Source organism: Liolophura sinensis, chromosome 9, assembly GCF_032854445.1.
Source record: "Liolophura sinensis isolate JHLJ2023 chromosome 9, CUHK_Ljap_v2, whole genome shotgun sequence".
In the NCBI taxonomy this organism is placed as follows: domain Eukaryota; kingdom Metazoa; phylum Mollusca; class Polyplacophora; order Chitonida; family Chitonidae; genus Liolophura; species Liolophura sinensis.
In genome coordinates, this window is record NC_088303.1 from 17,333,673 (window position 1) to 17,392,821 (window position 59,149).

General features: G+C 40.2%; 3 protein-coding genes across 3 annotated transcripts; 2 read left to right on the plus strand and 1 right to left on the minus strand.

Moving 5' to 3' along the window:
• Positions 1-1,457: 1,457 nt before the first annotated feature.
• LOC135475655 (uncharacterized protein K02A2.6-like) lies at positions 1,458-1,973 on the plus strand. The gene has a single exon (XM_064755586.1). The coding sequence runs from the start codon at positions 1,458-1,460 to the stop codon at positions 1,971-1,973; it is 516 nt and encodes a 171-aa protein (XP_064611656.1).
• A 9,167-nt stretch (positions 1,974-11,140) lies between these two features.
• LOC135475330 (GPI mannosyltransferase 1-like) lies at positions 11,141-20,275 on the minus strand. Its single transcript, XM_064755182.1, has 6 exons — positions 20,165-20,275; positions 18,704-18,899; positions 17,559-18,112; positions 16,831-17,089; positions 15,360-15,461; positions 11,141-13,596 (listed from the first exon to the last, which is right to left on the minus strand). Exons 2-6 carry the CDS (start codon positions 18,860-18,862, stop codon positions 13,396-13,398), a joined length of 1,275 nt encoding a protein of 424 aa, XP_064611252.1. The 5' UTR covers positions 18,863-18,899; positions 20,165-20,275; the 3' UTR covers positions 11,141-13,395.
• Positions 20,276-20,583: 308 nt separating this feature from the next.
• On the plus strand, positions 20,584-41,417 carry LOC135475309 (N6-adenosine-methyltransferase subunit METTL3-like). The gene is made up of 16 exons (XM_064755155.1): positions 20,584-20,790; positions 21,815-22,127; positions 22,679-22,742; positions 23,169-23,242; positions 23,703-23,787; positions 24,813-24,902; positions 26,798-26,831; positions 27,063-27,182; positions 28,205-28,260; positions 28,599-28,721; positions 30,873-31,060; positions 32,192-32,230; positions 32,823-32,931; positions 34,839-34,904; positions 38,304-38,416; positions 39,928-41,417. The coding sequence occupies exons 1-16, from the start codon at positions 20,676-20,678 to the stop codon at positions 40,040-40,042; spliced, it is 1,704 nt and encodes a 567-aa protein (XP_064611225.1). The 5' UTR covers positions 20,584-20,675; the 3' UTR covers positions 40,043-41,417.
• The last annotated feature ends 17,732 nt before the right edge of the window (positions 41,418-59,149 follow it).

Consider the following 59,149-nt stretch of genomic DNA (forward strand, 5'->3'; position numbering starts at 1 on the left):
TAGCCTAGTGTTGAGTTCTTGGGACATTTGGTGAGTAAGCCTCATCCTGATAAAGTTCAAGCCATAAAGGACCTAAACCCACCTACCGACGTTAAACAGCACAGGCAGGTAGTGGGTATGATAAACTATTTGGGGAAACATGTTCCTCAAATGGCCGAGATAGCTGTTCCGCTTAATGACTTGTTGCAAACACATGTGGTATGGTCCTGGAATGAACCTCAGGAACGAGCGTTTCAGAAATTAAAGGACGATTTCTGAGTCACCGGTCCTAGCTTCTTATGATGCTAATAAGCCGACAACAGTGAGTGCTGACCCTAGTCAGTACTGTGTTGGAGCTATGTTAATGCAACAACACAGTGATGGGCTGAAACCCGTGGCTTAATGTGCTCGTCGACTAATGAGTACATTTGTGGACTCGAACATTTCAGCTTGTTGACCGACCACAAACCACTGGTTCCACTGATCAGTGATCGGAACAATGAGCAAGCTCCAGTGAGATGTCAAAGACTGTTACTTAGACTGATGCGGTGTAATGCTAAGGATCAGTCTGTAACTGGGAAGGGTCTAGTCATAGCAGACTTATTGCCCACATCGCCCAGACCTCCCATGAATACAACCTATGTACCAGATACAGAGCCTGAGATTGTTGTTTATATGCAGTCAGTTGGAGCTAACCTGCAGATCTCAGATCCATGGCTTCGCGAAATCAGATTGTCAACTGACAACGATCTCGAATTGCAGAAAGTGATCGACTATATCATGGAAGGCTGGCCCAGATTTGTGCACAGTATTGACAATGATGTTCGTGGGTTTCACAGTATCTGTGGAGAACTGAGTGTTGTTGATGGACTGTTAGTGCGTGAGACGCGCATTGTTATTCCTGAGTGTGTGCGGGGGAGTGCACTGGGGAAACTTCATCATGGACATCAGGGACTGACTAAATGTCGTGAGCGAGCCAAACAGACAGTCTGTTGGCCGGGACTTAATGACGCGATTGAACGCGTCGTGAAACATTGGATCTACACCACTGCCAGAACGTCCTTGGCAGGCAGCTGGTGCGGATGTGTGTGAACTGAATCGCGAGAATTATTTATTTATTTATTTGATTGGTGTTTTACACCGTACTCAAGAATATTTCACTTATACGACGGTGGTCAGCTTTATGGTGGGAGGAAACCGGGCAGAGCCCGAGGGAAACCCACGACCATCCGCAGGTTGCTGCAGACCTTCCCACTTACGGCCGGAGAGGAAGCCAGCATGAGCTGGACTCGAACTCACGGCGACTGCATTGGTGAGAGACTCGTGGGTCATTATGCTGTGCTAGCGCGCTACCCAACTGAGCCACGGTGGCCCCTGGCGAGAATTATCTCGTAGTTGTAGACTACTATTCGAGATATATTGAGACCGCTTACCTACCTACTAGAAAGGCCAGTGTAGTTATTGGGAAACTGAAGAACATGATATCTCGTTGGGGTATCCCAGAGACACTGGTAAGTGATAACGGACCTCAGTTCACTTGCGATGAGTTTGATGTTTTTGTGAAAACGTATGGCATCAAGCATGTATCTAGTAGCCCTCACTTCCACCAGTCAAACGGTGAGGCAGAAAGAGCTGTGCAGATAGCAAAGAACATTATCCGTCAAAAGGATCCATTCCTTGCCTTACTGTCGTACAGAGATACGCCTACATCGAGCTTAGGCTACAGTCCGAAAGAATTGATGTTGTCAAGGAAAGTTAGGACGACTGTTCCTGGCTTGCCCAGCATGTTACAGCCAAAATGGCCTAACGGAAGCCAGATCCAGCATAATGATAGCCGAACCAAATCTGACCAGGCCTATCATTTCAACAAGACGCAAGGAGCCACAGATTTGCCTGTGTTACATCTCGGAAACAACGTTCGCATGAAACTTGACAACGACAAACAGTGGAGTCCTGCCGGTACTGTTGTTAAAGAGTCTGTATATCCGAGATAGTACGTAGTACGAAGCTTTTGATCAAAATGTCATCATTTGGACGTCATATCAAACCAGTCAAGTGATTAGACTTGTGACTGCAATCTGTAGTTTATAGCCTGACTGATTATAATCAAAGTGGACAGTTAAGGAGTTTTGTGTATGATTAATGTTTGTCGTGTTCAAGGTTTGAAAGTAATGTGTGCTCTAATGATGTGTCGCACATTTCATGATAAACTTTCTTTTAGGAAAAATTTTGATTTTGTAATTTCAAGTTTCGGATGGACAAGTTCTGAAAAAAAATTAGCGGTGTTTTTTTGCTATATGATTCGTGTTCCTGGATCGAAAACTTCCCCGGTTTAACCGAACTTGAACTGTAAACTTTTAAAAGGAGAGGTGGTATAATATGTCATTGCATTGTGCATGGAAGAAACGAGACTACTCTAGTTGTCACGACAGTTTACCAGGCTGTACCGTTTGTAGGTAATAAACTCTTCTATGTCACCCCACGGACAAGTCCATGTGGTCATGACAAAGGTCAAACTTGTTTGGTGGTGGCAGTGATGTAAAAAGAGCTAAGATAGCGGCACACACTCAGTAAAGAGTATGTATCTGACGACTTGTTTACAGATTCACAATTCTCCATGTGGTAGACATACAGACAGACTGTTGATGCTGCATCTGCCAATTCCTCATGCATATACGTAGGTGTACATGATGACGGTCAACATGTCGACTGCCAAGGACCAGCATCTATGGCCCAGCCGTGAGAGCGTCCGCTTCTGGGTGGTAGATCCAGGGTCAATCTTGGGTCGGGTCACACCTAAGACCTTAAAAGAGGAAAGAGGTAGCTTCCTAGCTTGGCGTTCAGCATTAAGTGCAACGAATGCTTGACCCGTGTCAATATTTGCCTTGAGTAAGTCCTTTCAGTGAAGCAGCACTAGATAAAAGAGCGGTGGAAATGCGTCCTGCAACAAGGTGGCACATTACATGCGCTCTAAGGATTCCTTCGTCGTCATATTACAGAAAAATTGCGACGATAAACCCCAACACTCCCTCACTCGACTGCCAAGGCGATGTTACTTGATGAACGACATTTATTATACCGAGCTCTGTCGGTCCTGACAATTTGAGGTATTCCCTGTTCACAAAACAGTAATTCTATGACATGCTTGCTGGTGTTCTGGTTTGGGGATATCTTTCTGACAAATGGGAATTTGGAGTAGTGGTCAACCACCAAGAGGTATTCCTCCCCTTTGAAGTGGGACAGATCAGTCCTTATCGTATGCCAAGCACAAAGAGGTATCTCTGTTTGGATATGGGGTGCCTTTGACTTTAAAGGTTTGTGTTCTTGGCAGATGGCACATGTTCTGGTTATCTCATCTATGTTCTTGTTCAGGTTTCTCCAGAACACAGAAGTTCTCGCTCACAATCTTTTTTCAGAACCTTGGTGATTATGGTAAGATGTCGTTTTGCATCATCTGAGGTATGAAGATTCTGTGACATTTCATGATGATGTCGTCGTCTACTGTTAGCTTGTTGCGACAGAGCCAGTAAGGTCTCGTAAGTGAGGTAAGTTCCGCTTGCGTGGAAGGTAAAGTACCTGCCATACAGTTAAGTGCGGAATTCATACACAGTAGCTAAGAGCTCATGTTTGATGTTGACATACCTTGTCTCTGCGTCTGTGAGTGCTTTACTGTTGAAGACAATTGGTTTCCCATCCTGTATACGGGCAACGCCTAGTCCCGTTGTGAAAGTTTCTACTTGGAGAGTTGTCTCCTTAGGCGGGTCAACGCAAGCCAGGGTGATCTGAGCACTGATGAGTTGCTTGATGTCCTCAAACGATTTTTGATGGAATATATATATGCGTCATGTCCGACATTCGTATACCATTCGTAGTCCGTAAAGGGCGTTCCAAGCCGATAATCGCAAGACTAGCTTTCCAAAACAACGTTTAACACTAGCTTCCAAAGACAAAGGTATGTAAGAAATTATACAAATAGGAAATAAAGCCGGTAACACACAAGAGAAAAGCGGTCATCAGTTTTCAATGATGCCGGGCAGACAGTGGATATTCCAGGCATGAATTCCATATCAAAGTTCAAATACGTAGTCCATGAATGAGTTCCAGGTCAAATAACAAACAAGGTATCTCAGTAGCGCTTTGATTGCAACTGTTCATAAAGGCATCATGCAGATGTAATGAACATGGCTGCCTTTACGGCCCCTCGCCGCAGGTTAAGCTGTATTAGATACAGTTCGAAAATGACGAGTCAGTCCATTCAAAAGCACTCTCTTTCCTCAACATTTTTCTCAGAGGTGCTGACTCAGAGCTAAAGTTTGGCACAAAGGGTCCCATGTATGTGTCGAGACCAAGAAATGTTTGAAGTTCTTGTGGCAACTGTATCTGTCGGATTCCAGATACTTTTGCAGGAATCTGTAGCGAACAAATGGGGAATAAACTGTGGTCAGGTAGCTTGAATCCGTATCAAGCTTGACATTCCAACATCCACATTTCGCATCCGTAATAGTGAAGAATTTTGCTCCATTTAGTTTTGGTAGAAATGATCTGGTAATTTGGCTTTTTCCGGTAAACTAGGCTGTTCACCCACACTGTCGGTTCTCCTTGTCCTATTTTTCTGATGATGTTTTGTGATTCCAATTCATCTAATTCCCTTCCCGACACTGTCCACTGCGAATGATCCAAATGTAATATGATCAAACGAATCGCTGAGGTCATCGGGCGGCGAGGTGTAGGTTATGAAAGTGTCCCACTTCTGACACCATGATAACATATCGACTGTCAAGGCGGTGTTACTTGATGAACGACATTTTGACATTGTATCTAGCTCTGACATACACTGTTCAGATCTGCACGGATACTCGAAGTATGACTTGGTGCGCATGCTCATTACAGGGTAACCATAAAATCTGAATTTAATATGGAATGGATTACATATTGTAACAATGTCTACAGTGTGAACCCATAGACAACTGGCTTCGCTTTGCTCAGCTCGCTGCGATCGCTATCAACACGCAATTCTATTGGCTTCTATTAAGATCATAATATTGATCAGGTGTCCTTGTTAGCCTAGCTAATATACAGTCTGCATGATGAATTCAAAGAATAACGGTGCATTATTTTACTGAATAATCTATTGCAATAACAGAATACACTCTAGCATCACTCGGACAACAGACATTCTGTTAAATTTCACAGATTATTTTCTGAGAGTGGTTTATGCCTGAAGTTGATAGATCCCTGGTCAATGAGGTCGATGGTTCGAATCCAGCTTTGGCTAGTTAATTCGAATAGAGTCACAAGGGCTAGGGCGTTTATTTTGGGCGTTCCTTTTTCTTCCGCCCATTAACCTGACAGCGGAAGTTCTTGAGAACAAATAAAAAAGAAACATATAAATAATTTAATTTTCCCGATCTTAAGCTTATAAGGGGCAATCCAGTTGGTCAAATGTTTGCGTTTATACTCCAATAAACCGGAAAAAAAAATGAAGCCACACCCACGTAAGGCTGCTTTTTCTAAGAATAGAACAGAAAGACACCGAGGGCATGTAAAATGACAGAACACTATAAATGTATCTGCTTTCGTCTATATTATATTCACATTCATAAACAGGAGCATCAGTACAAATTCTGTGGATAGTTTAGGATGAGTAAAGAGTGGTAAAACAGTAGTGCCTACCTCAGTACTGATCTGCTTGGTTTCTCACTTATCCGGCGCGCCGCTTTTCTCAGAGGCGTGCGCTGATCAGGAGACCACCTGCCATGAAACAAGTAAACATGTCGTCAACATGGTGTTAAATGTTGTACTGAGTGCCGCAGTCTTGCAAATCAGTGAAACCACTAGCGATACAGCTGACGATGACGACGAAAATGCTGGAAGTTTAGTGCTTTATACTGCTTAGGTGTTAAAGTACAAAAATAAACACAATGGCATCAGTGTTTAAGGGTGACTTTTTTTATAATTGTGATTCTACAATATTGTGAGGCCTCACCGAATCATGTATCCACCATTCTGCGCCAGAGCTCGCCGGTCCCGCCAATGCGGTGCATTAGGCGTGCGCCGCCGACTCAAATTTTACATCACTTCCGGTAAATCAAGCAACCTCGCCGCGGCGAAGCGCGCCGGTTAGCTGGAATCAGGACCCTATTAGCACTTCCGTTCCCTCTCGGGAGGGAATGTGGCTCTGTGTATTTTAGGGTGTAAAGTCTCTTTTCGCTGCCAGCCTTCCACTTTTGGTGTATAGATGCATGTTTGGTATATAATGATAAAAATTGTCTAAGCTTTGGGCAGGTATGAGTTTTAATGATGAAAATTTGAAATTTTGGGCGAGAGGACACAAGGAGACAGATGGTGATAAGGCTGCGTCCCCTTGGCGTTGCTAGGCATCTCTCCCAGCTGCCGGCATACAAAGGTCCAGATTTTGATGGTCAACCTATGTCAAGATTTTTATGGCTTCTTTCTCACAGGCTGGGCCAGATATGCTCTTAAGCTTATTGGCCACGGAATGTTTGGGACTAAGTTAGAGCGCTAAACGTTAACATTGTCGCTTATGGAAAATTCATGGGGGCCTGTGGCCAGCAGGATGGTCGCAAATCAAGTAGGCCCGATGAGCTTGATCACAAACAGGCCTGCTGGGTCAGCGAGTGCATGTGCATAGCAGAGTGCGTGTGCTTGCCAAAACAAGCCAGTTTGATCAAAATCACATTCCAACTGATGTTTAAAATACACACTGTTGTTCTTGGATAACCAGTATGGTTGAATATTTTGATATCATCCATCTGTCGCAATTACACGTTTTGCAACCGACCTGACAAAGTGACCTTTGTAGCCTACACGCTCCCGCATATCCTTTGCTTGCAACAACAACAGCAGGTAGACCGTTATGAACAGTGCAAACGCCTTATGGCCTAAAAAAATGCATCTTACAAAATAAATTCAACTCGTTCTGCATCTTCTGCGCCCCAAGTTCTCTAGCTCGGTATTCACCTTCTGAATGTTGAGCCATTCACAATTCATTTTGAAACGACAAGCAGATGAAAAATGTCGTTCTTGAATGTAAAAACTGCTGTGTAAACTTTTGTATGAACCGCTGCGCAGATTCGTACAGGTTGCACAGCGATTTTTTTCGTTTATACCCCAATAAACCTAAAAATATTACAGTCAATCCTTAAATAAATAATAATTAATAGAAATGAATAATAGTTAATATAAAGAAATAATCAGGCCCAAATACTATAATTACCCATGCTAGTGCCATGCGCTGCATTAGCTTAAGTTAGGCCTACCTCTTACTTTTGTACTTTTGTCTCACGCCTGTAGATACAATCTCGTAAGATGGATGACATTCTCCTCTAGATTTTTGAAATAGTGTCGTAATGTGAATGGTCCCTATAACCGGTTTTATTGTATGTGTCATGATGGATTTCCTCAGGTGTACGATTGAACCCTGAGTACTTATAATTCACATTCATTAAAAATACATTATTAAATAAAAATGAAAAAATATACACAAGCACGAACTCACAGCCTGCACCATGATATCCGATCTGATTAGAATTATCACTCCTGGTCATGATGATCAGCGTGCTAATGGGCGCAGTGACGCCTCTCGCCGATGCGGTCGGTCTGAGTTCACGCTGGCTTCCTCTCCGGTCATACGTGGAAAGGTCTGCAAGTAACCCGCGGGTGTCGTGTGTTTGTTCCCACTAATAATGCTAGCCGTCGTTGTATAAGTGAACTATTCTTGAGTACGGCGTGAAACACCAATCAAATAAATAAATAAATAAATAAATAAATATTAATATTCCTGGCCTCCGGGATCGAGGTGTTTAGTGTGCCAGTTCGGCGCAGTGACCCAGGAGCCCTCACCAGTGCTATCGCCCTTTCATGCTGGCTTCCTCTCCAGTCGTACGTCGGAAGGTCTGCAGTTGCATACGGGTGGTCGTGGTTTTCGTTCCACCGTAATGTTAGCCGCCGTCGCATAAGTGAAATATTCTTAAGTACGGCGTAAAACACCAATTAAATATAAATGGGCTATCGCAACTTCTGCCTCTGTCGTGCAAGACGGCAATTTCACAACATGGCCACCATATAAACCGTATTTTTCGTATCACCTATCAGTGCAAACCCTGCCCATCTGTAAAGAGACTATACGAAGCATGAACATGTGTCTAATTTACCTTCAGGGTATACCCAGTATGTCAACAGTTTCTGGTCTAAAAAGACCAAAACACATGTTTAAAACTAAGTAACATATAAGTGTCCATATAACACCACTTTAGACCCAGTGTGGATTCATCTGCCGCATTATCAAAGGATACTCTCAAAAATTTGATCTGTTGACCTTAACAGAAAGTCAGTTGTCTGAATGATGCTAGAATGTGTTATGTTATTATAATATTTTTCATATTCAACATAATGTCATGTTAGTCTAACACAATCTTTTTGTTGAATTAATAGAATGTGTGGTGTATATTACTGAGCAATCTGCTGCAATAGTCGATTACATTCTAGCCTTACTCAGACAACAGACGTCCTACTAAAATTAATAGATTAGTTATTTGAGAGTATGGTTGAAACTTCATAGAACAACCAGTCTTCTCACTAGAGTTGATTAGATATTAGTAATCAGCTCAAATTCCATTATCAGATTGTTGTTATTTTTTCACCAACATTTTTATTCCTGCGGAAAACCAATGGAGGTCTACGTGCAGCTAGGAGTTCTATTAAGCAGGGGATTTCAACATATATATATATATATATATATATATATAGTCGTCCGGTTTTTATGACGACACTGGCTAACAGGGGGGTACAGCTCAGATTTCCGAAGTTATTTGAAGAGGTGTGCGTGACAATGTCACGCTTTAAGTAACCTCTAATTAATAACTTCTTCTGAAGAAGACAGTTAGCCGTATGAAGAAGTCTTTTCGATGCTACAGTGACGTACGTATCTTTCACCCTTATAGTACATCAACTGAAACAGCTGGATAGACGACATGATTTTCTGTGGAGACACTTTCACAAAGCGGCGTAAGACATTTTTTTATCGAACATTTGTCGTACGATATACTGTAAGTCACTATTACCGTACCATTGTTCCATAAGTGCGTTTATTGTACACGTACGACATCTGTGTGAAACTGGGCCCTCATATGTATTAGGCCTAATCAAACGGTGTGCCATTTGAGTTCCAAGATCTGACAGATGATCAGGTCCACATCTTATGTAGACACAGTTTTCAGGAAAACTGATTTTCTGGAGAAATCTCGAAAATGTCGATTATTTGGTTAAGTTCTCCAGGCCGATGATAAGATAAAGCCATCGTCACGAAATTGTCCGTGGGAGTGAACGCTGTGTGGAAAGGCCTCGGCCATTCCATTGATATGGCGACAAAGTCACAAAGTTCTGAACTTGGCACAGCTCACTGCGCGGCTGCGACAATTTGTCTGTAGTAGGCCTACTTGCCACTGAAATTGAATTCAATGAACAATACGCTGTAGCTCCACCTCACTTAATTTAAAAATTGTACATATCATTTCCTTTTCAACCACTGAAGCACTTTTTCAGTGGAATTTAACATACAATTATTATGAAAATGAGGCTAAAAATGATTTGTTTGTGCCATTAAAGACGCAAGCTTCATATAACTGCAAATTGTTTCTCTACAACCCATAGTTCTCTCGGGATGTTTCAAAAGATTGATGGCCGAGGCGGTTAAAAGGTTGAAGAATTACGGTAGCCATTGGGAATGCTATTCTGTGTTTTCCGGAGCTTGGCTATCACGTATAATCTAGTTGGACATTTTGGACACTTGAGAATTGTGTCATTGCATTTGACACAAAATGACGCAAACGCAGGGCTGGTCCCAAAAGACTCCCAACTCCTTTTCGTAAGAGTCTCGACGCTTACAGTGTTAATTTCGTTTTCAACCAAGGTCCAGGCCGATTGTCTTTGTTATCGAACAAGTCTCGCGCAAACGAAGGACACAAACCTAAAGAGCTGCTTTCCGCACCCACTGCACCGCCCCAATACGTCCCTATTCGATTTAGAATAAATTTATTATAGCCATGAAGGCTTCCCCAGTATACGCTCCTAGTGGGAAGATGACGGCATTCGCCGAAGAGCGTATACCGTCTTTCCTGGCTAAAACAGGGAAAACTGCAAACCCTTTCTCCCCCAGTTTATTGCAGTCTCCCGTCGGGCTGTCAACACCTGCTCGTGGAAGTATCCACGTTAATGAATTGGTAGTCCAGACGCTTGATCCAACTGACATGTAGGGTTCAAGAAACATAGAATTTAATTTACTTCAACCCACAGGGACGGATTGTTTGAAGGTGCGTCTGGATAACATTGCGCTGCACATAGGGGCCTACTGCCCAACGGCCGAGACACGGAAAATCTCTCATCTTCGAATTTATTTCCTATCTGAAGAAGGAAGAACTGACTAAGTTTTATTTCGTGGGGTTACCATGGTTGTGATGCCCGTCATGTTCACGTAGTCCTAAATATCCGTCACATATGTTCAACCAAGATGGGGCTTTCTCACTGTGAAAACGAGACGCACTCTAGAGCAGAGTAGGTATTATAGTGCAACAATGCTTCTCTGTCAGGAGAATTCTCAGACGATTGTTCTCTCCCTGGTAGTCTTAAATTTGGAATTTGGCGCCACTGAAAGGCGAATATCTCAGCCAATAAAACAGCGGCAAGTTGAGCAATGGAGGCAGTCAGCACTGGACCCCAAGTTGTGAGATCAGGGGAAGTAATTAGGGTCTAAGTACTGGACTAAATGAATTTGTGGCCTGAATACCTATGATAGCCCACTACTTGTCCTCCAATGTGGAGTTTTTTGATGAGAGTCGTGACGCGGGTATGTTCCGAAGCGTGCGTCTCTGATTTTAGACTCGTTGACGTTCAACGTTGCATGTAGTAGGTAAATCCAACACATAATATTTATATTTTGGTCATATCACGATGGTGTTCCCTTGTAGCAGACCGGACCCATTGCCAATATAGATATTTTAAGTGCTGCCTCACTGAAACGCCATGCCAAAGGCACCGTAGTTGTGTCTTTATGACGTGAAGAACTGTGGATAGTTCCTAGGTCATAGGCCTACGATTTACAAAAACAAAACGCTTTTTAATTTGTTTATTGACATATGACACATATATAAGTACCACATTTCTCATATAGCCAATAATGCAATATTCATTCAAGCTTTTGAAAATGAGCTGAATATTCTGTAACAAGATGACGTAAGCATGCAATACAATCAGCATGACTAAATACGTATGTACATATAATCTAAATGTAGTCTTTACCTAGTTAATATTGCTGAATATAACACAACCAAACTATTTGTAGCCTATTATTTTAAAACGTGTGAAGATTCGAACAATCCCGCTTTAATTTGCCGTACTGGTGCATGAGCATGAGTTCATACATTATTTGATTTTTCCCATACCATAAAGAAGCACTGATAAGCTGTAAGGTGCCAGCAGTCACTTAACCGGTTCACATTCGAGTAAATGAGAGAAGTATAGCATGCATGTATGTACATAACGGTAATTTTCCGCTGGGTGAAATAAGGATAAGTCAGCCAGTGTAAGATGAGTGTCGTATGTAGGCCAGTTATTGTTGTACGAGACAGGGAGGTGGATGCAAGACCAGCTAGCCGTGACACAGCTGTGACAGTCACGCACGGAAAACAATCTGGCCTACTTTCATCTCATTTGTACAAGCCTTGAGCCAATGGGAACCATTGAACAAATAACCTCCCGATTCACAAACCATGAACATGACAAAAAGGCGCAAAAAAGGAAACGAACAACATTGGCTAAATCGCTATTTCCGAAGTGACATATGTCAGCCGTGTTGACTGAGGGTTTGGACATTAAACTATATAAATTCTGGATGGTTCAGGTTCTGGCCGGTATTAACGTCGAGAAATAAACTCATTAACCTCAAAACCAGGAAGAAATTTTTTAAGAGGCCACTGGCTTTACACAAAATTTAACACGTGCTAAACAGCTCCTGTCAGTTTTCAGCAAATCGGATCCTCTTTTCAAGACTGTGTGTAACAAACACCTCGTCTAAATACACATATTTGTGTTTGTATTTGTGTGGAATGATTCAACAGACATATGAAGTTGTATTTGGCACCGACACGTTTCATGGGCTTGGTCAGTATGCCAGTTACCATCAGTCCCCTTGTTCAATAGTGTTTTAATTAGCAGCCCCGATATGACGGTCAATCAATGCAGAAATGCCCCAAGGCACATAGTATGGAGGAATGTCAAGTGTAACATCAGAATGGGAGAACTACATGCACAAAAGTATGACAACAGGTGTACTGGCGACACGGAGACTGAAATCGACATGGAGTAGCATAACGGAAACAATCAAACTATAACCCAAACCATCTGATCAAGCCATATCCACGTAACATATGTTCATGAATTTGCGTGAAAGTGTTGCCTTGGGGCATAGGGAGGAGGGATTGAAGTATCTAGCGCTCTGCTCCATATTAAACTGGTCTAATCCCGCTTAATTAACCTGGGGCTAGAGACCGGATATACATCCTGTCTTTAACATTGCCACGTTCTAACTTGTATACATGACGAATTAAAATCAGAGATCAACTGTGTTACCCATTTTCATTACCAACGACTTACATACATGTATCAGTATTTGACACGACTTATACTGGTTACATTTTACATCTTTACGCCTTTCCAACGTCACTGAAAAGTGTCTATCTCTTTGTATGAATGGTGGATTGTGTTGAACGTTGTAAGTTTGGAAATTTTCTTTCTATTATTGAATCATTGAATGACTATGTCTTAACTTCAATCTGGGATTAAGTGACTCTTAATCCCAGTTCCAATATTTCAGCCGTGTGGTGGCCAAATTGTTGACGATTGCCATACGAATGTCTGTATCCACGCTGAGATAAACTAACACCATGCACCTTTGAAATCCATTTCATTTACGCAGTGATCACGTTATAGTCACGTTATAGCGACTTCTATTATGGCGTCTGATTCCCAGCAAGGCCTGTGATGCGAAGCCACAGCTGAGCCCAGTGGAGCGTGATTATAAGCTTTTGCCTCCTTGTTTATTCATTTATTTGATTGGTGTTTATGCCACACATAAGAATATTTCGCTTATGCAACGGTGACCAGCATAATGGTGAGAGAAAACTGGTTGAGCCGGTGGGAATATCACGACCATCCGCAAGTTGCTGCAGACCTTCCCACATACCTTTACTTCCCTCGTCACGGATCCTTTTCTACAGGTGCCAATGAAACAGAGACCAGACTTATTTTTTTCCCACCACACATTCCTAGTAAAACAGTGCTGTATTTCTGATCATGTCTGATAAAAAAAAAAAAACAGCACTGTAAGAAGTTCCAGTACTGTTACTTTGCCTTTGCTTTTGACCATGAGACTTCAGCAGTTGGTGTAACTGGATGGTTCCAACTATCAAACGTGTAAGCTTCTATCACCGACTTTGCGATATAAATATTGACGAGAAAGAAAAGAATTCCAGCCATCCAAATGTAGAGAAAGGTATTCTGGCCTTCAAACTCCAGGTAGTAGGCTGGCAACAACCACAATCCCTGCAAGAAGCAAATGTACATGTATTAAAAGATTCATATAAACCACAGGATAAATGGCACTTTCAGTTGCAACACAACATCTGACTGTTGTCATATAAGTCGCATATTTGACGTTTCAGTGTTTTGAGAAAATTTTATTTGTCATATTCAGGATACGTATTGGGTCGGTGGCTCGGAGGTGAGGGATTCATTTATTAATTTATTTATTTGATTGGTGTTTTACGCCGTATTCAAGAATATTTCACTTATAGGACTGCAGCCAGCATTATGGTGGGAAGAAACTGGGCAGAGCGCTGGGGAACCCATGACCATCTGCAGGTTGCTGCCAGACCTTCCCACTTCAGTTGTTGGCTGTTATATTAAAGGAAGAAAGGAACTAACAAACATTATATCAAAAGTAAACGTGCAAAATACAGATAAGGGGTAGTTAATGAAATGGTTATAAACCATGCATGTTCAGTTGTTGGTTGTTAAAAATATTAAAAGAAAGAAAGGAATATACATACAAATATTACACATAAAATAGACGTATATAGGCCTACAAACACCAAAGACAGGGTTTATTCTGTTCAGAGGTATACACTGTAGAGTATTTATTATTCCCTGGAATTTATTTTCGCGGATTTACTTCAAAAGATGGGAATTAATTTTTGCATAATTAATCAAGGAAATACTGAAAAAATCTTAAAACTGTTTAATTTTCTAAGTTATAATATGGCTGAAATTTCTCAACCACGTCAAACAGCTATTATCAAGAGTGACTAGAGTCCTCTTTTTCTTTCTTGCAATGCCGCCAATCCTTGTATTCTTGATCAGACATTAAAACAATCGGGGAATGAATTATCATGAAATGTAAGACGATGACATCTGCACCTACTGTGAACATTATTCAAGGAGTCTAAGAGGTGTCAACTGGTAAAGTGACCTGTCACCTTCTGTGCAGCACAGTTCAGCAGTAAAACATATAAGTTCACCATTATCATAGCCAGTCATTCATGCAGTCAAGGAGCACGATTAGTTGTGAATTGTTTTCGGTTTTAATCGTTCTATGTAATCAGTCTGAAACAGCTAAAGTTGCGTAGTTGTCAAACAGCCATTGCATTCTTCTATACAGTATACATAAATTGTTAGAAGCTCACTCATTGGTCCACTGGAGACAAACAGCCAATGGAACAGTGTGTATCAAAGAGACATTCACTGGAAGCCAGCAGGTATTGTATCTACTGTACTTTTACTTTCCTGGCATGCCGAAGATTGATCAAACTAAATATGAATGGATTCCCACTTTGTTTTATACCCACAAAGCCATATAAGCCATAGTTTGAATATGGTTAAAGCCTAAATTAATTTTAATTTAATTACAGCCAATACACACTAGGCCACTTTGGCTTGTCACATATCTGTATAGTTTCGAATGCAATTCAATTTTTATCCAAAAATTTGAGTATCTGTACCAGAAAAACACAGAAGTTTTTTTACCCCAATTTTTGGTTTTATAACTGAATTTTACCACCGAATACAAGGGTCTAAAATCAATGTGTATGAATCCCTGGAGGTTTGACAGAAAACTTGTTGATCCACCAATAAGCTCTGCATAGTGCAAAGTATAGATACTAGTATAAAAACTGCACACATGACAAATAAAATTTTTTTTGAAATACTGAAACATAAAATATGAAACTTCTCATTTTTTTTTGGTGGAGTATCTAAGCAAATGCACTATGCTAACAAGATACAGGCTAGTATCTACAACATACTTTTACCTGTGCTATAAACCAGGAGACAGTTAGTAAGATCCCTTTGCCGACTTTCATTCGTAACCGTGGTATCACTAGCGGTACGAGACACAAATACCAGAGGAAGTACTGAAACAGAAAACAGTGTCAGTTATTAGAGATTTGAGAGCATACCACAGAACGTGAAGTGTAAAGCATTTAAACACAACATAAATGGGATTATGCATCTACTATGGCCCAAGAGTAATACCTCAAGCTACGTCAATTTAGACACTCAGAGATCAAGCCTGGAAATACATTTTAAGCCAGCACAGGACAGAATGACAAATCCTCCAGCTACAAGCATTCCGATTATTAAAAAAAAGTGACAATGCTATTAACTGGCCACTGTCAAAATACTGTTTGATGCAGAACATTGTCCATGTCCTGCTGGTTACAGAGAGATATCTGAGATACTGATAACCTAGACTAACATGTCAAAATCTAGGATCTACACTATTTCACTGGCAATGGGCTAAGGCCCATTCATTTTGGCTAAGATTATTAATGAAAGATCATCATCTACACATAAGCATTTTACAACATGTTTTCACTGCAATCATGAAATAATCTTTCATACATGAATAAAACCCAATCCTATGCACATACAACTGTCTGAGTGAATGAACGAATGAATTAATGCTTGGGGCCTAGCGTCATACTTAACAATATTTCTGTCATATGATGACAAGGAGTCATTAGATGTGTGTGTACATATATTGTATCTTCTTGTGGCAGGGCGAGTCCATGTCGCCAAATTGCTGTCGCCATTGAAGTATCATGCTGAAGACACCAGACATGACAACCCACACGGTCACATTATACTGACACCGGGCTGACCAGTCATGTTTCCTCGGTCTAACCTCTCAATGCTGAGCGCCAAGCCAGGCAACAACAAGTACATTTTTGAAGTCTTTGGTATGACCCGACCCGGGTTTGATCCCAGGTCCCCTGACTTCTTAACCTTTAGGCCACCGAAGTGGTACACAACTGTCTGAAGATGTCTTGTTTCCGTGTTCTAACCTCTAAATGCTGAGCGCCAACCTAAACAGCAAGAACTACCATGTATAGTCTTTGGTATGCCTGGCCACAGAGGCCATTGGTCAGACGATTCACCATTTCTATGAATTAACAACATTAAAACGATGCCACCTAAACGCAAAGACTAACTGAGTGACACAGAGTGACTTAACATACCATCCAACTGATCACATGAGTAAATCACACAGAGTGACTTACCATACCATCCAACTGATCGCACACAGTACCTGATCACACTGACCACATGATCACAAAGACCAACTGATCACATGTATAAATCACACAGAGTGACCTAAAATATCCTCCAACTGATCACAAAGAATAACTGATCACTCTGACCAACTAATCACAGAGATCACAAAGGTTAAATATAGTAATTTAAGTGTTAGAGACAGAATGTAATAGTCTTGTCATCTACCTGTGAGGTGCACACTTTATTGAATGTCACAAAGATGAAGGTATGTAGGAAGCAGCAGAGGGGTGGGTCATGGTAAAACTTGAGTGAGACGGCAAGGAGAAGCAGAGCTTGTGGGAGGAAGACAGCCACGCCCAGACAAGGCAGCCTTAGCTCTTCAGCCCCTAGGTATAGCATGTAAAAATACACAGAGAAGTTATGGCGAATGTCCTTCCTTGTCACATGATACAGGTAAGCATGCTCAAGAAAATCCCACCCATACCTGTAACAGTAGAAAACAAAAATTCAGAATATGACATACACTAATAAAGTAAAACATTTTTTTATACTTTTAAATGAGCCACAATTAGCTACAAACATATTTATACCTCACCATGGTAAATCAAATGTTTATGCACATCTAAATTTGTGATTTTCTCACATTTACCATGTTTGTTTTAGAATGGCATTCACATGTTAACCCTTCACATTACTTAGGCCAGCATTAAGACAAAGAACTGTGGAAAGTAAAACCTTGCATGATCAAGTTTTTGGTCATATCAGTATATATACCATTATCTATAAGCGAAACTGAGTTTGTATTTAATGTTAGCAAACTGGCCAAGTAATGAAAGTTAAGACTTAATTACCAGTGCTAAGAAACTAATAATAACTGAAAATTACACAAATGTAGTCATAAATCATAGAAGACTAGTAGCAACTTTATTAAACCCTTTTTGCGCTAAACTTACATGTCATAGCATCCAGCTGTAAGCATGGCCAGCACAATTCCCGTAATGCCAACAAATATTAATCTCGGCCAATTTGGCAGAATGAGTTTTTGGGCTGTCCTGTACCATTTCCATGAATCACAACATCCTGCTGCATGTCCATATGTGTCAGAGGATGTCTCATCCAACAGAAAGTAGAAAGGGATGCTGTAGGTCACAGGGTAAATCTTGAAGTGTACAGACACTGCATACAGTACCGACATTGCAATGGTGTTTTTCGAGGTGAGACATTTCAGTGTCCATAGAACCAGAAATGTCATGATTGATTCAGCATTTCCCCTGCTTGATACAGCTGCTGGGAGTGGATTTAACAGCCAGAGACACGCGCAGCATTTTGACATTCTTAGTGTATGTCCCCTTGCTAAAGCAAGCTTGTAAATAAGAAAGCCAGTCCCCAAATCAAACACGATGAACAGCAACTTCCCAAAGACAGGTCCTACATAGAGGTTAGGGAGCAGCATCCAGGCTAGTAATGGAGTGTACCTAAAGGTTGATCTCTCATATGGTGGTTTACCCTGAAGAACATATAATCATGGATTAAAACTCAACACACCTTTAATGCTGTAACAGACAATTACATAACAAGTCTAAAACTAAGTTCTATTCTATAATTATAACAATAAGTCAACAGGCCAGAAGTTGTAAATGTAACACTTTCAAGGCAATATGATGTCTGGATAGTTTGCGCCTCTAAGGACTTGAGTAACATATGCTTTCTATTTCTAGGGCTTCAGCAGCCAGTCTTGAACTTAAGTAGCCTGCAGCCAATCAATGTTGTGACGTCAATGGTAACATCCGTCTAAACAAGCAGTTTCGCAAAGAATTCATTTCCTTCATTTCCAAAAATTCCAACATAACTGATGCAAAATATGCATGAAATGGATACGTAATTATTAGATATAAAATATGTCTTCACAAAAAAAAAAAAATAATTTTTTTCATGTTCATTTTTCTTGCAATAAGGTTCTTTATATTTTCACATAGCCATAATCCTGATTTAGGGTTACTATTCAGGATTCTGTTAATATTTTTCTTCTAGATATTCCCTCAACGGAATGGAAGATTTTTTTTATTCTAAAACATCAAGGAATCAAACATTCACTTACCTGATGCACAAAACTTGCTGCATCACTGAAAACAAAATAGTCCACATCTGTATATTTCACTGCAAATGTCCTATCCTGCCACTCTCCGTAGAGAAGCAATGCCAGTCTCCAAGCTAAGGCCAGCCCCATGTATACCCAAATTGGCATCTGGATGATCATTGTGGCTTTATGACAATTGTATTCCTTGGTTATTTACCTGAAAATACACATATTTGTTAATGTTTATAAATTCATGTGACAAGGGTTTTATTCCATATTCGTTAATATTTAACTAACATGAACGTGGCCATTGTACAAGGAAGCAGAGCAGAAGAAACCAAAGCCCTTCAACATGCAGTTTCGAAGAAAACAACAGCCTTCCTTCATGTGTAGTTGAGAGGAAACCACAGCCATTAATCATGCAACAGAGGAAACCACAAACCTTTATTAGGCAACATTCTGAGGAAACAACAGCCTTTCATCATTCAAAAGAGAAGAAACTGTAGTCATTCATTAGGCAAAGTTTACACAAAACCAGTCTTTCATCAGGCAGAAGAGAGGAAGCCACAGGCTTTCATCAGGCATTTGATAAACCTCCTGATAACACTACAGAAGAACTAGAGGTAGCTGAATTCGAAAACATATTGTTAACCTCATTTGCTCACCCTCTGCAATAAGACAGATTTATTTATTTGAATGGAGTTTTAAGCTGTACTCAAGAACATTTCATTTCTACAACAGCAAACAGAATTACGGTGGGAGGAAACCGGGCAGAGCCCAGGGAAACCGACACTTAACCCCATGTTGCTGGCAGGTCTTTATTCGTAGGACAGCACAGGAAACCAGCATAGGTAGGTCCAGCATTCCGACTGTTGAGAGGCTTCTGGGTGATTGTGCTGCACTAGCACGCTAACCACCCAAGGCAAGACAGGGCGCTTTAGTTCAACCAGCCAGCAAGCTATCTTTGCACTCAAAGTTCCCCCCATATAATGATCTTAGTGACCAGCAAATTTCAAGTGCCCATGTAATTTGGTCAAAAAATGATATCTAAAAAAATATTTTGGAATAAATGGATTAAATTCTTGAATCGGTGTATGGTTTACCACTGGTTCCCCCATGTGGCTCCGCCAGTCCAGTATAAAGAGATACTTAAAGAACCCACCTGGAAACAGCATTCACATAGCCCCATATAGCCTTATTTGTTTATTTGATTGGTGTTTTACGCCATACTCAAGAATATTTCACTTATACGACGGTGGCCAGCCTTATGGTGGGAGGAAACCGGGTAGAGCCCGGCGGAAACCCACGATCATACACAGGTTGCTGTCAGACCTTCCCCCGTACGGCCGGAGAGGAAGCCAGCATAAGCTGGATTTGAACTCACAGCGACATAGCCTCATAGAGCTAGAGGATGGAAAGCCAGTGCCGTGTATTCAGCTGTCATTCTCAACAAAGCAGACTGATTTGACTAGTTAACACGACCTCAGGATGCCTTCTCCAACATTGTACAATTAAGAGCTGGGTGAACTTTTGGAGAAATATATAGAACTATCAAACTCCTTTTAAGCCATTCCTATTTTCCGCCAGGGTTTCATTTCTACCTCTACCAACTGAAGATTTACCAACATGGGCGGACAACTCTAATGAACAGTCCGAAACAAAGGACAGTGGAAATATTATTCTGGGGCCTGTCAAAGCAGTGTCTTCAGCTCTCATTGGCAGATGTTTTAAATGTAGTTAAAAGCTACACATAAGGTCAAGGCGCGTGTCATAAACCACTAGGATAAAAAAAACCTAGAAAGCGTTAACTGACTTCGAACGTCCTGGTCAAAGGGAGATAATCAGGGAGCCAGTATGTCACAATTACTGTTCCCTTCATCCAAGATGGCAGCTCCCATCTACTAGCGCATGATTTGACATCAGAGTAACAGTTTCAAAGTATATAGAAGTGGTATTCGGACAAGATTTCGACCATTATTCATCAGGAGTCATCATGTCGGAAACATGGGACGCGATTCAAGCAATAAAGAACAAGCAGAGCAGCATGAGAGCTCGCATGCGGGAGAGAAAACGCCAAAGACAAGATCTGGCTGCGGAGATAAAGAATGGTGCGAATTAGTCTTAGATCGCTCTGACGTTACGTTCGGCAACATTTTGTTCGGCCAAGGATGACCCGAAACCAACGTCAGAGCGCCCTCCATTTAAAAACCTGATGCAGTTACCAGTCCTTGTCAAATATGTCGCGGCTGTCAGTACATGCGCTCACGTGGAGCATCACTAATGAATCTCGGACCTATGCGCTAATGTCAGAGCAATCTCGGACTAGGTGCGAATGCTGTCATTTGGCACTGTAACTTGTCTGCTCAAGAGGTGTAACTTTTGCCCACAGCAGGGTGTAACTAAACATGTGCACCTGCCGGCCTCATTATGTGAACAATAATAAACAGTTGAAAAATCTCTCAGCTTTTAATTGTGAGTTGTTCAAGTACATTTATCATTAAGGTACTGTAGTAGACTGGAAATATTTGACTGCTCAACCTCTGATCATTGACCCTGGCATTTACAAAAGTGTCTGTGAACAGATTGCAGTATGAACACTCCACGAACCTCAGGTTGTTCAATTGTAAATAACATAACATCTCGTATCATCCCCCAGCCCTTCCCATTGCCAACCACAGTTTTGTTATTGTAATTCAATCAAGCATTCATTCCTCAGGAGAAAGCCATCAAGCTATTTGGCTCTGCCATACAATTAAACAAGTGAACTCATTTTTATGACATGACCATAAAAATGAGAAGTGGACATTTGATGTTTGTCTTTTGTGATGGTGCCAATGGAATAATAAGTCAGCAAACAATTTTGCTTTTCCCCACAAACATTACCATAGAGTGCTAACAGTTAAAAATTGGTGTGTTGAAAACACAGTCATTCAAACAGTGAAATAGTTTGTTTTGTTCTATCCTTTAATTGTTGTGGTATCCTTGAAATTGACACATTTCTGTATGCCTGACTGTTGGCCATGAACATACATTCACTAGTATGTTTACACTAAACTGACTTCATCATGAACAGACACATGTAGCAAATTATTCTACTAGATTGGAACTAAACAAACGTCTCCTGTCTTTCAGAGTCAAGTGGATCAACTTCAAAGAGCGAGACACCAGCATCTTCCCTGTCTAAGTCATCTCTGTCAATGACCTCTTCGCGGAGTGCAAGCCCTGCCCCACCACCATCGACCATGGCAACCAGCGAGCCTGAGGTGGTTAAGTCTGATGTAGAGGTGGAGAAGAAGTTGTTACTGGTGCTGTGTGATATCAGCTTGGACATACCTTCTAATGCCTCCGTACTAGCCACGGAGACATCTAAACTGTTATGTCGCCAGGTCAAACTCTCTGCTATTGAACATCTTTTGGAGAAATTTGCTGCTCAGCAACTGATTAGGTTGGTGCAATCACTAGTGGTAAATGCAAAGTTTGAAAGACGCTTCGTGCTGATATGTATACATGGAACTACATGTAGTTGAAAAACGAATGTGTTGAGTGTGTCTTGTGGCCATTTTACCAAAATTGTGGTTTAGGCTGGTGATATAGAGTTCCAAAACATACATAGGCCCAGAGGCTAAAGAATGTACAGAATTTGAAGCAGGAAGTGAGATAGTTAGAGAAACCAGTTCCATCGAATGACTCGGACCTGGCGTATACAGTAATGACGTGACTAAAACAAGCATACATGTATCAGTAACCATGTGAGATTTAACACATGATAAAAGAAATCCAGCTATGGACAGCCTTTACAATGTTGATGTAAACTGTTCGTATATGTTGACATTGTCTTCAGTTATCTCCCTTGCTTTTAGCTTGACCTTTTCTAAACATGCATTGCCACAGTATGGCTGCTATATTGGCGATGTGGTGTAAAGCCGTAATCATACATTCTGAGTGAGCTGTTGACACATCGTCATTTTGAAAAACACTGGTAAATATTTGTTTCAGTATTATAACAAAAGAATCAGCAGATAAGAGCAGGATAACAGTCTCATCACTGGATCTCTCCAAGGTTAGTCTTTTACACAGAGTTCAATACTTTATCTAATTACCCTAAGTGACCTAAAATTTCGTCCACAAAAGTGCATTTTAGAGGCAAATAATTGCCACAAAATATTATTTTTGGTGCTGAAACTTATAATTTTCCAGTAAAATATCAACCCATCACCAAACCTGAAAACACCAGTCTAGAGTCAATAAAATAATGAATAATGGGCAAGTAAGTCATGGATGAAATTCATGGTGTTTTAGGGCAACTAATTTATTTATTAGCCTATCACTCCAAGGACTGTTTCTGTTGATTTTGTATATATTTATTTATGTCCTACCAAAGCTTGTTAACAGAGTGGTATAACCTCAATGTTTTCAGTGGTATATTTAGGAGAGATTATTTGTCCAACTTAAACTTTCTGTTTTTTTTCACATTGTTAATTTTCAGCTATCAGCAGTTTCAAATGATTTGGTAGGATCTAAATCTCTGGGCAAAGATGACTCCAAGAGAAGACGAGATAGGTAAATATATATTTGGAACAAAACAGAAGAAATGGTTCCATTTTAAATTTTGTTTACTATAAGGCTTTAGTATCACCTCATGATGAGAAAAAAATTATTTCAGATGAAAGCTCAGGAGGAGTAATTACACCAATTTTGCCAGTTGCCAGATGAATTTGCAAGTTGTATCCGGTGTACTGGATGCTGTAAAGTCATCTTTGTGCTCTTAGCATACATTTATGTAACTTATAAGCTTTAATGTTTTCGCTTTCGGTGGAATTTTTGTGCTCCCATATAATTTGATTACTTGTCAAACACTGTTTTAGGGTTTGCCATTTGAGGAGATGCACACTCAAGCACCCCTTCTCTGTTATTGGAAGAAAATTCTTTTGAGTAATTATGTATTTATTTTTTTTATACAGAGTGTAAAAAATGTATACTTTATACATGTATATGTATTGTATATGTTTGTATTTCTCAGTGATAAAGGTAGTGAAGACGGCCCAGCCTCCAAACTGTCCAAAGTCTCAGCCAGCACTACAGACACACCTGGTGACCTCATTGAGGTAACACATTAGCTGTGCTAGTTGAAGTCAGCGGACTCTTATTTGTTTGCTTTGTTTGGTGTTAATAAACAGAATATGTGTTGACCTCATTGGTCAAGTTACATTACAATTACATTACAATATGTATGCATGGGTGCATGTATATACATGTATGTATGCATGTATATATGTATGTATGCATGTATATATGTATGTATGCATGTATATATGTATGTATGCATGTGTGTATGTATGTATGTATGCATGAGTGTATGTATGTATGTATGTATGCATGTATGTATGTATGTATGTATGCATGTATGTATGTATGTATGCATGTATGTATGTATGTATGCATGTATGTATGTATAATTTGGGTTTTTTTTACTCTAATCTCTCCCTGCTGAGTGCCAAGTGAAGCAGCAACAAGTACAATTTTTAAAGTCTCTGGTATGACCGGACACGGGTTTCATCCCCAGTATTCTGATCTAGCGGTGGCCACTCTAACAGCTAGACTGTACATCACATTGGTAACCAAAAGCACAGACTGCTGTGAGGAAAAGTTCACAATTGCTTCAAAATGACTGTTCTGTCTGTATAGTAAATTTAATGTACTTCATTATCCCTGACTACTATCTTATATTCAAAATAACTGATTACTGTTATTCTTCAGCCTTCTCACATGTTTTCAGGCATATTCTGAATTATTCTGTGTAGATATATAAAATTACACTTTTTCTGAAGCCCTGAAATCGGCCAATCCAACCGATGTAGTTTTGTCTCCAAAATTAACTTTAAAATGTGTTTACGTTGCACTGAAAGTTGTTTCTTCACATGGGAAAAGGTTGAGGGGTTAGGGTAACACTGTTCAAATTGTCTAACAATATCCAGTAAAACGTTTGAAATAAAAGAAAATTGATTATAATTTAAACTCAACAAATAAACTATAAACATGTAAAAAGGCATTTTGATTAGTATTTTTGTCTTTGGAATAAGTATGTTGAATTTATGTTGAATTTACACTTGTTTCATTTCTACCTTTACAGAGTCTCTTGTCCATGCAGTCTGCCAAAGAAAGGGAAAACAAGAAATTAAGTGAAGAAATCCTGTCCTTGTTAAGTAAGCCGACTGCAAAGGTACACATACAATCTATGGACCAGCGTCCATTGAGTCAGTTACCTCCTAGGGAGATATCCTCATTTGCCACATTGCACTAATTGAATACTGACTTGATTGCCTTCTGCTCAGTTATTTATTAAGGTGGGAGAAAGCTTGTTGGAACAAAAGATGGCCAGTGGAGTCACTGCTGTTGTTTTATCTAAGCATTGTGTCATTTATTATCAAATTACTTGCATTTAAGGCAAATTGCGAAACATGTTTTTTACTTTTAGTCTGTCTGATCTATGGACCACACATAGTCTGTGAAACTGTAGAGTGCGGATATTTCCATTTTCAGAAGATTTTTAAGGGCTAAAGACAGACAGGTCAGCTTAACATTTAGACATTGTCCAAAATAGATTTGGCAAAGGTTGGTGGTTTACTTCAGATGCTCTGGGTTCTTCCACGCACAAAATGGACAATCATGATGGCCTTAAGTACTAATCAGATAAATAAAGTCAGTGCCTCTGCAGAATGCTCTAGTCCATAGTAAAGTTGAGCACTTCTGATCCAGAGGCTGTCTTGAGTGATGTGAGATCTGCACGATATCAACTACTGACATGGTGGTTTCTAAAGGTTCATGAAAAAATACTATAAAATGAAGAGTATACGAAGATATGTATGTAACGAAAATGAATGAAAAAGTTTCATATTTGAGGCATATTTTATATTTCTCAAAAACCCATTATTTTATGCATATTTCCCCCAATGGTGGTTAATGATGTCATTGAGGGGAATATGGGACCAGCTTAGCGCTCCAATTCAATCTTCTCACGCAGTGGTTTTGACACCTGTCATCATTGTCACCACCGCAGGCTTCCTAATTTCCAGACTGACTTCTGGGGCCTTAGAAATACTGGGGGCCTCTGTGGCTCAGTTGGATAGCACGCTAGCGCAGCGTAATGACCCAGGACCCTCTCACCAATGCGGTCGCTGTGAGTTCAAGTCCAGCTCATGCAGGCTTCCTCTCCAGCTGTACATGGGAAGGTCAGGCAGCAACCTGCGGATGGTCGTGGGTTTCCCGCGGGCTGTGCCTGGTTTCCTCCCACCATAATGCTGGCCGCCGTCATATAAGTGACGGCATAAAACACCAATCAGATAAATAAATAAATAAATAAACAGAAATACTGTAGTTTAAAGCCACTTTTGAAGGAGAAAGATGATAAGCTTTTTTGCACTTGTTAAGTCACCTTGTGTATACTCCATATTAAACAATAAAAACAAAGCCTTTCCTGTACCCTTTAAAGAGACGATTGATAGAATCAGGATGAGGTGTCATCATGATGGAGATAATGGCTTGTAAAATGGGGAATATTTCATGAAGGTACACCATGTTGTTCATCTCTTATTATGGGATATGTATGTATTTACTGAGTGATTGAATGAATGTTAATGCTATAATAATTTTGTGTACTGCATACTACAGCAGTAACATTTGCTGTTGGAGGAAAGTGTTGAGCCCAGTGGAAACCACTGCCCTTTATTAAGTATGGTGTTAAAATGGCTAATGTTTTCTCCATGACAGAGTTCCTCATTTTTATTTATGATGACAGTTCGATAGATGTTAAAAGGTGTTTGAGGTTTGTTGACATAAAAATAGGATGACATACTGTTAAGAAAAAAGTTGCGGCACCAAAAGGTATATTTTAAGAGATTTATTTGCCTCTAAACATGCATTTGGTAGGAATGTTAGATCATTTACCATACCTGGCAAATGCTGTGGTGGTTAGGTGTATCTGCTCCAGTGGTTGGACCACGATCAGCCCTCTAAACCTCTAACTTTAATATCCCTGTCAGTGACATCTGTATGGAGGGACATGTAGCAAAGCCTTAAAATGTATCACGATTTTTCAATGTTATTTTTTGTTTGTAGGAGCAGTCACTTGTTGAACAATTCAAATCACAAGGTATGTGTGAAAGAATTATTCTGAGATTAAATTTTTATTTGAATTAAAACCACATGCTGGTATCCTCTTCTAGAGTTTGTTTATAGAATTGAGTGTGTCTTTGTTTTGGATTGTTTGTTTTTTTATGATTTTTAGACAATACATTGAACATTTTGCTCTAACACCACATCTGACGTGATTTTTAGCAGTTGCGAAATGTCAGTAGTATTTGGAATGACTTTTGATATTCAGGTGGCCAGCTGCAGGAGTTCTGTCCATGTGGCACCAAAGAAGAATGCACGAGGATGAATGGAGCTCGGGTTCCCTGTAAAAAACTACACTTCCGAAAAATTATTCACAAACATACAGACGGTAGGCAGTGCCTTAAGACCATTTATTTGAATTTCTTTATTTTTGATGTTTGACATCTATCATTCATTTAAGTTCATGTCAGGGCCTCCGTGGCTCAGTTGGTTAGCGCGCTAGTGCAGCGCAATGACCCAGGAGTCTCTCACCAATGCGGTTGCTGTGAGTTCAAGTCCAGCTCATGCTGGCTTCCTCTCCGGCCGTACGTGGGAAGGTCTGCAGCAACCTGCGGATGGTCGTGGGTTTCCCGCGGGCTGTGCCTGGTTTCCACCCACCATAATGCTGACTACCGTTGTATATGTGAAATATTCTTGAGTACAGCGTTAAACACCAATGAAATAAATAAATAAATTAAGTTCATATCCTTGCCAAAGTGGTTATTAAATCTTTAACAGATTGATTTGTAAGATTTCATTGGGTGTTTTGATTGATTGTTGATACCTAATTCTTCAACCTTTTTCAACTGTCTCTGCGGCCGATATTTTGAAACATTCTAAGAGAAGTTTGGGGTGTAGAGCAATAATTTGCATTGTTTTATGAAGCTTACATCTTAAGTAACACAAAGAATCATTTTGAACTCATTTTCATCGTAATTGTATGCATGAATTACGCTGAAAACAGTGCTTTAGATGTTGAAAGGGTTGAGATTTACAGTAAATCGGAACATAAATATTTAATCAAACACATTTGAAAATATAAGAGAAAGTGCATGATTTTTAGGGGAAGATCATTCAACAGTGCCTTTTGGAAAAAGTTACTGGAGAGGTCAGAAATATATAGTTTGAAACATTCGGAGAGAAGTATGACTTGTAGAGAAATGATTCGCACAGGTTTATGATGCTTGCATATTTAGTGACCCAAATAAATAAATAGATAGTAAATTTTTAGCATTGTTTTCATCATAATTGTACCAGACATGCATAAATTCCAGTCGAAAAGGTTTACAGTGTATCTCCATTTTCGTCTGAATGACATTGCTAGAGTACAATATGCTGAATATGACTCTACTTTGACATTTCTTCTTTTAGAATCTCTGGGAGATTGCTCCTTTCTCAATACCTGCTTTCACATGGACACTTGTAAGGTGAGAGTTGTCTTCCCTTGTTGCATGAAATATCATGCTATATATATTAAAGCCCCCTTTTTTCTTTTTTTTTTTTCTGAACCTTTTTTGTACTCTGATCTTGCAGTAGTTAATAATCCTGTAAGTCAAGTTTATCAGCACCATCTCACTCTTCCTTCAGCCAAGGTGAGAATTATTGCTGGGCAGCACTTGTTATCAACATGGAGTGTACATCAGAAGCGCGAGAGTTCATCAGTAATTTGGTAGTTTGATGGTTTAATCAAACAAGACCTTATCTTTGATGATCAGTACATAATGCATATTTAGATGCACAACCACAAATCTACTTTTGGTTACAGTACGTACATTACGAGATAGATTACCCCGAACGACAAGTTGACGGGTCGTTACTGAGGCGCGAGGCAGCACTGGGAAGCAAGCTGACTGACTCAAACAAAGATGTGACTATGTACCCCTCCCAGGTAAGCAGCCGTTCCCAAATATTTGTTCTCTCTCTTTCTGTCTGCTCATCATCAGTATATCTCACAAAAGTTATCTAACCGAGGAGAACTTAAGAGCAATAAACAGCTAAAGTAGCTTTCACATTGTTGTGGGATAGGGAAGATATGACCAATGCACTGGCTGGGTGGGTCACACCACGACAGTTACTACCCTTTGAAGTTGTCCATTGTTGATTTCCAACAGTTTTTGTGTCTCAACATAAATCGAGAAATAATAAATCAAATCCTTGTGCAATGTTCAAAACTTGAATAACATTACATGTATATACATGTATGACCTTGACATAGTTGAAGTTTCAGCAATTATTGATTTATCGATAAAAGTTTTGGTATTATGTCTTTGATCGACTGTACATATAGGTGACTGTCAAACAGACCTGCTTATCGTTCTGTCATTCTGCAGGCATAATAGTTCCATGTGCTCACTTTTGCGACCGGCTAAAGTATAAACGACTACTTTTCCCAATCCTGTCAGCATTGTACAACAAAAATTTCTTTCTTACTAATTATGCTAAGAATTAGTGGCAATATTTGTTTTTCTTTTCAATCATAATTAGATTTGTACTGTAGCTTTACAGCCTTAAACCTCATATCTTCATTAAACTCGCATCTGTTTTCTTTGGGATATTTTGTTGAGAGTTTACCTCTGGTAGCCTCAAATATATGGATATGGTTCATTGTATTCATAAAATCATGACTTGTTGAATTGCGCACATTAAATCTGTCATCGTATCATTTTGTTTATATCAAGTACAGTTGTACTTGCCTGGGCTTCTATTTTAAAGGTTACAAAAAACACTTGGTTTTTATTTCTTAATATGGAATTCAAGATGTGGCTTAACATATAAAAGTACAAAAAGATCTTTTCAGCTTTCTCCTTGGGGCATAACCATTAGAATGGCTTTAAACTATAGTTTTCCTAATGGGATGGTCATTACAGAAATTAAGTAGCTTGCTGTGATGATGTCATTGGTGAAAACTGTCAAAACAACTTTGTTGGGAGAGGAGTGGTGGGTGGGTGGGTGTGGTTGGGGCGCTAAGATGGTCTCTCGTTCCCCGCATGTTAATCAATGACATCATTTCTGCTTATTCTCGCCTAGAGAATATGCATATTTATTTCCCTACAAACCATACACATTGTTTCATTTTACCTTTTCATATGATTAATGTTGGCTTGCACAACAACTCTGGCACTCATTAACAAAATACTGCCCAAAAAGCAAAAATCTTAAAAATAAGTACATTTTTCAGTTTTCAACGGCCTTTCTACTGAAGCTTGCATGTACATGGTACTTATATTCCATGTACTGAAGGGATATTGGCATCACAGTAGTGACATGGTGAACAACATGGTTAATGATGAGGTGGCAGTATGAACCAAACAGTTTCTCATAAAGATTTCATGTATAGTATACAAGTTCATTTTGAGGATAAGCATGTTCCTATTTAATCAGGCTTTAGCCATTTTCTGGTTTCCGTGGCAAACAAGTGGAAATAGCAAGATTTAATAACATGATCTTGATTTGAATACTGGATTGTGGTCATTTAGATTCCTATTTAAACCGGGGCGTTCAGCAGGAAGGGGATAGTGCAACAACTGGTTGACCCATATCAGTATAATGGCTCGGGAAGGGTGGCTTACTTGCCTTAGGTAAGGCATCTCAGTGAAGCAGCACTAGATAAAAGAGCGGTGGAAATCCATCCTGCAACAAGGAGGCACATTACATGCACTCTGAGGATTCCTTCGTGGTCATATGACTGAAAGATTGTTAAGTACGACGTTAAACCCCAAGCACTCACTGACTCACTCCTATTTAATAAATCCTATTTACCATGTGAGAAATCATCTGGTTTCATGCAGGGATTTTGAATTTGGCTTGCGGTTTCAAACAAGGATGAAGCACTGTCATATTAAAGTAGGACCAAGTCTCTCAAATTTCTGCTTTCTAAAGCAACCAGCTAGAAGTTAAAATTTTTTATTTTTTACACATACAAAATGTATTAAACTCACTTCTTCTTGAGTATTCTTTCATGATTAAAAGCATTTCCCAAGTGCAAACATTGGTGAGCTGTAGAGTTCCTCGCAACCCTTGTTTTTATGTGTCTTTGTAGTGGGTACAGTGTGACTTACGTTACTTTGACATGTCCGTGTTGGGCAAGTGTGCAGTAGTGATGGCTGACCCGCCCTGGGACATTCACATGGAACTCCCGTACGGTACAATGAGTGACGATGAAATGAGGAAGTTAGATGTGCCGGGGTTGCAAGATGATGGGTTCCTGTTTCTGTGGGTCACAGGAAGGTACGGTTCTCACAGGGTCATCCGTGCTGGCTAGTGGCTTAGTGCTCTGCAGTATGATTGTGGGCTCAATTCCACCAAGCCAGTTTTCACTTGTCTTAATATTTGTGGGTCTCTTTGTATCAAAAGTGAATACATGATTATTTTTGTCCTGTATGTTTGAAATTGGAATTTTGAGGTAACGCCTCACACTACATGTACAAATATGTCATGTCATTCTTAGTAGATCGTTAGTATTCAGAGTACTAAAAGAAATCAGATTCTTGACAATGAACAGTGAACAAGATGAATACCTTTCAACTCCAAGGGTCTGTTTTACGAAGCCCTTGTGAACTGCACCTTGGGTAACTTCCATGGCAACGTACAGTGCAGGGATACATCACAGTGGTAAAAATGCCCCTGGTAAACTTGTCAGATTATGTGTGCAGATGTATGCTGTGCACAACTGTGTTCCTGTTCAAATAGAAGTCATTGTTTTTGTATGTATTAAACTATCCAGTTAGTGCCTTAGACTATACTGAAGAGTTGTTGCCTTATAACAGCTGTGATTAAGGATAGTGCCGAAGTAAATTTACCTCCACTCCTCACCAGATACCTTACAAACCTTGTGACTTAAGGTATATAGAGTCAATGCTCATTGGCTGACAGGGGAGATAGGATCTCCTAGGTTAAATCCTCTGTTCATAGTCAGCTAATTAGCGATAATTATTTGTAGGCCACAACAAAATTCCATTTACTTCATGATATCTGTTTCGGCAGCAAAGAAAAAATTAAATAATTAAAATGAAATTAAATACTTTGCCTCAGAATGACAGACATTTTTGATGAATATTTCAAGCATTTTGAAGGAATATTTCAGATATTATGGAGGAATAATTTATAAAAGATGACCTGGAACCATGATTAATAAATCCTGATGAAGTGCACAATGGTTTTTGGCTAGTACATATGTAGTTTTGGCTGTACCGAAGACCAGTTTCCTTGTGCATTTGTTTATCGTGTTATGACTTAATTTAAAGTTCCATGGTTGCCCATAAACATTTTGTTGCCTTAGTTTGAGGTAGAAGATAGCCAGTCAGAAGCAAAACAAACTCAGAGGAGGTGTAGTAACAGTGCTGTCCACTTTTCTTGCAGAGCCATGGAATTGGGCAGGGAATGCTTGGAATTATGGGGGTACGTGTGCCGATCATTGCGAGTAAAATGAATTATGACTGCATCACTGTGTTAAAATGAATCATGACTGCATCACTGTGTTAAAATGAATCATGCCTGCATCACTATGTTAAAATGAATCATGACTGTATCACTGTGTTAAAATGAATCATGACTGTATCACTGTGTTAAAATGAATCATGACTGTATCACATGTTAAAATGAATCATGACTGCATCACTGTGTTAAAATGAATCATGACTGTGTTAAAATGAATCATGACTGCATCACTGTGTTTTACCAAATGTTTAACATGTCTTTATACTGATGGATTCATCCACCTTATAGGGCTACTTATGAGCTTTTTTTCTGAAGTTTGGTCATAGATTTTGTACCAGAAAAAATGTTGGCATCAAAACTATCATTTTGAGGCCTCCATCTTCTCCCTAAAGTGCATTTTTACATCCCAAACTTTTGGTTAAATATGGTTAATTTAAGAAGTAATTTCCTTAAGATTCGTTCATCCTGTAAAAGAGGCGATGAATAAATGTGGTTTTCTTGGCTAATGTTACGTATATTGTATCAAAGATTATGAACGCATATGTTTGCCCAGGTACAAAAGGGTAGATGAGTTGATATGGGTGAAGACCAATCAGCTTCAGCGAATCATCCGCACTGGAAGGACTGGCCATTGGCTCAATCACGGCAAGGAACACTGTCTGGTAAGACAATGGTCTCGGCATTGATACACCTTGAAGTATGAGTCTCTTGTCCAACATAATGAACAGTTAGTTCATCCAGGCATTCTTGATAGCAGTGAAAGTTTTCAGGCATGAGATTTGGCTTCTTTATGGAGGAATTGATACGAAAACTGCTTGAGAAAAATGTTAAGAATTTAATTCAGAAATGCTAGAAATGTCACAATTATGAGTATGATGTTCATTTTCCTCTTTTACATCCCAGTGTCTGTCTCACTCCTGAGTTTTGACCAGTCTGTGTGAAGAGGGTCTTCGCTAATTCATCAACCTTTGCACATATGAAAGAGCAACTTTCAGTTGCAGTTTATACACATTTTCAACTTGATTTTGGAGATAAAACCACATTGGTTGGATTGGCCAGTTTCAGGGCTTTCAGCCAGCACAGAATAATGCCTTCAGAATATGCTTGAATAAGCACCTTGCAAACATGTGAAAAGGTTGAATAATATATGCCTTGTCACGACGCTGAAATCATAACCAGAATTGCAGGTATACATTTGATCACAAATGAGAAAGTTCGATCACTGGGGATAACCACATTCACGCCTCGTTCTAATACTTGACCATAATCTGAGTAAAAGACTATGCCAAGTCCAACTTTGTCAGCATCAGCAGAGCAGTAAATAGCCAGTCAGACAGTTAAAACTGTTAGGGAAAATGCAGAATGATTTCTACCTGTGTAATAATTGTACAACATGCCAAATCACTTGACGTATACAAGCCCACGTGAATGGCAAATGCTATCCTGATATATCCTCAGGTATTAAAGGGAGTGCCCCTCAGACGCCGCAGGAAATTCAGAGTCAGTAATGTCAATCTTTCTGTTGATTAATCAACAATATACAGGTGTGATTTTGTGCTTTTTGAATGGGAGACACTGAGCTGATACTCTAGTTCTGTTCTACTGCCTTTCATGTTTATGTTTATTTTTTTAAAAATGATATGACAACACTTTTGAGTAATTTTAGATCAGTCACAACTTATAACCCGCATTTAACATGACTGCAATTCTGCTTAGGGAGTGTTTATGTTGGTACACGGACATTTAGTATAGAACCCTAATTGCTTGACATGAAGCCAGATTTCACCAACTATCCCAGTGTCGTTCTTGTTCTGGTTTCACTCTCTACGTTGTAGTATATTATATATAGATATTGATAGCTCATTTAAAAATCTGTCATCACAAATATGAAAAAAAAAACTTTATACTTCAATACTCCTATGTAAGTCTACAAAAAAAATTCCCTTGTTAAAAACAATCACTGATTATTCAGGACTCCACAAAGATAAACATCCAATACCAGTTCTTTTAGAGAGTAATCCTTGCTTAAAACAATGTCCAGATAACTAGATCTTGTCTTTAGAAATCCAGATCTGGATGGTTTGGCCGTGACATTTGTGTCACAAAGTCATCCAGTGGTCTGGACAAAGCCCACCCATAACCTCTAATCACCATTTCCGTATGAATGAAATATTCAAATGCCAATCACCTGTCTTACAAATAAACAAATTTATATGGATACATTTTAAATTGAAAGGTCTTCATGCATATTGATTTGTAGCAATGAAAGCAAAATGGCAGCCATTATGTTTCCCATAAACTAGTGACAGCTCCGTTGGACAACACATTTGGATAGTATCTCTTTTGTGTTTCATGGACGTATTTGTTGAACGGTGAGAATTCTGGGAGGACCTATGAGGACTGGTGTGTCAGTGATTAGCACCAGCTAAGCCTAGCCGTGAACAACAGGAAGCTCACTGTACACTCTGCACTAAGGCAATGAGATGTAGCGTTCCCACTTCCTCCACATCCACCCACATGAGCTCAGGGTGTCACCCCATGTTCTAGGCTTATGTTTCCTTGTTTTCAGGTGGGCGTAAAGGGGAACCCGAAAGGTGTGAACAATGGACTCGACTGTGACGTAATTGTAGCAGAGGTATGAGCCACAAGTTTTTCATCTTCCCTCTATTCTCACGACTCTCTCTTCTCCCTCTCTTCATCATGCGAGTATCTTGTAAGCCAGAAGTGTGGATATCTCTGCACTCATAGCTTGTATGATCTCAATGACTATCAGCAGTGGAAGATGCTGGCTTTGGAGTTTATTTCACTCCAACGACCATCATCTTTTCCACCAATGTTGTGTGCATATCTGTCTGTAAGAAAGTTTGTGTCAGTACCTTGCCAAAGGGTGATGTTTTATGCTGGGCACACCTGTTTCCACCACCCATAACACTGCTCTTTGAAGTAGTGAAATATTCTCTAGTATGGAGTTCAACCAAATCAAAATTTTAGGCAAAGAGGTTTGTACGGTCATGGCCATGTCTATGGCTGTTTTTGTCCCGGTTTTTACCAGTAAAAAGTTTTCAATAAATTTCTTTCATTCACAGATTTAAAAGCTTTCAGAAAGCACCATTTTAAGTTCCTTTATAACCTTTTAAAGATTGAGATCAAAATCTTCAGTTTTTGTCCAGATATGGCCCTGCAGCTACATAGTGACAAAGGGTGGTTGTTTTTCTCTGCCTGAGTTGAGCCTAATTAGACACCTAATCAAAAAGCATGTAGATCCTATATTGTGCAACATGTCGGGAGGTGGTAGATCCAGGGTCACTCCTTGGTCGGGTCACACCCAAGATCTTAAATAAGGAAGTTGTAACTTCCTGCCTTGGTGTTCAGCACGAAGGGGATAGTGCAACAACTGGTTGACCTGTATCAGTATAATGGCTTGGGCAGGGCGGCTTACTTGCCTTTGGTAAATCATCTCAATGAAGCAGCACTAGATAAACGAGCAGTGGGAATCCATCCTGGAACAAGGAGGCACACCCAAGATCTTAAATAAGGAAGTTGTAACTTCCTCCCTTGGCGTTCAGCATGAAGGGGATAGTGCAACAACTGGTTGACCTGTATCAGCATAATGGCTTGGGCAGGGCGGCTTACTTGCCTTTGGTAAATCATCTCAATGAAGCAGCACTAGATAAACGAGCAGTGGAAATCCATCCTGGAACAAGGAGGCACATTACATGCACTCTAAGGACTCCTCCGTCGTCATATGACTGAAAAATTGTTAAGTACCACGTTAAACCCCATGCACTCACTCACTCACTCACTTTATTGTGCGACGTGACAAGTTAATATTAATTACATTCCCCAACATTTCCAAACATCAAAGAAACAAAACTAAGCAAACCTTGACTTAAAACATCCAATCCGTAACTTCCGTCTTGGCATCACGCTGATCAATAAGTATTGCTTAATTAAGTCAAGTAGGTTGCTCTTGCACGTACGTTGGTACCGTACGAAGCATGTTACCAGTTACGGGCTTGCGGCTAGCTCAACTGCTTTGTGCGGTCACTGACAGCATGAAGCCCGAGATGAAGGCCTGCATGCTAAGATATTTCCGACACTTACTTGCCCCTGTCGCCAGATATTCGCGCGCCAAGTGTGCCATACAAACATGGGCAAAAGAGGTAGGTTTTTTTGTGTCTTCGCTGGAGAAGACTTTTTTATTTGCCATATAAAGTGATGAAGACTAGACGTTTTTGACTGGGCATAATTGTCAAAATTTTGATGGAAAATGAAAAATAAATAAACATATGAACGTAGAATTTTGCTGTTTATACTTCGTAGTTGCAAAATGCACATAAATCTGTCAGCGAGTATAAGTATTCCACCCTCGAGTTAAATATGTTGACCTACATATAGATTGCACGGCTTCGTGTTCATGACGTCATATAGTTTGTATACGTTTAAATTGTATGCGCTACCAACCTATCCTCCATGCGGTTGGAACAACCATACTGTACGGTGTGACATTGCTCTTGGACAGCAGTGTTGGGTCGTGTGAACAAATGTACTGCACATACGGTCCGATATATGCAGTCGGCGTCTCTGGCGTGCAGTACGCATTGGACAGATGGGTTACAATTGCTCATGTCTGTATACAAGTGAATGCATGAACATTTTTCAGGTAAATTTAATAGGATAAAGACGTAAATATAAATGAACAGGAGGAGACCTTTTCACGTGCTATTTGGAACTCTCTGATAAAGAAGAATGTCGCACTGACTTATCACCTTCGGAGAGAGCATCGATTATTTCTGCAGGTTTTCGAATATGCAGCTCCTTGCAGTGTTGAACTAATTGTCCAGTCACACAACTCGAAATCATTACGTTTGGTACGGATTGGATGATTCCGCCCTGCACGTAGACTCACGTACCTATTCGTTAGTAAAATTCAAGATAGGCCTATATTTGTGTTTTCTTCACGTATTAATTTTAGGCCTATATTACGACAGAGGCAGGGATATATATTTATATAGTTACACGCACGCGATTTTCCTTGGGTGTTTAATTGAATTCGTCCCATTTGGGCAGTTCGTGTCAGTTACTCCCCGTGACTTGGAGGTATTGACCTTAGCAGGGACTTACCTAGAGTCTACTTATTTATGAACAGAAAAATTAAGACAGTACAATACACATATATTACCAAGTGAAATACCATTACCTGTTTGACAGCATGCATAACCAAGACTGCTGTTTGAAACAACAAGAGCACAACGGGCATACCACATACCACATTTCAGAAGGCTAACATATACAAACTAATGTAGAATACAACTATACTTTGTCGAAAACAATCATCGGATACAGTAATTATGAAAATAATTATCCCACTGCCATTAAGCTTAAGCAAGTACAAGTTCAGATGATAGGGAAGATGTGTGGTAAGTTTCATGGAAATCAGGGCAGCAGTTTGGGAGGGGATGCATGGACAAAATCGTGCCTACACACAGACGGGGTGACCCCCCCCCCCCCCCCCCCCCCAACACACACACACTCCCCCCTATAACACTCAAACTTCGTTAAGTGGGATATAACAAGCCATATAATACAGTATGTGCCAAGAAAAGATTTCTAGGTTTTATTTCTAGTACCAGGAGGGAGTTGTTCTAGTACAATACAAGTGAGCTGACGGCATTGGCTATTGGATCCAGTTTCAGAAAACTTCAGCCATAAATACTTAGGTATTGTTTGAGTAAGGTTTTTTGAGTCCATGGTATACCTCTGAAATCGTATTTCACAATTTGACTTTTTGAATCTGCCCCACATGCTCTCCGGCCATACGTGGGAATGTCTGCCTGGAACCTGCGGATTGTCGAGGGTTTCGCTTCAGGCTCTGCCCAGTTTTCTCCCACCATAATGCTGGCCTCCGTCATATAAGTGAAATATTCAGTCATTACTTATTGGCGTATAACCAATTAAATAAACCAAATCAATTCAATAATAAATTCAATAATAAAAGAGAAACTGTGTTTTCTTCCTTTCGGTTTGCATGTAGGTGCGAGCCACAAGTCACAAACCAGATGAAATCTACGGCATTATTGAGCGGCTTTCACCGGGCACTCGGAAGGTGGAGCTCTTTGGCAGACCACATAATGTTCAGCCAAACTGGTGAGTGGACAAGAAGTTACAACATCAATCTCTAAAGTAGAAGAGTTGCACTCAAGTCACAGTCAAGTCATGCATAGGATGGCCAGGATCTGAAGTCAGGATATACATATTCATGTACTTTCCTGACTTCACATGCACGAGACTGGCCAAGTACTTGTCAGCCTGGTGTGTACACTGTGTCTGGGTGAGATGTTGTCTGATGTCTGACTGGACGAGGTGCCATGTCTGGTGTTAGTATACTGTGACTGGGCGAGGTGCCATGTCTGGTATTTGTGACGGTGAGGTGTCTTGCCTTGGGTCAGTATACTGTGGTGCGTGGGAAGGTCTGTCAGCACCTTCAAAATGGTCGTGGGTTTCCCCTGGGCTCTGCCCAGTTTCCTCCCACCATAATGCTGGCCGCTGTCGTGTAAGTGAAATATTCTTGAGTATGACATAAACCACCAATCAAATAAAATAAATAAATCAGTATACTGTGACTTGGTGAGATGTCATATCTGGTTTGTGTATACTGCTTCATTTCTGACTTCTTTTGGTATGGAGTTCTTATGATGCAACACTTTTAAGATGTGGGGATTGGGACTAGCCATTTGCTAGGAGATTCTCTAAGGACGTAAAACAAGTTATGCCAGAAGCAAACAAACAAACTGGTGGGTACGCAAGTTTGTACATGTACCAGGACAGAAAGCTGAATGGGAAATTGGCACGGATTGGCTGGTGTGTGAGAAGGAAAACAAAATTGTCATTTATTGGCTAATAAGTCAGAAGGATAACATATTAGTCGCTGATTGGTTGCTCTGTGAGAAGGAAACTTAATTTGTTACTTACTGGGTGAAAGGGAAACCAATTGGTCAGCTGTGGCTGATGTGACAAAGGATAAATAAAGTGGTTATTGATTGGCCGGTGTGTGAGAATGAAAACCAAATTGTTACTGATTGGCTGATGTGTGAGGAGGAAACCCATATTGTTACTGACTGGCCTGTAGGTGAACGAGAGATCAGATTGTCAGCTATGGCTGATGTGACAGAAGATAAATGAAATGGTTACTGATTGGCTGGTGTGTGAGGAGAAAAACCAAGTAGACCTTTCCGAACTGTGAATCAAGAACACACGTTTAGCCAGTTATAATCAATATTGTTGCAAATAGGTCAACAATATGTGCCACACATTGGTTACAAGTGTTTCATCTTTTGGGACGTCATGACTTCACAATTGCTTTATCCCCGAAATGGACTGAAAAGTAACGTTGACATGAGAAAGGGGTGGTGGGACATCAGATGTGGTGGAGCCATCCATTATCACTGACTGTCTCCTAGGTGAAAAGGAAACGAAATTGTCACTGGTTCGTTGTTGTGCGAGATGATTAGTTGTTACTATATTGGTTGGCATTTTTAACTTTTATGATAGCATTCAGGTTTATGGGTGGATGAAATTAAAATAATCACAGTTATTCAGTGTAAAAAAAATCAATGAAATTTTAACAATATTAATAGTAGAAAAAGAATTTCTTTCAGGATTACCCTAGGTAACCAGGTGGAAGGTGTGAAGCTACTAGACCCGGATATTGTCAAGTCCTTCAAGGAAAGGTACCCAGACGGCAACTGTATGGCTCCGCCAAAACATCGCTGAATGCCCTCTAGCTCTGTCTCTTCTGAAAACAAATCAACTACCACTGTAGGCTACCACTACACAAGGCTATGTGTCTTGAAGAGACTGTTCTGCTACCATTTCTCGGCTAATGGTAGATATAAACAACAAGCAGGTTGCAGTGTAACTAGCCAGGTGATGGCCTGAAACTGCCCTGGAGTCATGCATTTTGATAAAAAAAAAATTGTGATTTCGACCTGCTAGTTCACCGGAAGAGTCCTCATGGCAAAGTACCACTTGAGCCAGATCAGAAATGTTGGTGCACTATTTCCGGGACGCGATGGCGAAACATTAGTCCCAGATGTTTCCAGTATGGAATTCCTGAGAGGTGGCAATATGAGTGAATACTTCTAGCTCAGTGCCACGTTTGCAATATTCCAGCCATATTGTTGTGAGTGACACAATGAATATGTCATCGTTTGAACCACCCTGCTTATGGAGACACCGTTGTGAATGAATGAAAACATTATTGAAGGTGATGTTAAACCGCGGGCTTAATAACAAGCAGCATAGTGGCCCATTAGTGCAATTCTAACTTCTTAACATTTTAAGTTTTGACATTTCCATATCGGCACGACCAGAGTAGTAGAAATCTAAATTTATCTTACTGAAATGTATGCATTTATGTTATACTAGAAATTAAAATTAATTTCAGTGAGTATTAGACCATGTTCTGAATGAATAAAACACCATAGTGAATAAATTCAATAAATACAATACAGTGTAGATTTGTGGGATAGAGTTGTATATTGCAATTGATGACTTTTGTTGCGCTGAACCATGCATTGTTGTATATAAATTAAAATAAATTCGATTTAGTATTGGCATCTCTCACTTAAGTTGTCCCAGCATATAAAACCCAATACACCTGCCAGTGTCCAGCAAAATTTGTTGAAAAATTTGTGATGCCACAAACTTGATTATACCTTGTAAAGGTTATCCCAACTACCACAGAATGCAACACACCGCAGTGTAAAATACCGTTTTGTAAATGACCCAAAACTTCGCCCATGGCTCAGTGTCTCATTTTGCCTGATATTGAGATCTCTGTTAATATATGATAACAAAGGTCTTATGGGATATGCTCTACACGAAGGGAAGCAATTGCACCGATAGTAATATTTTACGACATAAATTGCCATGAAATTGCTCTCTGTTACGCAACGTTTTCGCCATTTGCTAAACCTGAGTAATTTGGAAGTCCAAAGGCTTGATTTAAGTTGTACCCATCTGAAATGGAGATTTTTTTTTATTTGATCAACAGTACAAAGCACGTCAAAACGTTCTTTTATCAATAGCCGACAGAATTCCTAGCTTGCTGGAAGTATTTATGATAGTACTGTACACCTGTTAATAAAAGCCGACCGTAGATATAATTTTGTGAATAATTTTGTTTCCTAAAACATACAAGTACGGGCTAAGACAAAATGACGTTACAGCAATGCTTTGAAAAAGGGGCATCAGTGTGTGGTACATTTCCTCAGTATGTTCACTTATCATCTGTAACATAGTTACTGGAAGCTGAGTAACTATGTTTATTGCGAACGCCATAGCAAAGCGACGTACAACAGTTTCTCTGTAGCGGAGCGTGTTCCGACGAAAGGGTTTATGAACCGGGTTGGTGTTTGACTGCTGTACAGAAACGCTATGGCAGGGCTCAGATATTAGTGTAGTTTTGCGCCCCTGTGTTTTGTTCATGAATGGAACGGTAACTTTACGATGTGTTGATCGCCTGCTGAGAGAGGGAGCAGTGCCGTCTCTGGGTTCTACATCAGCCACAATGCGTTTTAGGTCCGGCTTTAGAATGATTTCGTCCTGGACAAGACCGTTACGCCTGTGCAAAAAGCGTACATTTTCCGTCGATGGCCTGGTAACTCTGATCTGGACGGCAGGAGGCTGGGAAGCAACTACTCTGTTGATACCAGGTGGATTGAGGGCCCTTTCTGGTTTGGCCTCTTTAACATTGGGCTCACTTTGTACATTTTCATCAGCATGTACTTCTTTTTCCTTATCATCGTCATGTTCCGTAAAATTCGGATCAAGAAAGTCTTTGTTTTGATGGCTTCTCAACAGCTCCAACTTTTCCAGCAATGAAATGGGCGGATCAGATTTACAAATGGGAATGTCTGGAATGTCTGTAGAATCCTCCTTTTCTAGCGACGTGAAATTTCTTTCGTTTTGGCTCGACAAGATATCAAAGAGCGGAGCCGGACTCCTGAAGGAAACACTGCTTGGACTGCACCTTGTATGCTTTAATGGAGGTAAGCAAATGCTAGACGCTTCCGAATTAGATGACGTTTTTTTACTGAAGCGGCTTAAAGGCGACCAAGTGATGGGATGTAAACAGTCACTGAACGCAAACTGGCTTTCGGTGCTCCTCACGGACCACGTCGGAGAGGCCGAATCTTGATATTGTGTCGCACTATTTCCACTAGATCGAGAACCTACGCTAACATTGTCGTCGAATGTCCTTTCATCGAGTGATAGTTCATTTTTTTGTAACTCATTGTCAGGTAGGTCCGTGTGTTTAGAAATACTCCCAGACCTTTCATTTCCCTTGTCATGGTATTTGTCTGGGAGAATGGCGCCAGATTTTTTTGATGACAATAAAATCTCTTCATGAAGAATAGTTGGTGAATCTAGGGGGGTCATTTTATTACGTACTTCCGTAGTGTTAGCGTGTTTTCTTGGGTCTGGGTATTCGTCGTCTTTATTGCGAGATTTCAGAGTGAAGGCAAAAGGTTGTAAAAGTCTTTTCGCCAAGGAAGACGAAAGGGAGCGTGAGACTGTTCTGTAACCTCTACTGGTTGATGTTGACGCTTGACTGACATTATCCTGGCAGGATGTGCTGGAAAACGACAGTTTAGAAATACTTTCGGTGTCCGAGCTGTTCGTATGATTCACACTGGGATGGAACTTAAGACTTAGTCTCTCGATGATTTCATCCTCCGACTCGCTGTCGTCGTCTTCATTCTCTTCTTCCTCAATGATATCAAAGTTCTGCAGCTGTGACATCATGGGAATGTTTATCAAAGATATAGACATACGTTCTTCGGTTTGCTTGGCACTTGTGAAGCTCACGCTAGTTTTCTCTTCACATCCCGTTGATGCGCTCCACGCAGTTCGTGAGCGAGATGTGGAAAGTTCCGAGGAGACAGTAGAGCATGTGTCAAAAGATTTGAATCGTTCTTGTGTTGGCTTTTCCTCTATCCAGTTGTCTACGACAACCCTTGATGTGACCATACCACAGTCTTCTGTCTCTATCGGGCTGCTAATTACTGTGGTGCGACGTCCATTAGCAGTGACAAACTGAACAGCCAGGTTGTCACCTAAGCCCTTGGCTAGTGCCCCGATAGCGTTTACCCGGTTCATCAGACTGGTATCACTGGTAGAGGATCCTGCAATGGCGGAGTTGATGTAACGCCTCACACTTATACAGGATCCTAACATTACTGAAGCGGAAAGAAGCAACAAGCTGAGATAAATAGAGTGAAAGACGTGTGGGTGAATATGTTTATCAGTGTTGAAAGGTAAACTGTCATTGTGGTAATGGCCGTTTGCACAGTGTTCTGAAGAATCCTGAATTGTCGTCGTAACTCCAATCGTTATTCCGAAAACCCAAGAAATAGAAAGGGAAACAATCATGATGAGTAGATTGGAGCTGTTGGTACGATCACTTCGTATTATTGATTTTGCGCGCTTTATTGCAATAACAGTCACATTGATGATGAGTATCACCTGTAGACTTCGCAACACCACCGTCTGTGCCTTTGCAAGCTGGTGCGGGAATTCGGAATTCGTCAGAATGAAGAAACATTGTATACTCTGAAGTGGAATCACGAAAAACAACATAGCGGAAGCCAGTACTGCTGTGTGCACTTCAGTGACAAACCGCTTGAGTCTCCGTCGTCTCTTTATGGATTGAAAGATGCTGTATAACGACCCAGCCATTCCGAATGGGACAAATATGATCAGGGTCGTTCCCGAGAGAACAAGCCAAAGACTAAAATTGTAGGACATTGCTCAACACACCTAGCTTCTCAAAATCTTCAAACAACGGCAGGCACTTTTGTATCAAAGTAATTCCCGGAAAACAATGTTCTGTTGTCATGAAAGCTCTCGTTTCTCGTTACAACTTGATATGGTAATGTCTGAATCCGGCTATAGCAGATTATTACCGCCCGCTGTCTCTCCTAACGTCTAACTTCAAGACACTGCAGGTGTTCCTGCGTAAAAGGAATTCACGCATCATACCTTCTGCTTCCTTTTTTCTTAGATTTTGCGACCGCTGACGCACTTCCGGTTTTTAATGTATCTGTCCACTCCCCCACATCCATGTCGTTGATGAAGTTCTCACGACTAAACATATGGGGAACAAGAACAGCACTTTTTTCGTGGCTAAAATAAGAGAACAAAGCCCTTGACATCATATGTCATTTTCTCTCGATGTCTAAACTGCGTTTGTGTAGTCGCCAAAGCAGCAGTTCTATAGTGATGCATACACTAAGCCACGGAATGTGTTGGATAGAATGCACCTCGCCTTGCCGACAGTAAAATACTGATCATTAATATCTCTAATGTGTAATACTGATTGGCAATCAACGTTTCACTCAAAAAATGCATATTGGGATTCTGACGTAAATAAACTGATCTAAAGTAATATAAACTTGACGCGTCGCCTTGTTTTGAATTATAGTTCAGTTAGCTTATTTTTTTTGATTGGTGTTTTACGCCGTACTCAAGGATATTTCACTAAAGTTATGGTTCAAATTGTCAAGTATATCAATATGGCTTGAATGTGTTACATATATAAATAACACATTTCCCATTTTTCCTGTTCCTCTTGCTTTCATTAAAACCACTTACAATGATGTACCCCAATGGTTGTAACAAAATATTTTTGATTTATTCCTTTACAGAAAATCATTTCCGCTAGTTGTTTTACATGCGATCCGTTCTTAAAGTGAACATAAAGTCTGCCACTATATTTACGTACAAAAAGAAGATATAGGACAGAATTATCTCAGAAAAATGTGTAAAACATTCTACAGAGTTTTGAAAAGCGAGAAGATGAAGTTCAGCATTGAACATATGGCACTTACGGACAATTCATTCCGAGTAGCCATGTTGCACAAGCCCTTATGAACTTGGCCAGTCACTAGCGCCAAAAGGGTCACGTGGTAATTGTCACTGCAAAAAAACCTGTTAGCACTCGATTGTCAGTGTGGTTTGTTATAGTGGATAGACAGATATAGATGCAATAAAATGAATTTGTGACTCCTCATCATATTGCTAACTTAAAAGTATATAAAAGTTTCTTTGCTCCCATAAGATTTTTTCACTGAACGCAACTTCACTTACGTGTCAAAAGTGTTACAGACAAATTCCCTTTTGAAGACCTTCGGACAGAAATATTGACATATTAACGTTCTTATTAAGCTTTCTACAATTTTGTTGCATGTTAGGAATCACTGCGTCGAAACAGACATTCGTATACCAACCATTAACCAAGGACGTTCCAAGCCAGCAATCGCAAGACCAATTCCCAAACGACGTTAAACACAACTACCAAAGAACTAAGAAAGTATATAAAGTACGAAAATAGGACAGAATCATACAAAGAGAATCAGCATTTTTGTCAAGTGTATTTCCAGGTGTCCTTTTGTTAAAATCATCCTTGTATACTCGACATGAAGGATCGGTAGTGTTAATTAGATCGTCATCAGTCTGTGCAAGCGTTAATTAAGTCGTCCTTAGTGTACGTGAATTCGTTAATTTGGTCGTTCTTAGTCTTATACTCCTTACAGCACATGCTTCGCTCTCTACGTTCACTTTACATCGCTACGACCTGTTGACCAGCTTGTCCTCTGAAATTTGGTTTGGTTTTGGCTAAGCCTCATCACTAGTGTCCTACCGGAGACCTATAATCAGTATTCGTTGATAAAATTGTTCCAGGTAAAATTCGGAATCATGGTTTGCATATTACAGATAAAGAGAAATACGTGTGTTGAACGGACTGTTACAAACAAAAGTTGAAAAAAGAGATTTTGTTTCTTCTGACATCACTTTCTGCCTCGTTGCCATGACCCTACAACGTTACTCAAGATTTCTGTACAAAATTTACTTGTGGGGGTAGTGATGTAAAGGTAAAGAGCGGAGCGTACGTTGTGAGGAGTATATCTTGGTCTGTGCACATGAGCTGGGAACTTAAGAATCGGCTTTCCGTGAAGTTGTCATGAGGAACACATTAAATAAGTTTCTTCTTCGCACTAAACCATTATTTTAGCGCAAAATAGTGACCTTCAAGCTTTTCTTAAATGGTTTCGTGCACGGAGTTCGAACTGAAGAAGCAGAATTTTATAATGAGTATATCTCCAGGTATAGCTTGGTAGAAAACCATCCTTGTGAACGACATGGCTGGGTATGATATAATGTCTAGTGTCTTCGGCATAATACTTCAGTGACGGCAGTACTTTGGCCGCATGGACTCACGCTGCCACAAGAATACACAGAAGACGTATACAATACAAACACCTAATGACTCCTCGCCGTCCTTTAACTGAAAAATTGTTCTGCACGGCCAAAACCACAAGCATTCGTTAATGTAATCGAGGGGGCTGTGCACGGGTGCCACACTTCAGAATGACCATTTTGCAGTTTGACGTATAGTTTTCCGTTTGTCAAACTTTTCGTGCGCGACTTGACAGTAAACCTCCTGGTGTACATTATATATGTAGTTTTGTTGTTGGGCCTCCGTGGCTCGGGTGGTTAGCGCGCTAGCGCAGCGCAATGACCTAAGAGTCCCTCATCAATGCGGTCGCTGTGAGTTCAAGTCCAGCTCATGCTGGCTTCGTCTCCGGCCGTAAGTGGGAAGGTCTTCTAGCAACCTGCGGATGGTCGTGGGTTTCCCCCGGGCTCTGCCCGGTTTCCACCCACCATAATGCTGGCCGCCGTCGTATAAGTGAAATATTCTTGAGTACGGCGTAAAACACCACTCAAATAAATGTAAATAAATAAATAAATTTATGTTGTTTTGTTGAATTGTGTTGGAAATGGGTAAAGTCTAACGTTCGTATTGCCTACTACTCGTAAACCATAAAGGGTTATTCCAACACGTTAATCGCAAGACGCATTCCAAAACACCAGATCCCAAAGGAATATGTAAGAAATTATTTGGAGCATAGTAAATAATCCTAGTAACATGTAAGAGGGAACAGTCAACAGTTTTCAATGAAGCATTTATTTATTTATTTATTTATTTATTTATTCGGGACTCAAGACTTTCAGCTTGAAATCCTATTGTTATTGTTAGGTTTATTATTCTCGGCAAGACTGTCACGTTTCTGGCGAAAACGGCAAGTCATAAATTCAAGAAACTTCAGTATGTTTTAGAGTAAGGACTAAGTTTTTTTTGGTGGGGGGGGGGGTGCTGAAACGGCCACGTGAGTTGGCGGTCATATTGCATTTAACTGAAAACACTTTGAAATGAAACTCCTCTTAAAGGAATGAATCTTCTGAAAGTGTTTTCTTCCCGACCTTTTTTTAAGTTTTTAATTTTTCGATTTTTATGCAGATTAGTCTTTGACTATGATTTGAAAATTGCGCAAAAGTAGGTTAATTAAAACAACCAGAATAAAGCGTTGTCTAGTATAATTTGAGGTCAGGATCACGAATCTGCAATTGGTTTTTTTTGCTGTTACGTGTAACAAAAGTTTGTATGTGATACCTGGAAATTTCGGATTCAAATCCAGTATATTCCTTTTCATTTTTGCCGCGTTCTTTACTCAGCTTCTTCATATTTGTTATTACTATTAGTAATATAATTTATAGAGGATTTACATAGCCGAACTGCTGTACTCCGAACTTTTCTTTTATTAATGTGTACAAGTTGAAAACCACTCGTCGTTAATTTCCACATCAGTAGTGAATATAGGTATAAAAGGGGCCATGTGATAAAAGGCTAAAATTAGTAAAATTCACAAGCAGAACTAAAACATTTATCCCGGAAAATGTTTTTAAACATCATGGTGTGACAAATAAACGTATTTAAACTAGTGGATGGCTAATTTGCATAGCGATTTTAATTGGGTTGCGTGAGTTAGTGCTTAGGGTTTAAAGTCGTACTTAACAATTTTTCAGTCATATGACAACGAAGGAGTCCTTAGAGTGTATGTAATGTGCCTCCTTGTTGCAGGACGGACTTCACCGCTCTTTTATCTAATGCTGCTTCACTTAGACGATTTACCGAAGGGAAGTAATCTGCCCCGTCCCAGCCTTTATACTGATACGAGTCCAGCAGTCGTTGTATTATCCCCTTAATGTTGAACGCCAAGCGAGAAAGTTACAACTCCCTCTTTTAAGGTCTTAGGTGTGACTCGACTGACCCTGGATTGACCCTAGATCTACCGCTCCCGCAGCGGACGCTCTACCAATTGTGCTACTGGGGCTGGTCTAATTGGATTGAATCTGCATTACAAATGGGCCGGATATGGCGAGGAGGGAATTTAGCTATCAATGAACAAAATAGGAGAGCAGGGGCCTCCGTGGATCAGTTGGTTAGCGCGCTAGCGCGGTGTAATGACACAGGAGCCTCTCACCAATGCAGTCGGTGTGAGTCCAAGTCCAGCTTCGCATCGATACAAGAGGACAGGCATAACTGTCTGGTCAAATAATTCTAAGATACATTCAGTGTTGAGATCAAGGTTACAAGTATTTTTGTAAAACACAATACATTGCCTTTGTTCCTTGCTCAACATTCTTTTTCATTGCATAACTAAATTTTCTATTTGAAAAATGCCCAAAGACACTTAAAATGATCAACCACACTACGTTGTTCTCCACATCGTGCAAAGTCTTCATTTCGGTTATTTCAACTTTCAAAGATAACAACTTTTGATTTTTCAACATTTATTCCTAGTTCCCAATACCTGTAACATTCTTCATAAGCATTTGACATATTTTGCAATTCAGGTCGTGAAATTGCTATTATCACAGTATCATCTGAATATATTAGGGGTAAATAGTTTTATATACAAACTATTTGTCTGGACTGCAATTACATTTCACCTATTGCGTTCCACATAGGTTTCCAAATCATTTAAAAATGTAGGGGGCCTCCGTGGCTCAGTTGGTTAGCGCCCTAGCGCAGCGTATTGACCCAGCAGTCTCTCACCAATGCGGTCGCTGTGAATTTATGCTGGCTTTCTCTCTGGCCGTACGTGGGAAGGTCTGTCAGGAACCTGCGGATGGCCGTGGGTTTCCCCCGGGCACTGCCCGGTTTCCACCCACCATAATGCTGACCGCCGTCGTATAAGTGAAATATTCTTGAGTACGGCGTAAAACACCAATCAAATAAATAAATAAATAAAAATATAGAAAATAACAATGGTGAAAGATTTCCCCCGTGCCTAACCCCACTTTTGCAAGGGCAGTAGTTCAACATATGGTTATTAACTTGTACACATGATTTAATGTCATTGTACACTGATAAAATCACATCAAGAATTTTACCTGTTACACCATGCTTCGTAATTTTGAACCACACTCGGTTCCTTCAACCTTTGTCGAAGGCTTTGCTGAGATCAATAAAAGCACAATATAACTTTTGTCTTTCTGACTTTGCTTTTTCTGACAAAAGGGTAACATTTAAAATTTGATCCATTGAAGAAAACCTTTTACTGAATCCTGCGTGACTCTAGCAGACAGAAGATCATTAGATTCAAGATACACTGAGAGTCGTTTATATAAAATAGCTGTACAGAACTTGCCCATGCTGCTTACAGAAGTGAATGAGTGGTAATTAGCCGAATTCATGTTGTTACCCATATTCTTGAAAACAGGCTTAATTATACCCGTGCACCAGTCTTTAGGTACACATTCAGTATCTAACATCATATTTTTTTTTAAAAATCAGATAGATATCTTTCATGATTGGGAATGTTTCTTTAATGTATTCGTTAACTATAGTGTCAGCACCTCCAGATTTATTGTTGTAAATCTGTTTTACAATGCTTTCTGATTCCCCAAGGGTAATCTTCTTATTCAGAGGATCAGCGTCTGCCTCGCTGGTAATTTCCCTGCCCATACAAATTCCTCCAGGTGAATCCCTGAAATGAGTAAAAGCTTGTATCCAAAGGGAGCATTGTTTCTTCACATTTGTAATTGAATTTGTTAATGTAATTCTAAAAAGCCTTTGGGTTACTATTTCTGAGCATACCTATCTCTTTCTGCGATTCTGTTTATGTATTTTGCCAAAAGTGTTTTTGTACTTTTTGCTAGACGTGAGTACTAGGTCTGTGTTTTTGTGGGTTCTATGCTTTCTGCGATTTCTTTAAGCAGCGTTATATTCGGCCCTTTTTCTGTACCTTCCTTGTCAAAGCATGGAATTTTTTGACTTGCAGAAGGTGTTCTTTTTGTATGCTTGTACCGTTACGGCTTCTAAAGATCCCTAACGCCGGCTCAACTAGGATGTTTTATATATTTTTAGCTATTTTGTCCATAGTGTTTTGTGTGATATTTTCTCGACCTTTCTCATTCAGATTGAGTAAAGCACTTAATACATCGCATATTTTACCTTCGTTAATGTTCTCTAAATATAGATTTTTTTGTCGTTGTTCCCTCTTCGCCGTTTGTTTCCAATTGTTTTGAGGTTTATCCGTGTGCTGTTTGTGTCACATTGTACACGCCATCGAAGACTAAAAGAGACAGGACAGTGGACATCTGAGAACAAAGCGCACAATTCGACTTACTTCAGAACACATGATATTCTTTAACCCGTCTGTTGAACTAATGTAATGTTCTGTTGTACCAATTTGGTAGTGACATTTCCAATACCTTTGTTATTTCCTAACCGACCATTGCATATGAAAATGTTTTTAAACTTACACGGTTGTAGTAGTCTATTACCACAACTATAAGCATTTCTTTTTTACCACTGTTATTTCGCTGAAGAGGGATTCTCATTTCTGGAAGTAAAAGTCGTTGGTTCATATAATCAATAACGAAGGAGTCAGTATTAATTTCCTCAACTGCAAAAGAGTCTACAACACACAGTTTTCACCACTGTATTTAGTCTCCGCTAGCCCCATTATGTCGAATTCTGAAATAAACTCACAAAATTCAGGGTCTCTAAGCTTCGAGCGAATGACGTTCACATTCAGGTATAGAACCTTAAGTTTTTTTCATTGTTTTTCGCTTCCTGGAATCTTGTGCGTGCCATTGCTTTTGTTCGGGTTTTCAGCTGTGTTCTGGAACGGCAAATGTGGATATATAAAGGATTGTAAATCCAGGGTACCCGCGGTATGTAAATTCTCTGTAATAAGACAGCTGTTCTAGATCGGGCTGGATTTCTCGAACATCTGTCTAGAAGTTCACTTCCATCTGTTGTTGGTAATAGTGCATACTGTAAGTAAAGTATACAAAACCGCAAAGTTAGAGTTCACTGTTGAAAAAGTACTTTGCTGTTTAACTCACAATCAGTGCAGATAAATTAGCCTGTCCCTTCCAAAGTAACGTTTACAGTGAACTATAGCTACGGGTACCGATGCCAGGGTTCCATGACGCCACTTCCAAGTTGCATAATTGTCATCTCCTTGCCCTATAAGATCTAATGCTCTCCTACTTTAATGACTTAAGACCCAAAGTCCTTCAGGGCTATATCCATGCTTATTTACACTACAGTTTCAATGCAGTTAAAATAGCAATGCAAATTAAGCCATCCATTGGTCTGAATACATTTATTTGCCACACCATAACCCCTACAAACTACCTCTTAGCATACCAATGTGGCGCTCGTGCCAAAACAATCATCATGCTGCCCCAAATCCATATTAGCATACCAATGTGGCGCTCGTGCCAAAACAATCATCATGCTGCCCCAAACCCATATTAGCACATCAATGTGGTGCTCATAGCAACCAATCGCCGTGCTGCCCCAAAATCCACATTTGTATATCATGCATTTTTTCTAGATATAGCTGTACTATACAGCTAAATTATACAAACAATACAAACTGTCGCTGTTGTAATCTTTCTAAAGAAGAGATTTTTTTATTAGGTAAATGTGTACGAAACTAGATGTCAACACAGATATTCATATAGCAACTCTCAACCAAAATGAACGTTCCAGGCCAATAGGAGGAGGCTTCGTGGTCGAGATGATTAGCGTACCAGTGTGGCGCAATGACCCAGGAGCCTCTCACCATAGCGGTCGCTCTGAGTTCAAGTCCAGCTCATACTGGTTTCCTCTCCGGTGATACTGGGAAGATCTCCCAGCAACCTGCGGATCGCCCTTGATGACTAAGTTTGCTTTTTTATGTTTGTTCTGACGCTCGCATAGTCATGACTGGGTGCTATTTACCCTTGCAGGAAGCTTCGCAAAGTTTCGGAAAACAGTCCATTATTAACCTCGTCGGCGTGTCCAGTTACTCCTTTACAATGCTTAGGGTTATAGTGCACCAAACTGATACAATTCCGAGCTGCCAATCCTCCCAATGGTCTATAACCATCCATATTTAATGAAGTTCAACCTCGCCGCTGGTTTAAAATTCCCACAATGGCCGCTAGACACGAATCGGTCTAAGAGTATATATCAAATCAAGTGTTATTTCTTGCGTTACGAGGTCAAAGCATTGTATGACGACATAAATTCGGGAGAGGTTATTGTTCTATAATGTTCAACTAAAATAACGGAAGGAAAGATACAAAATTCATAGACTGAAGATTAGACTTATAAGTCTAAGATCGTTTCGTGATTCCGGGTCCTGGTGCTTTATAAGACCCCAAGCATGGTAAAGGAGTAACTGGACAGGCCGGGGAGGTTACTAATAGACTGTTCTACAAAACTTTACGAAGCAGGTGGTGAATAGGATCTAGCCGTGACTATGCAAGCGCCAGAACAAGGGTTACTTGCGGGTGGCCGTGCGCACCGCCATGGGCCCTGTCCGTTTTCCTCTCCCCATAATGCTAGCCGATGTCGTCTAAGTGAAATATTCTTGAGTACGTCGTAAAACACCAATCAAATAAATAAATTCCGGGTCAACAATCGCAACATCAATTTCCAAAACACAGTTTAACACACACCAAAGAAATATATGTACGATGTAAGAAGTTAGGAAGGATTTCTGCAAGGGGAAGAAGCCAATTTTTCAGTGATGATGGAAAGTCGCAGAAGAATGTTCAAGGTGAATGAACTAAATCAGTATCCAAATCGTTTACAGAGCTAGTTTAGAAGTGGTCAACAATCAAAAAATGATATGAACATATAGCCCCCAATACCATGTTAAAATGAATTAACCACAATAATTATAGCGCCTTATGTCGATTTAATCAGATCTTATTATCTAACTAAATAATACTACCTGTGACAGGGTCACTCTTATTTATTCAGGTTTAGGAGAACAATATTTCAACTCATACATGCTGTTGTCCGCGAATGTTTTGCGCATTGCTCAGTTTCTCTGAACAACCGTGGTAAGCGGTGTATAAGGGCGTTATACACAACTTATCAATTTTGTAAGTTCGGATCATACCGTTGAGACTAGACTTCCGCTTTCTGGTGTGAAAAGGGCTAAATCCCCTTGGTTTATCACGTAACCCCCAACCAGGTGTATAAACGCATCACACACCTCAAGCTCAGGTTATAACCCTTATATATCGCCTGACCTGAACGTTATGCAGTTTTACTAACTACTCACTTAGGCGAGCAGCTGGTGTTCTTTGAATGCCTTGTTGGCTGTGATTTTAATGGAAGTTGTTATGCAGAGTTGGAATTTATTTCAAGCCGATAATCGAAAGACACATTTCCAAAACACCCTAAAACACCAGATCCGAAAGAAAGATATAAAAAATTACATAGAAATAGTAAATAATCCTGGTAACGTGTAAGAGGGAAAAATCATGTATATATTTAATACTTGATATGATGGCGGTCAGTTACAGGTGCAGAAAACTGCAGTGACTGGCGTAAACCACCGACCTTTAGAAAATTACTGATAATGTTTTTCCACATGCATGCAACATACAGTTATGTACACCATTTTGGTGGATGACGTTGTCTTCAGTTAACGAATTGATTTATTGATTGACTTATTTGATTGGTGATTTACGCCGTACTCAAGAATATTTCACTTATACGACGGCGGTCAGCATTATGGTGGGTGGAAACCGGGTACAGCCCGGGGGAAACCCACGACCATCCGCAGGTTGCTGCAAGACCTTCCCACGTACGGCCGGAGAGGAACCCAGCATGAGCTGGACTGGAACTCACAGCGACCGCATTGGTGAGAGACTCCTGGGTCATTACGCTGCGCTAGCGCGCTAACCAACTGAGCCACGGAGGCCCCGAATTAACGAATTGAAGGCTGTGGTGACGGCCACAGAAGCGTCGAGAACCTCTGATCGACACCTAGGTCACACAAGTGCCGAGAACCACTTATCTACACCTAGACCACACAAGCGTCGAGAACTGCTTATCGACACCTAGGCCACACAAGCGTCGAGAACCGCTTATCGACACCTAGGTCACACAAGTTCCGAGAACCGCTTATCGACACCTAGGTCACACAAGCGTCGAGAACCGCTTATCTACACCTAGGCCACACAAGTGCCGAGAACCGCTTATCGACACCTAGGTCACACAAGCGTCGAGAACCACTTATCGACACCTAGGCCATACAAGCGTCGAGAACCGCTTATCGACACCTAGGCCACGCAAGCGTCGAGATCCGCTTATCGACACCTAGGCCACACAAGTGCCGAGAACCGCTTATCGACACCTAGGCCACACAAGTGTCGAGAACCGCTTATCGACACCTAGACCACACAAGCGTCGAGAACCGCTTATCGACACCTAGGCCACACAAGTGCCGAGAACCGCTTATCGACACCTAGGCCACACAAGTGTCGAGAACCGCTTATCGACACCTAGACCACACAAGTGTCGAGAACCGCTTATCGACACCTAGGCCACACAAGTGTCGAGAACCGCTTATCGACACCTAGGCCACACAAGTGCCGAGAACCGCTTATCGACTCCTAGATCACACAACCCTCGTGAACCTCTTTGTCACATATTGTTGGTCACGTGAATAAAAAAATTAAAATCTGTCAGCAATGTGAACTGGGTAGAACTCACCCAAGAAATGGTCAATATTTAAATCTCACGGAAACAGGCAGCGGGACAAAAGGCAGTGGAGACGACAACGGTGGCTGAGCTATGAGAACAGCCTGAGGAACAATGAAAAATGAATGGTTAAATCAAGCCACATACACAGGGTGGCCGTAAATTAGGAACGTGTCTAAATAAAGAGAGAGAATAAGTAATGCGTCTGAATGTACAAGTACTAACTTTTTAGCTCAGAATAACAACACAAAGACGAAATTTCACTTGTGACACGCTTATTGACACCTAGTCCACACAGGCGTCGTGAACCGCTTATTGACACCTAGGCCCCTCACCTAGAAGTAAGGCCGGTGAAATCTACAAATTCCCTGTTCAAGGCCGCCAATGATGCAGGGAATACATTCTAGGCACGACAACAAATTCAAATTTCAAACTTGAGAGGCCAGATAATCCTACGTATACAAGGCCATCATGTTCGTGGTATTTACCACACTTTGCAGTTGTAAAGCCAGATAGGACGACAACTAAAACGTGTATTGTGATCGATGCCTTTACAAAGACTGATGTTCTGTGCCTAAATGATGTCATACACCAAAGATCTATTATTGAGATGCAGAAAGAAACCGGTGCCTGCGAGGTCGCTCTGTGTTAAGGAATAATATTCAAATCTCAATTTTTTTTCAGGCTTACTCATCATACTTGATGGTCACAGAGTTTCAGCTAAATTCTTTTGTGCAAGGTTTAAGAGTTTGGAAGCAATGGTTTGGAGAAACCAATCAGACTAAGTTTAGTGTCACTGCTAGGAATACATGCGCATGAGATTATACTGCATAGGGTTGGTTGTTCAGAAGTGTATTAAAAATGAAGCCCGCCTTACATGTAAATCTAAACATCATTCTTGTTCTAATACAAAATTACTAGAAATCAAGTCCAGACTAAATTTAATGCAGAACTTAACTGCTAATATACCTTTGAACAACTATAGTACCCGTTGTCCTGGGACAGAGCCATAAAATGACCAAATTAATCCCTGTTGAGAGATTTGGAGAAAGAAAACTGCCAGATGAATACGACTTCACCGGGGTGGTTTTTGGAGTGAATTCTTCCCCATTTCTTGTCCTATTTGTATCAAGGCCGCCAATGATGCAGGGAATACATTCTAGGCACGACAACAAATTCAAATTTCAAACTTGAGAGACAAGATAAGCCTACAGGCACAAGGCCGTCATGCTTGTGGTATTTAAGCCGGATAGGACGACAACTAAAACGCGTATTGCGTTTTAGCTGTCTCCTCGCTGTAACTCCTCCTTGACCTTTGACATTTGCAAGGCGTCTCGATGACGTTATGGCGAAAGGAACCGCGTCTTTCCCAAGTCGAATCTTGTAAGTCTCTTTCAGCTTCCCAAGCTCAGAAAGTAACTTGGATAACGTTCCCTGTATTTGTCACCTGAGTTTTCACTGTCCATCGTATTCACACGCTTAAGTAATTCAAGCAGGAAGGCCTAACAAAGGCTCCCCGAGAGCTGGTACAATATACAAAGCCTGCGTGGCTGAATGTTTTGACGTGTGCAGTTTTGCAGTGAAATTCCCTAATGCGGAACACCGGTCTAGATGGCTCATTTGTTGGAGCGTCCGCTTTGGGGCGGCAGATTCAGCGGTAAATACTGGGCTGGTCACACATAGTGTCTTAAAAGAGGACGTTGTAGCTTCTTCGCTTGGCCTTCATCATTAAGGGGATAGTGCAACGACTGGCTGACCCGTATCAGTATAATGGCTCCGGTGTGGTGGCTTACTTGCCTGCGGTAAGTCGTCTCAGTGAAGCAGCACTAGATAAAAGAGCGGTAGAAATCCGTCTTGGAACAAGGAGGCACATTACATGCACTCTAAGTAATCCTTCGTTTTAATACGACTGATAAATTGTTGAGTACGACGTTAAATCCCAAGCACTCACAGACTCCTAATACGGAAAGTTGTTCTCCATCAGTACCAAACAACTTCTCCCGTGTATTGTTAAGTTTCACTTTAAGTTTTACGAGTAGCAAGGTTTTGTCCTGGGATTAAGATAGAAGCGCTATTGTTCTCGCTCAGTCAAACTTCAGAATTATGCCCTCGCTTAGCTTGATCACACGGTCCGAGACTTCACGAGATTAACTCACCAACCACAGAATTTTAAAGAAGATATCGCTTAATCTTTGCCGTAGAACCGTCAAAATACGCCGTTAACATAAGTTAATAACCAGGTTCCGGTCAGTATAGTACATATTTATACATATTAGTTTAAGTATCATGAATCTGACAGGTATTTACCGCCGACATTAATTCTTCATTTATTGTGGTATGATCGAGAGTGTCGTCTTGCTGAATGTTGGCTTCATCTGGCCGAGGGGTAATTTCTCAGTATTGTTCAAACAAACATCAGTCCACCACAAGCCTGAACAGCTTTGACTTTTATCATCGTGATTTCGGAAAGTGTGCCCATAGTAAATATGTGCTTGTATTACGCAATTTGCTGCATATTTTCTGTTGTTGAAAACGTCTAAAAAGTAGAATTTGAAATTTCCCATCGTCTTTTTAGTTTTCGCTTTAGGCCTTTAAAGTTTAAAAGAAGATTCAGATTTTGTTTGGCTTAGGCATTGAACTCTTGTAGCATTTTCATTACACTGTTGTGCATATACCATTGACGTGAAAAAATAAACCGCTATGAAAATCACACTCAACTGCAATGCTGTCGGGTCTGTTCGTCCGATCAATTGATCAAGACGACTTGTCCACAATTCACTCATCATGCTCAGTGACTAAAATCAGGTAGATTGCGGATTGTAATTGTCATGTATATAATTTTACGTCTATGAGCCGTGTTCCTTTTCCTCAATGGCATCAAAAAAAACTATAAAAAAAGAAAGGTTTTATTTACACTGAATAGTCATTTCTGGGCATGTTTTTTGTTTATAATTTCTTCGTTATAATTTTTTTCGTTTAAAATTTGAACCGTTGGAAGAAGTCGGCTGTTTTCTTGTAATTTTTAATTCCAGAGTGCAATCCTGCACAGGCAGATGTTCAATAATAGAACGATTTAAATTGCATGTTTATTGCATTCATTTACAACAGTATGGCATATAAAATGAGAACCAAGCGGTAATATTAAATTAAATCCCGTATTATTATGGAGTTTATAGCGCAGTTCTATGAATAATTCATTGTCAGTAGGTGTGTTTGGCGGAGATTGGTTCTATTCCATTTTGAAAGAGCATGTGAACTTAGCAGGCTACTTACGTATATATTTAAGGGAAGAGAATGAAAGAGGTACCATTCAGGTCCGATTAAGATATTATTGATTTTCATGTGAGTGGTGAAGGAAAATTTTGAACACATTAGATCTGAGCTTAAATGCTAACTTAACATTTTATCCCTCTCTGTTATTGTAAACTACCTTTACAAAACATTTTTTTGGAAAAACGAAAAAACAAAAAATAACAACAACAACAGAGTTGATCACTTCTGGACACAGACCCCCATTACAACTTCCGTTTTTCAGTAGGGACGATTGTAGTTCTGTGTATTTTAGGGTGTAAAGTCTTTTTTTGCTGCCAGCCTGTCGTTTTTGGTGTACAAGTGCATGCTTGGTATCAAAATAATGGAAATTGTCTAAGTTTTGGGCAGGTATGAGTTTTAATGGTGAAAGTTAAATATATTTTGACACTTTTGGCTTTTAAGTATTTTCTTAACACTGCTGTAAACAAGAAAATCTACTTGAAAATCCATAATTTTCTAAATGTTTGTCAATGGAAAATGTAAAATACTTTGTCATTGGAATTTTTCATTTTTCTTGCAGATATACATACCAGCTTTCCAAAACATTTGACCTGGTTAAGATATTTTGAAGGGTATGTGCACTACAGAGCTTTGAACTTGGTGCTTGAGGACGGACAAACAGACACATTTCCAAGATAGGGGTACCCCAAGTTAAA

Excerpts from the sequence above, each read along its gene's own strand:
- LOC135475330 (XM_064755182.1), bottom strand. The coding sequence starts at position 18,862 with ATGATCATCCAGATGCCAATTTGGGTATACATGGGGCTGGCCTTAGCT. Across the intron at positions 17,090-17,558 it reads ACAGCTGGATGCTATGACAT|GTATGGGTGGGATTTTCTTG; the intron begins GTAAGTTTAGCG and ends CTACTGTTACAG. Across the intron at positions 13,597-15,359 it reads TCTCCTGGTTTATAGCACAG|GGATTGTGGTTGTTGCCAGC; the intron begins GTAAAAGTATGT and ends TGCTTCTTGCAG.
- LOC135475309 (XM_064755155.1), top strand. The coding sequence starts at position 20,676 with ATGTCGGAAACATGGGACGCGATTCAAGCAATAAAGAACAAGCAGAGC. Across the intron at positions 22,128-22,678 it reads GCTGCTCAGCAACTGATTAG|TATTATAACAAAAGAATCAG; the intron begins GTTGGTGCAATC and ends TATTTGTTTCAG. Across the intron at positions 28,722-30,872 it reads TGACTATGTACCCCTCCCAG|TGGGTACAGTGTGACTTACG; the intron begins GTAAGCAGCCGT and ends GTGTCTTTGTAG.
- LOC135475655 (XM_064755586.1), top strand. The coding sequence starts at position 1,458 with ATGATATCTCGTTGGGGTATCCCAGAGACACTGGTAAGTGATAACGGA.